Source organism: Argentina silus, assembly GCF_951799395.1.
Source record: "Argentina silus genome assembly, chromosome: X".
NCBI classification, from domain to species: domain Eukaryota; kingdom Metazoa; phylum Chordata; class Actinopteri; order Argentiniformes; family Argentinidae; genus Argentina; species Argentina silus.
This window is the reverse complement of record NC_139653.1, coordinates 32,974,551-33,034,435: the sequence shown is the minus strand read 5'-3', so window position 1 is coordinate 33,034,435 and position 59,885 is coordinate 32,974,551. Positions and strand designations below refer to the sequence as shown.

General features: G+C 40.5%; 3 protein-coding genes across 11 annotated transcripts in view; 1 reads left to right on the top strand and 2 right to left on the bottom strand.

Annotated features, from left to right (window-relative positions):
* The window catches only part of kcnj5 (potassium inwardly rectifying channel subfamily J member 5), a gene marked incomplete at its 3' end in the record, with an annotated part of 15,018 nt that extends 8,613 nt beyond the window's left edge, over nt 1-6,405 (bottom strand). The window contains exon 1 of the mRNA XM_083696417.1: nt 6,198-6,405. The remainder of the gene's footprint in view (nt 1-6,197) is intronic.
* Nucleotides 6,406-14,889: 8,484 nt separating this feature from the next.
* Nucleotides 14,890-20,511, top strand: LOC310822859 (ATP-sensitive inward rectifier potassium channel 1-like). Of its 5 annotated transcripts, XM_083695399.1 has the most exons (4): nt 14,890-15,002; nt 16,801-16,866; nt 17,039-17,115; nt 17,536-20,511. In XM_083695399.1, exon 4 carries the CDS (start codon nt 17,553-17,555, stop codon nt 18,672-18,674), a length of 1,122 nt encoding a protein of 373 aa, XP_083551525.1. In that variant the 5' UTR covers nt 14,890-15,002; nt 16,801-16,866; nt 17,039-17,115; nt 17,536-17,552; the 3' UTR covers nt 18,675-20,511. The 5 variants fall into 5 exon arrangements, with proteins under 5 accessions (XP_083551525.1, XP_083551528.1, XP_083551526.1 ...); XM_083695402.1 differs by lacking the exon at nt 17,039-17,115; XM_083695401.1 differs by lacking the exon at nt 16,801-16,866 and having other exon boundaries at nt 14,891-15,002.
* A 7,288-nt stretch (nt 20,512-27,799) lies between these two features.
* Nucleotides 27,800-58,968, bottom strand: fli1 (Fli-1 proto-oncogene, ETS transcription factor). 5 transcript variants are annotated; one of them, XR_014554934.1, is made up of 11 exons: nt 58,673-58,968; nt 55,757-55,871; nt 47,389-47,600; nt 46,675-46,829; nt 45,001-45,204; nt 39,777-39,845; nt 31,185-31,244; nt 30,781-30,840; nt 30,593-30,640; nt 28,012-30,427; nt 27,800-27,816 (listed from the first exon to the last, which is right to left on the bottom strand). XR_014554934.1 is itself a non-coding variant. In XM_083696082.1 (10 exons), exons 2-10 carry the CDS (start codon nt 55,826-55,828, stop codon nt 29,898-29,900), a joined length of 1,410 nt encoding a protein of 469 aa, XP_083552208.1. In that variant the 5' UTR covers nt 55,829-55,871; nt 58,673-58,968; the 3' UTR covers nt 27,959-29,897. The 5 variants fall into 5 exon arrangements, 4 of the variants coding, with proteins under 4 accessions (XP_083552208.1, XP_083552209.1, XP_083552210.1 ...); XM_083696082.1 differs by lacking the exon at nt 27,800-27,816 and having other exon boundaries at nt 27,959-30,427; XM_083696083.1 differs by lacking the exon at nt 27,800-27,816 and having other exon boundaries at nt 27,959-30,427; nt 55,784-55,871.
* Between the last annotated feature and the right edge of the window lie 917 nt (nt 58,969-59,885).

Genomic DNA, 59,885 nt, shown 5'->3' with positions numbered 1-59,885 from the left:
GTCACTCCCCCGAGGAGGAGACACATCAGTGCCAGTTGCTTAGGCGGCACTCAAAACTCCCCAAAAGCTTGATCCTGCATATACACATCTGACCACATCATGTTTCACAACAATATGTGACTAGTGTAGATTTTCTTCTGGTACAAGAAGATATTTTCTTTGTGTAAACCTCCCCAATAATAGCACTAATTTGTGGTGTTATACCTTAAAAGGTCATTTGATCTAATTATAAATACTTCTTTCTTACACTTTATGCAGTTATGCAGTTCCTTTGTTGTTATTTCAGTTCTGGTGGTTTAATACAGTGATGTAATGACAGACAACAGTATCCGTGATCTGATTTTAAAGCTAGAAAGTTCTGTGCACCTGGGTTGTATTGAAAATTTTATTTTTATACATGAATTACATAAGGCTGAAACCGACAAAGGGAAAAAAGAGAAAAAAATGTTTGGCAATGTGGGATTTAATAACAGATACAGTAAGTCAGCACTGCAGTCTATGAGAGGGGTAAAGAGCATGTCGATAAGACCTAATTTTAGCAGCAATTTTACAAACACAACTTTTCTGTTACATAAAAGGCTGTTAACTGATAGGGTCACTGGAGTTTGAAAACACACCAATGTTAGAATGTTACAAAGAAAAGAGATGAACTAGGTGTGTATTAACAAAGAAGAGTCATCAGATTGCTTCTATTTGAGTATGACATTGTCTGATATGTCTCTCATTCCCTTCTGACCTCTCTGTTTTGATCACTGAGATGCAAGGCATCATGGAGAAAATGCAAACAAGGGCTTGGAAGAGCGAACGGCCACGTCACACACCAGATCCACACAGGAATACAGTGTTGACTTTGACGGGTCTAATGCAAAGGGCAGAGCGACGTGACAAGCATCTGAGCGCAGAACGACAGACAGACAGAGGAATATAAGACACACACAAAGCCTCTGAAAACCTGGGTGAATGCATTACGGTGTCACTAGGTCCTGTTTTACAAGTCAGTTTAGGGTCTCATGCATTAATCATAACCCACTGGAGCTTGTGACCTCAGGACCTGTGTGCATCTTTGCATGGCTTTGATTGCTGCTGTTGCAGACTCAACAGCCCCAAATAAGAACTATGTGAACACAGATTCCCAGCTGGGAGTTTAATCTGGTCCCTTTAAGATGGTAACAAGCATTTATCTTGTAACTTGGAGAGGGACAGGATGCTTTGGGTGAATTGTGTTTAGGCTCTGATAGCATGAGCACTCATCTGTCGTGTTTAGAACCAGGTTGACAGTGGCAGCCAAGTAAACTGTTTCCCAAAGGAGATACTCTCTCCTCTAATCTGCTGATACAACACAAACGTGCATTACATTTCAACATGGACAAATAGTCCAGGTTTGCTTAAACTTAATGTTATTTTTTGGGTGATTGGCCATGTCTTTGGAGTCTTGCAAACAGCTATTGTAAGATTGAATTGTCTTCATTAACGGAACCTTTTAAATTGTAGTCAACATCAGCTGCTCTGCGCAGTTGTGAAAGGTGAGAGATTGCCGTGAGCTGAGACAATTCTGGGCTTGTATCAATACTAATTACTGCTCCAATAACACGGCCAGGAGAGTTAAACCTGCCTCTGGAGGGCACAATTCCAACAGCTTTAGCAGACTACCCTCCAAAATCATTACTCTGTCCATGAGAAAAACTTGTCAAAAAAAAATGTATCAACACGATAACCAATGAGTACTTCATTTTCTAGATTACCTTTAATTTACTAATTATTTCAAGGTAATCAAATCTCCCCAACGATGTTTCGGGAGTCTTGGAAAAAAGACATTTCCTGTGTGAAAATAGATAGTGGTGCATGTTTTGCAAATGGTTTAAAGCAAAATCTCTAAACACTGCACAGTATCTTTCTACCACTGCAATCCACTCTTCAGAGAATGATGGGTTGCAAAAAGCTGTGAAAAACTGCAAACTCTACAGTAACCCTTGGTTTACAATACATATGTGGCTATTAGTGAGCACTCATCCATATATTTTTAGGTCAAAGCTTGCAGTTTGCCTGTCGAGAATGCATTTCTGAGGAGTCATCAAAACAGTGCACAGGTCTGACAGAGGGAGAGGAGAGCTGAGCCTTTAAGAGTATCTACATTGAGAGTATCTGCACAATCAGTGTATAAGATAATGGAATAATCCTGTAGTGGAATAATCATTCCAAAATCTCTGTTGTTCCAGTGTCCCAGCTTTGGGTGCCTAACAGATCTCTCCCTCCCCTGCTTTTTTTCCCAGAGCGAAATACTATCAGCATCATGGTTACCAAGCTCTCATGCGTGCATTGCAGGCTGGGACAAGTGGCCTACAGAACAACGCTTCATCCCTATCTCCGTTCACTTATGACACTTTGAGGTCGGTCAGGGCAAAAGACTAAAAACATCCCCAAAGTCTGCAGATGCCAGCCAGTTTGGCTCCAGGCCCAGACTCTCACTCCACCTTCCCAGCCCCCCTGCCTGATAGTCAGCCGTATGCATATACAGTGCAGTACAGCGCTCATATCACCTCTCATGGATCACCTTCTTCCGAGCCACACCACCATGGTGAGATGTCCTGCCCACACTGGAGACTATTAGCCTAATGAAATGACAATGTCCAAAAAAATACAGCCACCTGAGCCAAGAATAGCTATCGTGAGTTGAGTGTCTGCTTGTCTCCTCTCGTCCTCTCACGCCCCTGTGCCAAGGGTACGTGTATTTTTAAAAGTGATGCCCCAAACTTCCCAATACTGTTGAGTGGAGCTGGACGGACTGAGCAGCCAAAACTCAACAACACCCACTCCACCAACCTGGGCCATGTGGACATGGGATGTAAAGGGGGGAGGGGAGTTAAGGAGAGGACAGGCGCTCCAGCACCCTGTCCCGCTTTTATCAGGCGCTTGTCAGCCTCTTATCCTGATTTACGGCCCTGAGCCCAGATTCTCGCTCGCACAGCTCTCCATCTTTGTATGAGTGAGGGATGGGAAGAGAAAAGGAAGGGCGAGGTGCAGAGGGGGTGCAGAGCGCATGCAGGAAGAGCCAAAGGTCAAACAGGCCTAATTAGAATTCCTGATGCACCTCACTATGTCCCTGCGCCAGTCCTTTGAGGAGCCCTATCCCCGTTGCAGCCACATACCAAATCAGAAAATCCATGGTGTCAGTCAATAGACCTGGACCTCTTATATTAAACATATGTCTCTTTTCCTTGTGTAAGTGGGCTGTGACTGAGAGCAGCTTCTCCCATGGGTGATGGATGCACACACTCCATGGATGCTTACATAAAGAAAATAAATTCCTCTGGACATAGTTTAGTCATCAATGTTCAACATCAATGTTCACCTTAATGTTAGTGCAGTTATTATCCTGATTTCTCCGGGTAAACACCACTAACCATGCTATGCAACTTCTTTATAAGATGTAGAGGTACAGTAGTGGCATTTTACGATTGTCATATCAAACAAAAAGGGAGAAAGACAAAATTGAGATTTTGTTTCTGTTTTATTTGCCATTTTATTTCTGTTTAGTAATCTTACAAACACAGCTATCCACACTGACCTGAGAGGCATAGGTACATTTACCTGACCTGACTGCTAATCAGCTGGACAGTGGAATAGTATAAATGTTTCTCCAGTACAGTATGTGTCTTTATCAGGACTAACAATGAGCCGCCACCAGTTCATAACAGGTCCATAATGCTCCTGATTAGAATACCCTAAAAGGTAATTTAATCCTGGTGCCTCTGCAAAGGGCTTACTGTAAAACCTCAATGTCATTCCACATTGTGCACCAGTGAAACTTGCAAGATTAGAGCACAACCTATTATGATGGTTCTCCCTCACCTCACTGATGGCTAATTAACCTGAACATGGAATGTTTCTCCATTATGCTTGCTTTACAAGGTAAGACCAGATGAGCATGCAGCCAGACCAGAAGACTGAAGGTAAACTACCTCCACCAGGTCCCATGGTTTGTGTGTGTATGTGTGGGGGGGGGGGATTAGAGGACAAAAAAGTGAGAATGCAGCTGAGAATCAGCTTATGTATACGACACCCGTTTTACAAGCTGGTGAAGGTGCATTTATTCTGCCTACGACCAATGTTGCACCTTCATGTATCATTATGTCTGACTAACTGGTGAGTGAAATATGCTTGTGTTGACAACAAGGCAATAGCAATGAACTGACCATAGTTACAGATGGCTTTAAATCAGCTACATAAACGTTGAAGATGACACTTTTAAATACAGTTAACACAGGCCTTGAATTCGCAATGGTCAGAGATTTATAGGGGAATACATTTAATAATTTTCTTCGGGAGCTGACAAGATTGTGCTTTAAAATTGGTTCTGCTCATGTTTTATTCAATTACTAGCAAGCTTTCGGATTATAATTGAATAGAGCTCAGTGTTTGCTGTGTCTTTCAATTATGAAACAGGCTACAGAACATTCAAATGGTAGAAGCAGACCACAGCAATTCTCTAGTAGATTATATTTCAATTATGGTAACTAATTCAACAACACTGCAGGTACAGTAATAGAGGGAAGCTCTAGGTGACCATAGAGCCTATATAGAAGTTGTATTCAATACATAGTACACACAATTTCCAGAGCAATAATACAAAGAATTCTTCACGCTTGGCTAAGCTCTTAACATGAATGCATTACTGCAGTAGAGGCGGGGGCTGCTATTAAACTTAGCTATGCCTACCTACCCCAGAGATCCTGTCTTGACTAAATAAACATAATAATAATTCACAGTGATCTCATTTCAATGGCTCCTTAGATTTGGGCTGCTGAATGAACCCCTCTGTCCACATGCGAGATATTGGGGCAGGTTTCAGCCGCAGAGGCACGACTGAGATGATGGTTCTGTGAGTGGAGTTGCCGTAACTCTGTTGCAGTAATGCAGTTTACAAGGTCATAGGGCCATCCATCAAAAGCAATTACATTGCTGCAACTCACACCTGGGAAACGAATAAATAGCAGTCCAGGCTTGACCTGTTCATGATACTGTAGGTCAGATTAAACTGAAACATACAAAGGTTAACAGGAAATTGGAAAACAGTCAATGTGTGAACAAAAATACTACTGTACCTGCACTTCACACTTTCACTCAAAAAGGCACAAAATCTATGGCCTCCTGAAATTTAGATGCTAATGATTTTTGACGGTTAATCCAGAAAATTAAAGATCATTGAGACATTGGCAACTGTCCTGCACCAGTTATAGATTTTCTATCTCAGTTATACCTTAAACAGTGTTTGAGGGGGAACATATGAAAACATAGTGATCATGTACACATTCTACTGTACATGTACTGTATTGAACACTACTACACCATCTTAGCATTCCCTGTTGAGGATATCCCCAGGAACATGTCGTAGGAAAACATGACCCTGTTCTCCGTGGGCACAAACCCCATTGTCATCAAAGTTTTACAGCAACAACTTTCAAGGTTGTTCTCTGCAAAAGTGCACTCAACCAGCACAGCCTATAACAGCAGACAATAGTATATCATAGCCTAAAACCAGCGCCTCTCATCCTAAACCCAGAGTGAGCACTTGAAGAGAATCAATATGAATGATTTTGCTCTCAATGCTTTGGTGTGGTCTTGGATATTCCAGTGAAAATGCCACAGGCAAACAGCTAGTGCCCTCTCTCTCTCTCTCCCTCTCGCATTGCACTAGAATAGCTAAAGCATCCTTTCCCACCAGGCACACAAAGGCAAACGGCAGCAGCTCCATGGCCTGGCAGGGCTCTGCTTGCGTCAGAAAAAAACATTGCTTTTTGATTACCAAGCCCTCGGTCTGAGGACAAAAAAATGCATAGGTGATCTATCACTGCAGTGACATTACTGATATAGAACAAGGCATCATATGCAGGCTTGAATGGGACAGAAGTCGCAGCTGGGGGAATCTAAGCAGTTTCCACTACAGCTCTTTCTTTGTGTGCATACGACCATACTTTATGATTTTCATTCACAAAAGCACTATGATCTGACATGCGCGTAGATAGATTATAGCTATGAATTATGGAAGGTAATGACAGCCTGCATTCGAAGGCAAATCGAAAGGCTGCAGCCTAAGGGGGACCATAGCTGTTCACATTAGCAGTACAGTTACCCCTTTCCCTTTCCCTCTATCTCTTTCTCTGTCTCCCGCGCTTTTCACAGTGCTGCAAGAGACTTACCTTCAGGTTGCCACAGGAGTAGCTGCCAGGCTCCCGTCGAGGCATCTCACAGCTGCCGCTCTCCTCAGGACTCCACACTCCTTCCCTTGCTTTGTTTAGCAGTCCTCTTGCTACACAGCTCTTCTCCTCTTTACCGCTCTCTACTCCAGTGTGTGTGAGTGTGTATGTGTGTGAGAGAGAGAGAGCACGAAAGAGCGAGAGAGAGAGCATGTGTGTGTGTGTGTGTGTGTGTGTGTGTGTGTGTGTGTGTGTGTGTGTGTGTGTGTGTGCGTGTGATTGTGTGTGTGTGTGTGTGTGTGTGTGTGTGTGTGTGTTTGTGAGCAAATTCCCCCCCCCCCAGCTCTCTGCTATTTTCTCACTTTCACGCAGAGCTCGTCTCTCAGGATGTGTCCTGTATGTGTGCGTATGTGTCTGTATGTGTGTGTGTGCACATGTGCGTGTGTGCAGAGGGCATCTATGTGTGTGCCTACCACATGGCTCGCTTCACTCTGCCAGCATAGAGGATTGTGCTGGTAAGACAAAAGTACAGTGAGAGGCAGCAAGAGAGAGTGAGAGTGAGAGAGATACGCTGACGAGGAGTGCTGTATAATCAATTCCTCTAAAACCGCAGTTGAGAAAAAGGCCCTGAGGGTTTAAGAGAGAGACAAAGAGTGACAGAGAGTAAAAGAGCGAGAGCAAGAGAGCGAGGGATAAGGGAGACATGGAGAGAGTGTGAGAATGGAGCAGAGTTAACACGATGAGGGAGGTGCAGTGAGAAGGAAGAGAGAATGAGGCAAGAGGCAAGTTTGGACCTGGGGTTTCCCTGAGCAAGGTCATTAGAGCAATCAGCACATCTCTCCTGTATAGCTCCCATAGGGGATGAAAGAGAGAGGGAGAGAGAGAGAGAAAAAGAGTGTAACATTGTTACGACGATCCACGGACAGCCTATAAGATATCTTCATGTGCTTCCTGCATTGAATGGGGAGGTGATTTATGACTCTGCAGCCCCTTTGTTGCTAACCCTAACCCCCCCCCTCCCCACTGTGAAGCAAAGGCAGGGAGATACAGTACTGTCGTCTTGCTTCTCTGTCCAGGCAACCAAAGTGGATAAAGAGCATCAGAGAGACAGACAACAGAAACAAACAGGATCATGATAAGAGGAGAATGGAGAGAGAGTTTGTTTCTGGATGGAATTGTGGTCACAGTCCAGATCTCAGTGTACTTTAATTATGTTCCCTACTGAGGCTATTGATTAGGAACCTCAGCATTGCACATTGCTCTTTTGACCTCATGGGCCATAATTGTGAGGAGCAATCCATTCAAAATTATGCACCATCTATACCTAAAGGTCGAGTAGGACATGTTTGGGCTTTGTTCAACTGCCTTACCCCATCAGAACCCAAAATAAAAACATGTAAAAAAAAAAGCATAAACAATTGCAAACAAACACTGTAGTTGCAAACAAACACTGTATAGATTCAAAAAAACATACAAGATACAAGTTTAAACTATCATTTTGATCTCATGGATGGTCCATAGCTCCATCTATGAATTTGAGAGTGTTTACATTTCACCTGCCCCATCCCTCAGATGTTTACCAAAACAAATTGGCATGGTGACCGTTTTGTTGTTGTTTGCGTATTTTACATGCTTATTTAACATTTTGTGTGTTTACAAGGACATGCACACAAATATGGACATCTGTGCGTCAGAGAGGGCAGCAAAAAGCAAAACTACATGCTTTGCCTTCAAATATAGTCCCAAAACACAACCGTTTAAAGTGCTCTGAGTGAAGGAGGGCTTATATTTGCATAATACTTCCACTCCCCTCCCCCCCACCCCACCATGTCACACACACACACACACACACACACACACACACACACACACATACGCACTCAGTGCACTGACAGTGTAATTTATATTTATTTAAAATTATTCTATTTATAGCGTACATGCCCCATACACATTTCACAGCCTCTAGCCTCATTGCCACTTAGCCTTGCACAGCCTACAAAATGTATTGTTGTTCTATTTTGTAAATTTGTTATTGCTATTTTGGTAATATTTTGCTATTTAGTAATTTTTTTGGTCATATTTTGCTTCTATATTGTTTTTTAATATTGTTTCTTATGTCCCATGCACCAACCTCACCAAGTCAATTTCCTGTATGTGCAAATATACTTGGCCAAATAAAATAATTCTGATTCTGATTCTGATTCTGATTCTGATCAAGGAATAGACCTAATAGCCTGCTCACTGCTTCTTAAACTTTGCTGTGAGACATTCATATGTGAGCTGTGAGACATTCCTCAATTGAATCTTAACTCAGAACCCCATATATAATGTAAATAAGTTATATGCAGTATAGGTCATAAAGTAGAGTTATATTGCTGTAGTAAATACTTTAGGTAAACAGCATCTCAAACAAAACCAGGACACAACAGTTTTAACCCAAAACACTCTTTGTTCTGAATTACCATCATGTGAGGTCAGGCCATGAAGTAACCCAGGAAATGTTAAAATAACCCAGGAAATGACAAGCAAATTATGAATGAATAGTCATTTATGCATCTCCTCCTCCTTCTCTGGCTGGTGTTCCCTCCCTCCCTCCTTCCCTCCCCCATTTTTTATCCCTCCATTGCATTCCCTTGCCTTGTCTCAGGGTTCATTAGTTCTGATTGATCCTCTTGTCAGAGCACATGACACCTCAATGAACTCATCGCATAAGAAATAAGAGTGAGAGAGAGAGAGAGAGAGAGAGAGAGAGAGAGAGAGAGACAGAGACAGAGACAGAGACAGAGACAGAGACAGAGACAAATCACTTAAGTATACAAGATGGCTTTGCCTTAAAAATGCTAATAGTATGCCACATTTAATCTGCACTGTTAAAAACTAAATTGTGCAACAGTAGAGTTCAAGTTTTAGGTCTGAATGCTAGTTAGGTGCAGTCCCTGTGTTAATGTCTCAAATATGTATCCTAATTACCTTTGTATTTGGTTTTAAGCTAAAAAGTCAAACAACATTAATAGCTAGGCAATGATGAATTCATAAAGAAACATACCTATTGGCAACAGAACCAATTTCAATTATGAATTAATCGTCTGAGCTGTGGCCGATTTGTTTAACCTCAATAAGTCATTCTGTCAACAAAGCAAATACATTTTGGTCATGTGCATGATTGTCTTGAATCAAGCTGCTGGCCAAAGAATTGAAGAGGATTTCAAAATACTGTAGAACCACATGTTAGACCATCCATTGACTATTCAACCATCTATGTACCTATAGGTAATGACATTTAATGCAAGACCAAACGTATGCGAAAGAGAAATGTGAAATCTATTAGTGTTTGAATTATGAATTATCTCATCCAGTGTGAACCTACTTTTATGTGGATACATTATTAACCAGGGTCCACTCAAGCTCTTGTAATGTGTTTTATCCTATGGTTCAGAACACTTTAATTTCCTCTGTGGTATAGTCTTAAAATAAATCAAACAACCTTATAAAAGTGAATATTTTTGTATTGAACATGTCTCAGATATTGCTGTGAACAAAAATAAAATCTATGTTATGAAATACAGTAGTCGTTATAAAATGACGGTATTCAACGTGAAAACGGCAACACTGTCTTCAGAAAAGGTTGGATTCGGTTTTAACAAGTGCAGTAGCAAGCATAAACTAGAACACTTGCACAATGATAGTGTTGATTGTAAGAAAGGATAGCCCTGTCATAGTGACACTATGTGGAGAAAACAAGTATAGCAGTAAATAATTTAACAATGGCATTGACTGCTACTCTGTAGCTGTATCACAGTAGGTTTGTTTTAAAGTAGTACAACATGTGCATGAATGTTTGTTCTTCTAGCACACTTCTTCTAACAGTGTTATCTCTCAAATGTAGTCTACCAGGAGACACTGTCTGAGTAAAAACACCAACAATGTTTATTTCTTTGTAAGTGGAAGTAGATTAGATTAGATTAGATTAACAGTATATACAGGTACGAACAGTATATACAGGTAACCTATTAGATAAGCACCAGTGTTTGGGAATAATATCTCATTGAGGTCCCAGAGTTTCCTGCAAGCTGGCAGGCTGGAAGGCTCATTATGTCCACTTCATGGGCTCATTTTGATCCCAACCAAATGCCTCCTGTTGTAGTCGAATGCTGTCTGAGAAAAGGAACAGAGGCTATGGAAAATGTTCACAGTTGAACAGTTTCGGAATATGTTTTTTGTTTGTTATTTAACAAACAAGGTAGCAACAAACCTCCTTAACAATAAGTACCTATAGAAATGTGAAGGACAGTAGTAAATGAAATTTGATATAATTATAATTATAATAATTATAATTATTATTGTAACCACAACAGGAGAGGTGAAGCAACTAAGTCATTCAAGGGGAACAATAAAAAAGCTTGTAGGGCCCTAACTTAATGTTCCCTCTCACACATTGTACTCTAACCACCTCTTAGTGTCAGATTACATTCTAAGAAATTACATTCTGACCCTTACCATAAACACGCCACTGCACCCTCACTGAAAGGGGTGAGAAAGAACACAGAGAGAAGAATTGATCTTCAGCTTTTGAGAGAAGCTCAGATTTAATTTAGGTCTTTCCCTTCTCTTCTTTGTAATTACTTTCTTCAAGCTAGAATGCTGCTTAATCGTAAGTCTGCAAAGGGGGGGGGGGGGGGGGTGTGCCATGGGACAACAAGAGCTAGGAAATGTGACCTTTTACCACTGCATTGTGGGAGGAGGTGAAGCAAAGTACCCAATCTCCACCTGACCCTGGGAGCCTAGTTAGCAGAAACGATGCCATACCATTTGTATGGGAACATTGTTATGATGGCCATGAACAAGTGAATCATAATGACAAAGTTGTTCTGAATATTTTGCTCCTAATCTGTGGTATGCATCAATACATTTAGACAATGAAGCAGAAATGTGGAAATAAATCTATAGAAAAACCTAGCTCTATTTGTACCATCAAAAGCAGCAAAATAATTTCTGAGCATAACTTGGTTTGCCATGTCAGACTATGCTTGGCATTTGAGGGCCTACCATTTTACTCTGGGGAGAGACTGATGTTGAAGGAATATGAGTGTTCCACAATCTGATGACTCAGCAAAATGGCTCCCATCTCTGTAAAAAAAAACAGAAAAATGAACTATTCAGAGGAAACCAAGCAGAGAATACAGATTTAACAATTTCTGAATCATAAAAGAAAAGAAAAACATAACTTTATGAAAATCCTTACATTCTATTCTAACTTTAATTAATGCAAGTCTTTGCTGAGCGCCTGAGTTTTGCAGTTAGTTTTGATTGGTATGCTTTTAATGGACTCTGCAATGTCACTGCAACATTTCTTTCTCAGAATTTACTCTGACCTGCTTGTTGAAACCTCCAAACATTCCATATACAGCTGGAAATATCCTTGATTGAGTTATGATGAATGTCAGTTATTTGCCATCTGAGACAAACCACATGATAGTCATGAACAAGAGCGGTGTCTGTCAGGGCATGCACCCTTTTTTGTTGTTGCATTTTGCCACCATTTGCCATGTACTAAAAAAAAACCTGTATTTTGAAGGCCTTTGTTCTGGAGAGTAAATATAAAAACTGGAATGTCATCATTATCATCAGGCTATAAATGACAACTAATAAGCCTAACATTTGTTTGCCATACCTGCTTTGGAGTGCACTTGAATTGTGGAGAATAATTCGCCAAGTTTGCGACTAAAACTTCTGACAATCATTTCAATAGACCATACAATCAAATCGATTTAAATTAAATTATGTAAACTGCAGTCACAGAAAGTATTATGTATTATGCTTGCAAACTAATGCTTTCGTAGGCTACATGTAGGGCTATCAATCAATCATTAATGACCACAGTCCATGGTGCTTTACCTTTGCTAAATTCTTCAACTGTCTAATTGTCAAGGAGCACTCAATTGTTTCCAAAGATGTTCAAATGTGTTCCCGAATGTAACACTCCCTATCAAACATGTAAAAAATTGCACCTTAATTGCCAACACAGCCGTCCCGATATTCACAATATAGCACAGCCTCTCTCTAGTGTGTTATTGCGAAGAGGAGGGCTTGTGAATAAGAATTTAATTGTCCCGTTTCCCAATATACAGTAATATGACAATACAACTTTGAACTGTATGTATTCTGTTATTCTTGGACCGGATTCCCTCCATCAGCGCGGAGGGCTACCAATATTTTTGTTCAGAGTTGTAGCTGAAAGGTCACAGCCCAAGACAACCTAAATCGGGGCGGCAGGTAGCCTGGAGGTTAGAGAGGCCGGCCAGCAATCGGAAGGTTGCTGGTTCGATCCCCACTCCAGGAGGGAGCCGGATGTGAGACTGGAGGGTTACTGGCATCATATCCAGGTGCCTACACCACTGCCGTTGTGCCCTTGAGTGTGCCACTTAACCCCTAACTGCTCCTGGGGTGCCGGAAATATGGCTGACCCTGACCCAGCGCTCTGTTCTCCCTGGGGGTGTGCAGTGCATGTGTGTTGTCTCGAGGGGTGCAAAAAATTACATTCTGAGAATTGATTGTCTACACAACTGAATGCCACAACTGAATTTATCATTGATCCCATTAGAGGTGCTACTGCATTGCAGCTGAAGGCCTAAATGATTTATTTAGCATTAAATGATTTATTTTGCCAATTTTATAATTTATACAATTGAATGAGGCCCAAGACAAGTTGTACATGCCAAAATGTAAAGTTAATCAAGACTTTACGCTGAATTGGCCAAATTGTAATTTAACATTTGTAATTTTCTAAATACCAAATTAATACTTGATACCAAATAAAATGCTGTTGTTGGGGTGTTTGTTTATTGATAAATGTATGAATGTAAGAATATATATACATACTTTTTTTTTTACACCCTAAAAGTACCATCTGGAGTCTGGCCAGACACCTATTGGTAGGTTCAGGGTTAAGTATACTTTTTTTTCACTTGAGATAATATATCCTTATATACATGTAGCCTATGTTTTTCAATAGTTTTCAGTGTCAACTACACAAATGACCATGAGCAGTTAAACATTACCTGAATACTGTTGAATCAACCATCATTCATAAAATACTGATAGCAAAAGATTTAGGGTTTTGAACCCTGCCAATAGTGTTGCTGGACTTAATGGAGCCTCTCCAGCGCACAGGGAAGATGGAGATTTTTCAGTAAAATATCAGATGAGAATAAGCGTATCTATGATATTCATATATCATATATGCATAAATCACAGACCCTTGTGCGGAAGGTGGTACGCAAGGACATGAGAATAGACCCCATAGACAGCTTTTCTAAAGACTACATGAAGGGGGATATTGCTTGGAAACCACTGTAAGGTAATAATGGCACCCTTTTCATTACTTTTACTGGAAACAAAAGAGGTGAAAGACAACACCCAACACAATTCACACCATGTCTACCCCTAGGCATTCACAAACATGACCCATGAATGGAGCTAATTCCTGTCTTACCCAGGAGAGATATCTGTTTTGATCTAGGACATGCTGTCTTTTATCTTCTTTCTCTGTTGGCCTTTCACAGGCTAACCTATTTATGTTGCTAGGTTTCCTTTTCAAGAGGAATGAGTCCACACCAGAAGACCTCTGAAAGTTGACAGTAATACCTGAATAAGAATATGTGAAAGTGCAAGTCACACAGGTGCTGTAAACAGCAGTGGTAGAAGGAGAGGGTCTGTGCCTTACCTTAGAAGCATTTTTTGTCAGAAGTATGATACATAGACACAGTACATGTGGAGCATGTGTTAATTACATATCAAAACAAATAGGGATCAGTATCTTTATTAGCTTGGCCTGTACACAATCTGTCTAATTAATACTTCTCCTCTCCTTGTGTCCTCTCACCCTACAGTACAGAACCTCTGGGTCAGGCATCAGATCACCCTACAGTACAGAACCTCTGGGTCAGGCATCAGATCACCCTACAGTACAGAACCTCTGGGTCAGGCATCAGATCACCCTACAGTACAGAACCTCTGGGTCAGGCATCAGATCACCCTACAGTACAGAACCTCTGGGTCAGGCATCAGATCACCCTACAGTACAGAACCTCTGGGTCAGGCTTCAGATCACCCTACAGTACAGAACCTCTGGGTCAGGCATCAGATCACCCTACAGTACAGAACCTCTGGGTCAGGCATCAGATCACCCTACAGTACAGAACCTCTGGGTCAGGCATCAGATCACCCTACAGTACAGTACCTCTGGGTCAGGCATCAGATCACACTACTGGCAGCTATTCAAGATCTTTATGTACCTTATCACCATCAACAAGCGTGTGTGTCTACAATAAACAGTGCCACACAGCTTCCTCTTGATCTAGACATTGAGGCTGTGCCCCAGACACAGACTGGGGACTAGGAGTGTGTGTGGTGTGTGTGTGTGTGTGTGTGTGTGTGTGTGTGTCTGTGTGTGTGTGTGTGTGTGTGTGTGTGTGTGTGTGTGTGTGTGTGTGTGTGTCTGTGTGTGTGTGTGGGGGGGGGGGGGGTCAGCATGGCCCTGAGTGCCAGGGCTTTGTGGGGTAAACACATGCCCAGTCAATACAGCTGGAGGAGTGTAGTTTATGTATGTATGTGTGTAAACATCACCTGCAGTGATACCAATCCCACTGGTGAAAACATTATAAAAGCACACAGGTGTAATGTGAGGTGTCAGCACACTTACTACAGTACAGGACACACCTCCAGTGAGTAGGTGAGCAATTGACCGAGATTGGGGCCAGTGAGAAACACAACTTTGGATTTCAACAACTTTAGTTTCCACCCTGACAGGTAAGCCAAGTTAAGAGTGTTGATTTATTATTCTGTGGCTGGACCATTATCATCCAGAGTGAAAACTCTACTTGGCACATCAATCATTTTGAAATGTACCTACTGTGAGGGTATAGTAAGCTTGCTGTGGTCCTATGACTTTTAGAATAAGTGATGCATACAGTCCTTTTAAATTGACATTCCACTAATGTTCTTATTGTTTCTAAAAAGCATTTGCTTTACAAAACAATGTAAGTGAAGAGTGACATGTCTGCCAGCAAATACGTAATATGTAATCAAAGTAATATGATTAGTTTGACTCCATTGCACACTTTGTATGCTAGTGCATATAGGGCTGGTCTCTGGTCTTGTACTTGTGGATCTTAGTGTTAAAAGGAAATGGTCTTGGGAGGGTGAAACAGTAATACATTTGAGTGATTTATTATAGGCACTCTCTTTCACAAAAGCGAAACAATTTCAGATTGTGTACCTCTAACTGTAGCTGTAAGTTATGTAACATGGGCATTTATCAGTGTAAATATGTAGTGTTTAGTATTTAATTGACTGAAACATCAAAATGTGATGAGGTGTAGTCATAACATTGTAATGAATCACACACGAAGATTACAAGGGTGGAAATTGTTGCTATGACCTGGGAATTGATTGTAGTACACAATGGACATGATATTCCTGATAGATCATTACACAAAATGTGCTTAGGAAAATACAGAACACTGCATTATTGTTGAGAGGATATTATTGACAGTGACAACTAATCCATACAATTCTAAATCCAAAGGAACTCCAAATCTAACATTTACTGTAAAGACAGCATCAAATCAAGTAAACCTTCTGAAAATATTGTAGCATTCTGTTTATTACATTACTGCTCTAATAGGGAAGAAGATATATACATATTTGCAGTGAAAGGCTTGGATTGAGACCAAATGAGAGAAGCCTGCAAACAAAACATGCAGTGTGATTATGGGATTTATTTGAGTGAAATATAAGACGTTTCAAAGCTTTGAGAGTAGGGAACAAAAGCACAAGCTCACTGGACTGGGGTCAGTTACCAGCACCACTCCACTCCTGGACCAGCAAAGTTATTGTTCTTTCTCATATAGAAGATTGAACTGCAAACATTGATTTTACAATTTGTACTCTCTTGCGGCTTTGCGGTAGGGTTGTCGTAATTAAGTACTACTTAAGCTACAAAGCTTTCGGGAAACTGACCCCTGATCATTTTGTACTTAACACTCCCTAACATGCGTGCCACCATCAAATTCATGCCTTGGCAAGAACAGATTTATTAAAAAAAATAATTTAATAATTGAGGATTAAAACTTGCAACTCATACATGACAACACGTAACTAGAGTAACACAGAAGAGTAAAGTGTATGTGCTTTAGTAATTTGTTTCACTGGAATTATGACATTTCTGTGAGAAACAAGGTCAGTGCAGTGGTACAGTAGGAGTTTGTGTTTGCTTCCCCTTTTGCATTTTACCTCCTTAATTTCTAGTAGTCTAAAATTGAAAAAGTTAATGTTAAACAACTTGTTGTCTCAAACATCCTATAGCGTGGTGCATGGAATGTCTTCATAGTTTGTAGAAATTTGTGAAGGGTAACAATTTCTTCTAAAGGACAATGATTTTCTCTTGGCAAGAGGGACATAAAAATAAAGTACTAAACAACCCATTAATCTTTTGCAATTTAGTTTTATCTATCCAATTCAAAATGTCCAAAAGCCTTTGGCAGAATCTAAATTTTTCATGTCAACTTTAAAGACAATCCCATATTAAATCATGTTTGATTTTCAGTGAGGGAAAAATTGCAAGGTTAGAGATTGACATGAAGGTTTCTCTGGAAAATATACAGTGCCCTCCGTAAGTATTATAAAGCATTATAAAGCATTATTATAAAACATTTTGACATTTTTAGCTCTGTACTCCAACAGTTTGGAGTTTAGAGTTCAGCTTTAATTCAATGTTTTTTTCTTCAGATTGGTTTCACCATTTAAAGTACAACATGTTTTAAACATACTCCCCCCTATTTCAGGGTTCCAAAAGTATTGGAGTATTGCTGCCTGAAGTCTGTAACCAATTGACTCCACCAGACGCTGGGTATATTCTCTGGTAATGCTCTACTAGGCCTGTATTGCAGAAAAATGACTTGGCCAGTCAAGAACTTTACTCTTTTTGTCCCTGGAAAAACTCTATAGTTGCTATGGCTTTATTTTTTATTTAAAATTCAAACTGTTGGAGTATAGAGCTAAAAGAAGACAGAATGCTTCCTCTTTCCAATATTCATGGTGGGCAACCCTAACAATTACCATATTTGAATGGACACATTTCAAAGATGTTGCAACAACATGCGTAACTTCCTCCATTGATTAAGTGTGATTAAGTTAATGAGTCTAGATAGTTCATATCCCAATCCATGTGCTATTTCGTAGGAATAGTTTGCAACATGGTTGCCTTTGAATGACTGTAATATTTTATTATTTTTACTGAACGTGCAATAATATAAAAACATATTGTTGTTTTCACTGACAGACCCCAGGATCTAGAAAATGTTTGAGTTCTTACGGAAGCGCATCCAGGACCACTTCCTTGACCGAAGCACTCACAGAAGCAGGCTAGTGACCAAAGATGGCCGCTGCAACATTGAATTTGGCAATGTGAAGTATAGCAACCAATTTGCCTTTCTTGTGGACTTCTGGACAACCTTTGTGGAGTTCCGCTGGCGCTTTGTGCTCTTCTTCTTCATAGCTTCCTTCACCTTGAGCTGGTTCATCTTCGGCTTACTATGGTTCTGGATCGCCCGGAACAATGGGGACCTGACATGGCAGAACCCTCCTGGTAACCATACCCGATGTGTGGACAATGTCTTCGGACTTACCACCGCCTTCCTCTACTCCCTGGAGACCCAAACTACAATAGGGTATGGTGGACGCGCCATTACCCCTCTCTGCCCTGGTGCTGTCGCCCTCATCATAATCCAGTCTCTTATAGGTGCCATTATTAACTGTTTCATGTGTGGAGTCATCCTGGCCAAGATCTCCCTCCCTAAGAAGAGGGCCAAGACCATCACTTTCAGTGAGACAGCTGTCATTTGTCCTAAGAATGGCTCCCTAAGCCTCTTCATCAGAGTGGCAAACTTACGGAAGACCCTAATGATTGGGAGCCAGATCTACGGCAAATTGCTGAGGACAACAATCACACCTGATGGTGAGACGATCATCATGGACCAGGTTAACATTGAGTTTATGGTGGATGCTGGGAAGGACAACCTCTTCTTTGTGTGTCCTCTCACGCTGTATCATGTGATTGACAAGACAAGCCCTTTCTTTGAGATGGCAGTAGACACGCTTCACAAGCAGGACTTTGAGCTGGTGGTCTTTCTGGACGGCACGGCCGAATCCACCAGCTCTACCTGCCAGGTGAGGACTTCTTTCATTCCCCAGGAGATAATGTGGGGCTACAACTTCCTGCCTATCATCTCCCGAAGCAAAGAGGGTAAGTACAGAGTGGACTTCTCCAACTTCTCTAAGGTGGTGCCTGTGGCCACTGCACACTGTGCCTACTGCTTCCACAATGTGAAGGGCCACCACCATCACTCCATGAATGGTATGGACAACCAGGGCTTTGAAGTGATTGACATCCTCGAACAACATCAATTCACCAAGATGTGAGCCTTGTAAGCCACTATATGGCCTTCAGGACACCAGGGTTTCCCTTTGAGGGCCTCAAAAAGGTGAAATGCTGAGGTCTGTGAGACAGCACAATTGTAGACAGCGCTTTGTGATGAAATAAGATGAAGTGAGAAACTCTAGCTACAATCTTGTAATAGGATGCAGATAAGAAGATCGTTCTATGTATAAGATCAGTCATAGTAACAGTTGCATGCAACTACACCTGTCACCTCTTCTTAGAAAAACAAATAAACTATTTGATGACCAATTTGGCTCTAAACAACATGGTAATGGCTTCTCTTTAAAATGTAAAAAAAAAGAACAGTAAAACACTTCACATTTGCTGGCCCAAGGGAAATCCAAATGTATTATTTGGCTGAGAATGAAGTGTAGGGGTTGGACCTGACCTCCAGATTTGTACATAAAGTTTACTCATTGTCTTACGACAGAAACAGTAGCGCGACTCTACGTTCCACACTGATGTTCAGGTGACACAGGTCATGTTAAAATGATGACACCTGTCGTAAGACAATGAAGGTTTACTGAGAAGCAGGAAGAGAATAGAACACTGTTATTCCTGTTATTCCTGAAGCTTTACCTCACAATTACTCAAAGAACCAGTGTGAAATGTTATTGACATGGATGAGAAATATATAAGAGTGGCTGTTTAGTAATTCATGTTATGTGAGGAAAAGCCTTGACCGAAACCATCAGGGGATTTGTGATATAACTTAAGTTCTTTTTAATGAAATATTCAGAGACTGAAGCACTAACAAAAGGTTTGGCTTATAGATGCTTGTCTTCTTAAATGATGGCTGATTTTTCTCTCCACTGACATTGTCAAGAGTAAAGCACTGTAATTATGGATCAGACAGCAATTACTTAAATATGATAATTAATCAATATTCTTTATAAGTAGTGTTGTATTATATCTTAGGGGAAAACATGAAATAAAGGATATTTTTGCATTCAAATTAAATGCAATTTGTGATTCTTCTCTGTTAAAATCAGGCCCGCAGAGCTACAGATGAAAATATAATTTAAAAGGTCTGAACAACAAAAGACAAGTGCCACCCCTATTACAGTTCTTCATCCACAAACAAAGTGAAGTTGTGACAGCAAACAAACAGCCAGACTTCAGAGCTTAATTGATTGAAAGGTGGCAGCTGTTGATGCACGTCATCTGCCTGCAGGTATTAAAGGGGCAATCTGGGATTCAAACAATAATAAAGCATACTCCCCGCCACCATCGTAAACAGCTGAGGGATGGAAATGGAAAAATGTAACCACACTCAAATACATACTTGGAGCTATGGATGCAAGAACTGACCATCCATGAGATGAACATAATAGTTCTAAGCATGTTTTAAAGCTATACAGTGTTTGTTAACAATTACATTGTTTAAAAAGAGTGTAAACAAGCTATATGTTGCATTCTGATGGGGCAAAACAGTTGAACTAAACTCATGAGGCATTTATAAGTTAGTTCTTCAAGAATCAATAGCTATATATCAATAATTAACCCTTTAAAATAAAACTGATTATTTTTCTGTAGAGTAGTGGCAGAGTGTGTGTTTGTATGTTTGTGTGTACAGTAGGTGTGTGTGTGTGAGTGAGTGAGTGAGTGAGTGAGTGAGTGAGTGAGTGAGTGAGTGAGTAAGTGTGCGTGTGTGTGTGTGTGTGTGTGTGTGTGTGTGTGTGTGTGTGTGTGTAATATGTATGTATCTACATGTATGTACAGTATGTATGTACAGAATTTATATTTGAGTGTGTGTAAGTTATAGACTATGTGATGTGGGCCTATAACATTAATAAACATTATACTTTATACAAATGATGCAATGTGTATGTTCTCCCTTATTATACTGTTATATATGCTTATAAGATAGTTCAATATTGAAACAGTACATCTCAATCAGTGTGCTGTACCGTATTATGTTATCTTGTTGTTAGACACATCAGTCTAATAAACGTGTGCAATAGCCTGGGGACAAGGTTACATATTGCTGGGCTGCAACACTGTATCATTGCAAAACATCTTAATACTACGTCTAGGCAAAGTCCCATTTCATCAAAATAGAAGACCTCTAGGTAATGTCCTGCATTAGTAACAACTTAAGTGGCGGTTAGGCAGTATTTGTATAAAGGAGAACACCCTCTCCCCGCAAAACATTATATGTTGTACCAGCAGGGGGTGCTAAAGAAAGTAAGGAAAAATGCATGGGCTCCAATGGAGATTTTCCCAATTTAAAAAAAAAAATATATATTTTAAATATTAAAAGGCAATCTGACTTATTTCCAAGGGCATTATACATATATAGTGCCCTGCCCTGCGTAAGTAATGAAACAGTGAAGCATTCATTCTTCTTTTGACACTATACTCCAAACATTTGGATTTGAAATCAAACAATTGCTATGAGGACCATGGAGGACTGCCTGACCACATGTGTGCCTGGAATTGCAGAAGCCCCCCTCCAGTTCTCCATCTATTCTGTAGACACCCAGACATGGCAAGACAAATACTACAATGATCAGTCATATTATAAAGTGTGGAATCACTTGTAAAGTTAGTATGATGATAATGTGAAAATAACTGTTAGATCCCTAGAACTGTTGCATTTGAACTGCAGAATCCATTATGCCTTGCTCTTTGTGTTCAGTAATAATTCAAATAATTCATTTTGCATTACATTTCTGCTGTTTTTGCTTTATTTCCCATCTTTTAAGTAATGAAAAAGGATCCACAGACAATTGGCAATGAGACTGAGGGTGCCATGGAGGCATTTTGCAGGGAGATCCGTTGGTGATGGATACAAGAAAGGTGATTGGTCATACTCAAAGATATTCCTGAGATGTCTCATGAGTCTTTACATGTCAGAAATTGTGGAGGATTAATGTGTAATTAGATGTGGAAATTGGGTTGAAATAGAACCACTGAAACAACCTCACAATTGCCTCTTTTCAACTTTCACATATGCCCCTTGTTCAATCAACCACAAAACGTTTACTGGGATGCCATGCTTCACTTAGATTGAAAAGGTATCCTCTTCTGTTCACTAATGGAGGAGAGATGTTAGAAGACAACAATTACTGCATCTGTGTACTGTACAGAAGTCCGTTTTGCTGGCTGTGTCTCAAAGTGAGCCCTGGTGGTTTTGTTTTACTTTTTTTTCTAGTGGTATTTATTGATTCCCTTTATACCCTTGAAAAAAAGAAGAAAAAAAAAAGAAATAAAACCTGCCCTGTAGTCTCAGGTCAGATTCCCCTCAGCTTTTTGAAGTATTCATATATATAGAATTGTAAGTCACTTTACTATGCAGTATCAAAAAATCTCCTTTCGATATGCTATGAATCATTAATAACTGTTGCTTTGCACGTCACTTTACTATAGGGACAATACATGCTTCATATGGTTGTTATGAACAATTAATGAATGAGTTGACATAAGTAATTTTGCCTTCATGATGATTGACTGTTGTACTAATATATGTACTGTAATGGCCCATAGCATAATATCATTCTTGAACATGAAGGCCGCTTATTGCGTTTTCACAAATGTTGAACATGCTGGCCCTCCATGTACTGTACTTTACTTTTCAATCCGAGAGCTCGATCCAACTCACATTTCATTCAAGTAAGTATATCAATTCAGTTAATTGTGATTCTTAGACCGGTTGTATGCTGAAGAGGCAAATTCTGACAGAAAAATCTCACGGACATCATGAACACATTTTGGTCGTTGATGTTTGTGAAAAGTAGAAAAAAAACGACAGCTCTGTGTGTATAATGCAATATTCTAGGCATGAAATTCGCTGATGAGTTTTTTCCCCCTGCTCTCTACCATGAATATCCCATTGTTTTACATCAGGTATCATCATTCTAGTGTGACGCTGCTTCGCCTGACCTGTCTTATAAATCATGGAACAATTCTTAAAATTTTCAAATATTTTTCACATCTGTGGAAATATAGTGCAGTCACATCAGAAAAAACACTCTGCTGCCCAATGCAACCTACTCTACAAACTATCAAAACTATCAAATGTGACTGGCTAAAGCAGCTGGCTAGCTGACCAAATATGCTAGTTTTTGTCCTCATTGCCAAACTTAATAAATACTGCATACTTAACTTCTAAACTCCCTTACCAGTCATACAATCATGTAACTAAGAAATTCGCTGGAAAGAAACTTGAAGCCTTGGAATATTATTCAGTGTACAGTCCATTTTGTGTGCCATATGCAGTCTAGAAGAGGCACTTTGAACTGTTGGGCTACAGTAGAAACCCAACAACACTTTGTATGACACAGCTCATGGTTGGAACTCACTTCATGCATATTTTAGAAGTGCTGTTGAGTATAGTGTTAGTAAAAATCTAATTTAGCCTTGGAAAATGATTTGTGTACAGCCCATTATGTGTGCCCTATGCAGTCAAAATTAATCACTTAGATCTGTTGTTTCACAGTAAAAAGCCAGCACCACTTTATATGACACTGCTCATGGTTTAAACACACTTGATTTATATTCTAGAAGTGCTGCTGAGTAGATTGGTAGTAAAAATCAGGTTTAGCCTGGGAACAGTATTTGTGTACAGTCCATTATGTCTTTTATCAGGATAATTAGGATGTTAGAATAATTACAACCCCTTAAAAACACAAATAATACATTGAGAGGATTACATGTTTATTTCCATAGTTACATATCATTTGTGGTTCCTTTATCAATATTTACTATTTCGAAATGCTAAAAAGTTTAAAGTGGGCACTTTTATTTTGAAGAAATCCTCATTTACATACACCGAGGTAGGTGGGGGGAGTTCCACTATTGTCATTCACAGAACACAGATCGTTCAACAGCGCATAATTATCCTTCCCATAATTGCTTGCGAGTTATGAGACAGATAAGTGTGGATCTGTTGTAAGGCAATGATGAATATCCCAGTTTATCAAATAATAATAGCTTATGAAAAAGGAATTTAATCTAGCTGGCATTTTAACAAAAATGCAAAATGATAAACAGTTCCCATTTTCTTTCCTATTGCAACAGATTGGTAGCAAAGTGCTTGGCTTGTCTGTTTAAATTATGACTAGTTGACAAATGCTTGATTTAGCAAAGCCCAGTTAACTTCCATATATACTCACAGAGTGGCGTTTTCATAGTTGCCACACCTCTCTACTGGGAATTGCGGTTTCCAATGGGTTTTCCAGTGGGGTACAATTGTTTTTTTAACTATGATGGAGGTGACTGATGGTGATGACTGCTAACTATTTGATAATGACATTGCAAACCCATGAAAACGTTTCTTGAAACATAAAAATAACAACAACAGTGAATGTCGAATGTGGCCAACAGTAAATCGTGACTTCCCTACCTCAGTAGTGGGGCGTGGTTTCAGATTTCCAGGATTTCAGCACTTCCAGCGTGAGTACCTATAGTTAAAGGCAAACTAAACACGGAAACTTACATCAAGTACATTTGTCTAAAGGAAGTGAATCATCTATACATCAGTCATCAAAAGAAAAACAAATCTATGCTAGGACCAGGTGCCATTGGCAGTCACAATGCGAGAAGAAGGAAGATTTTTTTTTTAAATTATTATTATTTATTTTATTTACAGAAACTGTACAGGGGGGTAGTGGGGATGAAGAGGTCTTTAGGAGGGACAGTCAAGATGTAGCCTGAAGAGATGGGTCTTCAGTCTATGGTGGAAGATAGGTAGTGACTCTGCAGTCCTGACAGCAGTGGGAAGCTCATTCCACCAGTGGGGTGCCAGGACAGTGACCGAATAGCGTGACTGCTGCATCCACGTAGAGACGGCGGTGCCAGGCGGCCAGCCGAGGAGGAAGAGCGGAGTGATCGGGCAGGGGTTTGGGGGCTGACCATTGCTTGCAAGTAGGGAGGGGTTGTTCCCTTTGCCGCCCAATAGTTGAGCACCAGGGTCTTGAATCTGGTGCGAGCTGCTACTGGGAGCCAGTGAAGGTTGCGAAGGAGGGGGGTGACATGGTGACATGGTGACATTGGGGAGATTGAACACCAGATGAGGTGATGGGCTGACAACCAAAAAGAAATGTCTGCAAGACACGCAGAGACACGTGTTGCCACCTGTGAGTCAGAGGGGGGAAAGAGAGAAAGAGTTGAGTGTCATCTGCATAGCAGTGGTAGAAGAAACCATGTGAGGAAATTACCGAGCCAAGAGATTTGGTAGGGAGAACAGTAAGGGCCCTAGGACGGAGCCCTGGGGGACCCCAGTGGTGAGGGCTCGTGGAGAGGACAGCGATCCTCTCCACGTCACCTGGTAAGAGTGATTGGCCAGGTAGGATGCAAACCAGGAGAGTGGATAGCCAGAGATGCTGAGAGGCTGCCGGAGTAGCTGTGTTTTCCGGTGTAATCCATGTCTCTGTGAGAGCAAGGAAGTGGAGGGACATGAAGCAGGCGTAAGCTGAGATAGCCTCTGCTTTCCGGACCGCTGACTGGCAGTTCCAAAGTCCTCCCGGGACAGTGATGTTGTGGTCAGTTGAGCATGGTGGGTAGACTGGATTAAATGGGTTGAGAGGGGAGGTGTAGCATCTATGTGTCTTCCTGAGAGATGAAATAACAGGAATGGGGAGAAAGACAGAGGGTTTGTGGGCAATACAAGATGTAGGTAGCTCTCATACATTCAGAGTAGTGAAACAAATTGAATAAAAATACTTAATAATTTGGCCTTCCTCTCAGGCCTTCCTCGATGGACTCCACAGATTGACTCCTTCGTCTTTATGTCAGGAGGCTGTCACAGAGGCTGTCACTCTTTAACCATCAGGATAGAAGTGCAGCTTCTGTAATTGCTGAGAAGTTTCAGCCCCTCCCACTAGAGATTGACAGAAATTGGTTTCAAGCAGATTGTTTTCAACAGAAACTAGGTCCCAGGGCTTCAGGTAGGATAGCCACAGCAATACTACCAGCAACACACTGAGTTAAACAAGATTAAATTAACTTACTCAGTCTGGAGACAGACTTCACCACTCAGTCCAAATGTATTTAGTTCTAGTCAAAGCTGAGTAGGGACTTAAATACCTTGCAGAGAAGTTTCAGCCCCTCCCACTCAAGTTTTGAATGTGACGAAACAAAAGCAGGAAATTCCATCTGAGAATTGTTTTACTTTACTGCACTTTATCTGATGCTTCACATTCAGGTAAGCGTGACAACGGTCGCAACGACAGGGTTGAAGTCCAATATATTTTATACTAGCTAGCTCTTAGCTCCACTTATAAAATAACACCAGCAAAAAATGTTTCACTGTATTGGGTGACAATGGATACATTTTAGGAAGGTAGCCAGACATACATGTGCAGTTTGCTGTCAGGATATAGTTGTGAATTTTGTTCACTACAGCCCATGTCTTAAGATTGGGTATTTTGTTGCCAACATGCGCACACCTCTTACTAAGGCAACAATGTTTGTAAACACTGAAAGGGGTCTATAGCTTAAAAGTTTTAGGAGGAGTTACAGTGAGAAATAATAATAAGTATAAGCATGAACAAGATAGGATATGCCTGGGGTAGTTCAGTGGAGTGATAGAAGTAGAGTGTAGAGTGGTTTTATTGAGGTATAATTGGTAGCTAAGAGCATTGATGTGTAATCATTCTAGGAATGTGTTCTGCAGGTCTCCTGCTGTTTTTATTTAAGAGTTCTGAAAGTTCCATGGCAGTTGCAGTAACAATGGAGCTTACAGAATGCTAGCCTAAACCAGCATTCCACCATGTTAATGGATTCAGTTTTTTAGTTAGAAAAGGCTTAATAGTTGAATAGGTTTCAGAAAGCTTTTATCAAGGTTCATAATTTGGAGTTTTTGGCACATTTTACAGTTGGATTGGTGTGAATACCTTGAAAGGTGTAAGAACAGTGGTGGCACAAAAGTGGTTTCCATACCTCCAAGTTAAAAAGTGCACCTTCAAGTTTGTATGGTTTAAAAAGTCAAAAGTATCCAAATCAAAAGTCATAGCATATTTAGTTAGACCTCTCTGTAAAGTTGGATTAGTATGAAGTCGTAGGAGAAGTTGCATTGTGAAAAAGTTTCCTACTTTCCTACTTCCAGATTGGAGGATAAGTGAATGGCATATTCCAGTTGCCAAATTTCATTCAGTGCTGAGAAGTCCTTCGCTTTGGAGCCCCTCCTCCCCACAGTTCCAGAAGACTCTCCACACACACAAAGGAATTCGGACTCAGACTGAAAACAGATAGACATGACATAGATAGATCAGAGAACCCAGCCAGACTAGACTATGGAAGAAGGCATGAGTTTAACTGTATGGATGTAGAGTAGACTGAGACCCATTGAGTATGAGCCCATGTCTAATAAGGCACACAATGAGTATGGAGTGAGAGAGCCTCTACAGTCTCCCTATCCTATGGCTGTGCCTGTGTGGGTAACCATGTAAGGATTTCTGGGGGGCAATCTAAATGGCCCATGGGTGCAGCTTTCAGGGGACAGAAAAGCACAAAAACTCAGACACACATACAAAACAAACAAAACATTAAAACAGCCACTTATCCTGTAAATAAATAGTTCTCCATTTGGATCATAGCATCCAGTTTTTTTATCCTTAGAAAAAGGAATCCTTTACTTAGCATACTTTATTTTGCCATTTAATTGCAGAATTTCAGTAGAGGAGAATGCCTCTATTTAGTTGGTTTGGTGCAAAGCAACCAAAGTCTTATTTCTGTAGTGGAAAAGGTTAATGATTTGGACGATAGATACATAGATTTGCTGGGTAGTTGAAAAAAAGTGGGATGCTGAAGCAAGCCCTCTAATAATAATAATAATAATAATAATAATAATAATAATAAGAAGAAGAAGAAGAAGAAGAAGAAGAAGAAGAATAGGAAGAAGAATAGGAAGAAGAATAGTTATTTTTTTAGCACTAATTATGTGCTATGACTTTACAATTGCAGATTTACATTTTATATAAATATGAAGGTGTTCTCTTTCCTTGAGAATGTTTCCTCGACACAATAATGATTTAAAGATTAAACAATGCATTTGCTAAATAGACTAGGGTTCAAAGCAGGCAATAATGATTACATTGGACAATGTACCGTGGACATACAGAATAGTAGTTTCAGAAGTAAAAACATTTATTTTGTCAAATCTTTTCCTATACAAAAGCCCTTTTTCAAAAGGTATTACTTCATACATTGCAGGAATGACAATAATAATTCAATGGTTAATTACAAATGCATATATATATATATATATATATATATATATATATATATATATATATATATATATATATATATATATATATATATATATATATATATATATATAATATCCAAAATACATTGCATATACAAAGTAACACCTTTCATAGAATATTAATGCTTTTGAGAGGTGGAGGTAAAGGGTACACATTTTTGATTATTGCTCAATACCTTTATGCTGCACAAAACAAATCATTTAGTTCAAACTTATCAAGCAATTACAGACTTTAGAGATGCTTGCTGTGAATATTAGGGTTGTCTATGCTCTTTTAATAACATATCTGGACGATTTGAAGGCACAGACAAAATCTGCTAATTTCAGGGAATTGGTTTAATGATATTGACACATAAACTGTTGTATTTCAAAATAAAAAGCAACCGCAATTATGGCATATAGAGAATAACAGATTGTCTACAGGTGTAGGATTATTATTGAAGCAGGCATTTGTGGTTTTGGTCATTACTATAAAATATATTTTGTTCACTGCAAGGCACTGAGGACATCACAAACTGAATTTCAGAAATACAAATAAAAAATTAAAAAACATGTAAAAAGGTATTGCCCAAATGTACAGATACAAAACACTCAAAATGTTTAAAATACTACATATCAGTAATGGACTTAAAAATGTCTGCATTTTTGACCGAGGTCAACTCGTATTAATTCTCTTGTCTTTTTAATACTGTCACGTATGAAAATAACTCTGCATAATTTATACAGTAAGTTGCTTTAATGCCTAGTTGACCAATGTTTACAAAATAATAGAAAATAGGTCTGACAAACGCACAGCGTTCGTGAATCTGAGGATTTCTCTGTTTTCATCCTTTCTTACTTTACTGGTTTTGTTCTTTATATCGTAAACCATTTATTTTTTAACAAGTACTACCAATGTCTAGTTTCAGATGTTTACATACATCTCTTTAAACTGCTGACACTGAATGTATTTTAATATGGCATTGCTGTATAAATGCACATAGGCTGGTGAGGGTTGACATGACATGACATGACATGACATGACATGACATGACATGACATGACATTACTTAGTGCTATGGTAAGTCACTCCATTGTGTTGACCCTTGGTCCTGGCTGGCCTGGATAGAAGAGGGAGAGACCACTGTGAGATACCTCTACTAGAATGTCAAATTGAGTGTTCCATAGACCAGAGGGCATTCACATTAATACTGACTTGGTCCAACAAAACATCTGGGATGGGACGGCTGAAGACAAACAGCATTGCTTACAACAACAGCCAACTGATGTGTGGCCCCCTGAAAAACATACAGCGCTTCCAACTCTGGTCTTCAACTTTCCTACTTCCAGTTTGGAGGATAAGTGAATGGCATATTCCAGTTGCCAAATTTCATTCAGTGCTGAGAAGTCCTTCGCTTTGGAGCCCCTCCTCCCCACAGTTCCAGAAGACTCTCCACACACATAAAGGAATGCGGACCGACAGACTGAAAACAGATAGACATGACATAGATAGATCAGAGAACCTAGCCAGACTAGACTATGGAAGAAGGCATGAGTTTAACTGTATGGACGTAGAGTAGACTGAGACCCACTGAGTATGAGCCCATGTCTAATAAGGCACACAATGAGTATGGAGTGAGAGAGCCTCTACAGTCTCCCTATCCTATGGCTGTGCCTGTGTGGGTAACCATGTAAGGATTTCTGGGGGGCAGTCTAACTGGCCCATGGGTGCAGCTTTCAGGGGACAGAAAAGCACAAAAACTCAGACACACATACAAAACAAACAAAATATTGAAACAGCCGCTTATCCTGTAAATAAGTAGTACTCCATTTGGACCATAGCATCCAGTTTTTTTTATCCTAAGAAAAAGGAATCCTTTACTTAGCATACTTTATTTTGCCATTTAATTGCAGAATTTCAGTAGAGGAGAATCCCCCCTCTCTCTTTTAGTTGATTTGGTGCAGGTCAGCGCTGGTGGATTTGGTTTGGGGAGAGGGAGGACAGCGGGGTTTAGTAGTAACTGCCCAGGTGGGAGGGCACATGGGAGTTGGGATGGCGGGGGACGCTGGGGTTGGGGTAGATGCCCCCTGTGGGAGAACTCCAATAGGGAGTGGTGGGTCCGAAGAAGTTAGAGGAGGTGACAGGCATCGAAGGGGGGTGTGGGGACACAAAGTTGACCTTCTGCTGGTGGGCGTGGTAAGAGGGCACATAGGCTAGGTCCGAGGGGTACTTGTACATGGAAGACTCAGTGGGGTGGGGCTGCAGGGCCTGGGCGATGCCGTGGAAGTCAAACTTGTATGCGTAACGCTTGCCGTGCACCTTGGTCATTATGTTCTTGTCGTAGTAGTATCGCAGGGCGCGGCTCAGCTTGTCATAGTTCATGTTGGGCTTGCTCTTGCGCTCGCCCCAACGCCGTGCCACCTCGTCTGGATCTGTCATCTTGAATTCACCATTGGTGCCCTCCCAGGTGATGCAGCCGGCATTGGCACTGTCAGACAGGAGCTCCAGCAGGAACTGCCACAGCTGGATCTGCCCTGAACCTGAGGAGGGCAAGTAGACAAACACAGCAAATACACAGCTGATGTATCTCATGCAAACACATCAAGACTCTGAACCTTCAATAACTCCATAACAAGTCCTCCAGTGAAGACATTACATATAATGCAAGGACTACTCCCTGGGCTAACTGGTGCTCCCATTCTTACCTGGGTTGGCCAGTCGGCTGCTGGTGGGACCCAGGATCTGGTATGGATCTATGGGGAGAGCGAAAGGTGGGTAAGATTGTATGACCATTCATTACCCTGACGTTTGTGTGAGGGTTATGGCCCACTATGGTGGTCTGTGTGTGGAGTGCATGGGGGATGAAAGGAATGAGCAGTCAGAAATTCATTACCTGGCTGAGGCCTAGGCTGCTCAGTGGATTTGGACACATTCTGTGTAACTACCGGCGAGCCTGGAAAAGGAGAGGTTAGGAGGGGATAAAAGAGAGAAGAAAATCAGTCGGTCAGCCATGGATAACCACAGTACACATCTTAATGGCATGTCAGGCCCGTTCCAAAGCAAACAGGGCAAAAGCTGGTGGCTACGCTAAGTGCTTAAAGCGCCCAGTTTTCAGGGCTGACAACTGAGCTTTAAATCATTGGTGGTCTGCCTCGCGTGCTTGGGCACTCTATTGGACTCTCACAGCCATCTATGATGTAGGGAAGGGAAGAATGTTTACCAAGACTAGGAGGGCCCAATTATAAGTCTTCTTGTGATTAGGCTGAAGAAGGTCTGTGAATCAGAGGGGGTGCTCACCTTTGCCACTGTGCATGTTGTTCGACCATCCTGTCCGCCTTACAGCGTCATAAGAGGGGTCTAGGAGGGAGTGGAAAAGAGGTTTATCAATAAGGTAAACTTTAATGCATAAACTCTTTTGATTCAAGATGAGCCTTCTAATACGCATCTTATACTAAAGGTCACAATTGAAAAGACTTAGTGACTCTGCTTGAGATGTGGAGCTGTATTGGCAGTACATACTGTACTAACTCCCCACCTGCTACTCTATCTCAGGAACAGAACTTGGCTGGTGTGAGCAACAAGATTGTCATGGAAATAAGGGAAGAGAGCAGTGCCAGAGAGTGCTATAAAAAGGTTTGCCTATCTTAGTAATGCCCAATAAACTCTTTGAAGGATCTGGCCAGGGATATGTGGATTTATCTGACATGCAATGATTTCTCAAAAGTAGAGGAACTAAGATGTTTTCGATAAAATAACAGATTGCAACATACTGACTACAAATAGAGGGACAAGCACACACCCACAGATGCATAAAGACAGGCATTTTAGCACATTTCAACAAACAGCCAATACTGCAACCAGGTTGGGTAGTATTGCCCCCAGTTTGTGAAGTTCAAAACTGAATGTGGCCTGAGAAGCTGGAGTGCTACCAGTTGAAATCAATCACTCTGACATGGGCAGATAAAACAGAGGATGTATCTTTTCCCCATCAGGCCATCAAAAGCACTACTGTGCATTCCCATCTAAATTGAAGTAGATGCAATTTCACAGTCACACCGTCCTCCACAATTAGCAGGCTGCACCACATGAACAAAGTCACTGGTTAGGAGGAAATATGATCACCAGTGTAACTAGACACACATCTCACCAATGGTATCTCCTTCTTGTCTCTCATTGTGTTATCATGCCCTTACAAATGTATTGTTAAATACTGTGTGACCACTGTGGCTTTCTATAATAAAAACGGTGCTACCTATGATGTTGCTGAGATCAACATGCAGTTAAGAGGTTACAGGGGACGCTTAAAACAAGTCATCAAAGGTGACATAAATGTCTACAGCCTTTTGTTCTTATCAATCCACATACAATTATGATCATTGGTGTGTCACTCTGTGTGTGTGTGTGTGTGTGTGTGTGTGTGTGTGTGTGTGTGTGTGTGTGTGTGTGTGTGTGTGTGCGTGCGTGCGTGTGTGTGTGCCTGCGTGCGTGCCTGCGTGTGTGTGTGTGTGTGTGTACTTGCGTGCATGTGAGTGTATGTGCAAAATAACCAATACAGCCAAGGTGACAAAAATAAGACATATTTCACTGTAGTGGTGCAGACTCCCATCTTGACACAAATAACCTTTTAATACCACATAATGGGAACATTCAATGACTCATCAATGACCTCAGAATCTACAACTACCTTTTTCCAACACTGCCCCCTTCTGGAGAACATATTGGTTGTTTTTCTTTTTCAAAAGAATGAATGTAGCTTCCTCTGTTTAAATCATCATAATATGAACTTCAATCACTTTTACAGGATGTTTTTTCCTTTACACTTTATAAAAATGTCCTCCAGCAGAAACATTTGCCTACATTAAAGGGTTCTCTTGATCCTTTCACTAATTTCTAACTTTCAACTTTTAACCCCTGAGTTGCCTTGATATATCTGAACCTGGATGGGCTAAACAAAGAGAGGGACTCTCTTTTCTCTCCTCCGGGCCGGGGCTAGATGGAGGGAGCAGAGGGGAGGGGAAACAGGGAGGAGGAGAAAGAGAGAAAGAGAGAGAGAGAGAGAGAAGGAGGAATAACAAGCGAGCCGCCGGGGCTCAGTAGAGCCTGTCAGGTCCAATCTGGAGCAGGCCGGCGGGATAGCCAAGGAGCAGCGACTGGGAGAAAATCCTGGGAGAGTTGCGTTTCCTGCCTGCCTCGCCTGCAGACAACCTCTCTTTGTTTCACTGCCCCCCCCCCCCCCCCCCCCCCCCCCAACCCCTACCTCCTTCCAAGAGAAGGGAAGGGAAGGGTCACAAACAGAAGGGGATCAGGAGAGAGAGAGAGAGAGAGAGAGAGAGAGAGAGAGAGAGAGAGAGAGAGAGAGGGAGGGATAAGGGAGATGTTGAGACAGGAAAAACAAGAGAGGCAGACGAAACACAATGTTGGAATTTGAAAAGAAAACAATGGCGGCGGATCACTTCTGTCTGGTATAAAGAAAGGAGGTAGACATGTGTGACTCCTCTACATTGCTATTTGACACGATGAGAGAAGGTCACATACAGTAGCTAGTAGCTTTCACTACTATGGACAATATGGAAGTTATTATTTCTGATTCTATAAAGTTCAATAGACCCAGAGTCAGGGGTGGAAAGAAAGCGGGGCATTAGGATTGTGGCACCAGCCATGTGAGCGGCAGGCAGACTGGGAACGAGGACAGTCCAGATGAGCACACCAGGTCAGGAGCACAGTGCAGAAAAGCAAACCTAACACAGGCACAGCAGACCCAAAAGCACTGAGCCCCTCGACCCTTTTTTTCCCAGGCCTACTCTAAGTTGAGCCAGTTTCCACTCTGGGCTGGGCTGTGGTGCACACACCAGCCTCCTGGGAGACTTGACTGCAGACCAACTAGTCAAAACAAGGGCTGAGCACCAGTGAGTTAAGTCATGGATCGCTTTTAACCCATAATCTCAGTCAAAGAGAGAGACAGTGCAACACATTTTTATACTGTATGCAGGTGCTTCATAGGCCATTTGTATAAGAAAAGAGCCAAAGAGGAAGAGGCACTGACAAAGCTGCCAAGTTTAACTTGATCCGGTGCACAATCATACAGTACTGTACATATGTCTGGATATACAGCCAGTGTAAATCAGCAGCTATCCAGTTGTGAGGTCATGGAGGGAAAGATAAAATATTGTGCTGTGGACAAAAGAATGGCCCATCAATTTCCAAACCTTCCCTCTCTGTGACCACTGAGAACCCATGTGGTAAATCACTGAATCGGTTAAAGTACTGTATATCCCAGTTCCCTTTAGCTCAGCACGCACATACACATGCTTGCAAAGACACTGCCTTTCATAGCTTCTGCATACAGTGTTTTATATGCTCACTTGTATTCATAACATTGCATTTTACATCAGAGAGTCTGGAAAATATTTTGAGGTATCCTGCTGAATATTGGTGCTTACAATACCCTAAGAGATCCTATGGTATTTAATCGTTTTCTAAATGCAATATGACCTTGAACATCTGGCAAGAAAAGATGATACAAGTACAATCCTGGCATTTCTTAAAGCAGAGGCTTTTATGGAGTTGGGCTATAGTTGATTTTGTGTTTTGAGATGTAACGAAAGACACTCCGGGTCCCACTTTGCTTCCGCTAAAGAGCACTGCGCAATACTGAGACTGGAAAATAATATAAACTAGCATACAATAGGCCTATGTAAGTCCATCACACTGCATGATCTCCCACATTGATCATTGGAACCATGCACATCGCTGTCTTAGCAGGTTCAAACAATGCACTACACAATGATCCCCTGATGCATTTCTTTTTACGTTGAATATTATCCACTATTGCCAGCAACCGTAAGTAGGCCTACAATAGGCTACTGTAATAATAACCATACATTCCTGGCAGCGTTTACAGAGAGGAAACAAAAAGGTATGAAATTATATAAATAAATGCATGTATGCAACGGTAAGACTAAAGAGGCAGATCATTATGGTTATGACTGGGGTGTTTGCGAGAGATAAATCAGAATTGCCTATTTATTTAGCTAATTCAAATGATAAAAAACATTTAAAAATTCATTAAACCGTTACAGCATTTGGATTGAATTTGGCGCATCATGGGAGGCTTGTTGAGTGCTTCAATTATGATATCATAGACACTTCAGCTTGTAGTTACATGTGTTGCTTACAGCTGATAGTATGGACATTTTATTTGTCAAAAATAATTATTCATTCCAACATTTGCAGCGAAATCCTAATTGGAGAGAACAATGGGCATCTTCATATCATGTTAAATTATTCCCACTCACTCATTGCCGGAGACCTGCCGTCCACCTCTAGGCTAACAAAACTTATTTGAACATAATTACCAATTTAGCAGCCAAGCACACTAGAACTTACGATTGCGCAGTGCTCTTAAGTGAAAGCAAATTGGGGCCTCCGTATTATGGTAGCGCATAAGGGAGGAAAAGGGTGATGAGTAACATGCTGTTTCTCCCTGTCTGAATACCTGGCACTGGGAACCAAGAAGAGAAGGGTCGAAGGTGAGACAACAGAATACTATTGAGTATGCCCATTGTCATGATCGTATTAACGAAGGCAAGAACAACGTAGCTTGTGAAAGCTCAGCAATGGGACTATAGGAGGGTAGTCTTGGACCATTATCAGCATTGTATTTCCGCCCTTCCCGCCTAGATAGGCCCATGTCCAAGAACAAGGCAATCACTGTTATTACAGCCTCTAGGCTATGTGGTGGTGACATCACATTCCACATGTACGGGATATACACCTTGTCTTGGGTCTGACAAATGTCAGTGTAAATTTTGGCTATCCAAGGTTTTTCTTTAGAAGCCCCTAAAGACAGAGATATGTGTATATAAGGAAACATGAGAAATGACTCTAGCTCATACACGTTCAATGAACCAATTGTTTGGTATTATATCATATATTTACTATAGGCATTCATGCCACGATGTAATGCTGTCTCCATTGTCAACTTAAAAGGGTGTGCAAAAAATACTGAGGAGCTTACATGTGCTTAGTTTGTGTTTTCAATATTAAAGTCATTCATTTGTAACTTAGGTGTGTGTTTACAATATTCAAGTAGGTAATCTTTTATAGATGTGTTGTTTCAAGATTCAACTTGGTCATTTGTTATTAGATGTATGGTGATTTTAACATTCAAGATGCGTTGTAGTTGTTCTATATGTTGATATGACCATTTGTTATTATATGGGTTCAACATTCAAGAATCGTTGTGGTCGTTTTATATATGATTGTTGTGCTGAAATTATATACAAATTGTAGGGATTTTCAGTGAGAGACACAAACACTTCTGTATGGATTCCACAGGTGTTACCCCTTTATCACCAACGGGCTGCCTCGGCCAGGTTTTCCAGGTTGGTGAAATGTGGCTGGCTCAGCTAGGGTCCAGCCAGGTTTGGACAGGTTTAGTTAACAATGGAGACACTCTCTGTTAACCAACCTGGCCACAGCTGAAACATCAGCACATGAACACTAGTGGAGCATTTGTATGTAACAGTAGAATCATCTGTGTCTTCAGGATTGACTGAGTAGTAGTAGTTGTATTTGAATTAAGTGTGATTGATTAGTTACTTTGTCAGTTTCTAGTTGATTAAGTGGGATTGGTTGGTCTAATCAGTTTCTGGTTAGTATCTGGGTAGTTTTTGTTGAATACTGTAGCTATGATTGGCCATCTGGCTGTGATTGGCCATCTGGCTGTGTCAGGGCCTAAAAAGACAAGGGAGTCTATCTTTGGGTGTCCATTGAGGAAGGACAGAGAAGGGCCACACGGCTCTATTATTTGCTTTCGGTATTATTGTCATCATGGCAAGCTGTATTTTAGTTTGCTTTAGAATCTTTCGATCTAACCTCCGCCACTGTAATGTGTCTTCGCCCATCCTTGTTATTTCATCTTTCTGTAGGGCGTGGAGATGAGGTACTCTACCTCACCGCAGCAACCAATCTAATCTGGTGTATCCTACGCACTCAAGCTGTCTTTTATTTATTTATTTTATTTATCCTTTATTTATTCAGGGAAGTCCCTTTGAGACCAAGGTCTCTTTTTCAAGGGTGCCCTTATTATAAAATATGTACACATCACTATTATTTACATCAACATTTTAAAAGGACACAATTTACACAGGCAATACCATATAAAAACAACACTTCTCCACTGAGGAATCCTTAATCAGGTTCCCAAAATGGCCCAATGATACCTCCATAAAATGGCCCAATGATGCAAGTTTTAGAGTATCCTGCAGGTCATTCCATGCCCGAGGAGGTAAAGGCAGTTTTACCCACCTCAGAGGAGATATGTGGACTAACCAATCTTGAGATCATGTCTGATAAGTGCTAGGTCTCCAGGTGATAAGGGATGTAAGTATTATGGGAGTTTAACCCCCCAACTTCCATGTAGTATGGGAGTTTATGGAGAATTCCTTTATATACACTTCAAGAGCTAGAGAGTGTTGGGTCCTTCTAGTGGTTAGGGATGGCCACTCCACTGCCTGATATAAAAGACAGTGATGAGTATGAAACTTATCACCTGTAATAAAATGTGCTGAATGATAGACTGAATCTAATTGTTTCAAATGTGAAACAATTTGAGAACAGTTGGCAACGGTAAGCTATTTGTAATAAGGGGCAATGGGGAAACTTGACTTCCGTCAAGTAGAGGGGCATGGCTTCAGATTTCCATGATTTGAATGCTTCCGGTGTAGGTACCTATCAGATACAGCTACTCTAGCAGTCCTCTCCACTGCCTATTTCTTTTCTCACACCCCTGATCGATGGGGTAGCATAGGGCTCCTAATCTCACCAAAGTGCAATCACTCTGGTACGGTACATAATACTATTTGTCTTATATGTCCACAATACCTTTTTCGAGACCTCTGTAGGCTTTTTAAGGTGCTTTTTAGCAAACTGTAACTTGACCATTCTTTTTGAGGATTACTAGTGGTTTGCACCTTGCAGTGAAGCCTCTGTAGTTTGGCTGGTGACATATTCTGTGGATGGTAGTCTCTGACACATTCACACCTACCTCCTGGAGAGTGTTACTGATTTGTGGGACAGTTGTTTTGGGGATTGTCTTAATTATGATTAGCATTCTTCAGTCATCCACTGTAGAAGCCTTCCTTGGCCTAGGGTTGGCCTTTTTTATGTGTACGGTTTTACCTATGTTTCTGATTGATGTTTTCTGATATTTTGGCCTCACAATGGCTTCCTTGACTTTCATTGATGTCTCTTTGGTGATAGACACCAATAGCAGACTCCAAAGGCAAATGCAAAGCCCAGAATCAATACTAGACATTGACAGCTCTCTTATGCCTGCACAAATGATGTGACGAAAAACACTTGACTTACCAGTAACACCTGTCAAGCGAATTGTCTCAATACTTTTGGTGTCCTGAAATAGGGGTACTGCGTATAAAAAGTGTTGTCATTTCTAAATGTTGAAACCATGTACAAAAATGCCATTAAATAAAAGCTGAGAATCTATACTTTAACCTTATAGTAATTGTTTGATTTCAAATCCAAAGTAGTAATAGAGCCAAAAGAAGAAGAAATGCTAGAGAAATATTTTAGAATTATTACATTTTGACAATTGTCATAACACATTATTGTTGTTGTTAATTAATCCATTTTGAAAATGTTTTAAATTATTATACAAGAGAGGCTTGGGCAACCTTTGCGGTACTCCTACAGAAAAGCAATGAGGAGAAAACTGATCTGCTATCAGGAATTTATCAATAAGTGGAGGGTCTCAGTTTCAATCATATCTGATGATGGTAGTCATGGTGGTAATTGTAGGACAGAGGCATAGATAGATAGAGTACATTAATTAAGAGTAATTACACCCATAATTAGACAAATCCTGTGTAAAAACTAGCAAATACAATTTCCCAACTGTGTAACCACTGTGCAACCATTTCAAATAATGATTTCACATCAGGGTTAGGTTTTGAAGCATTTGTAAATTAATTATAAAGCATTAATAACTGGCTCCTGATTGCAAGCTCCCTATTTGGTAAGCACCAAGTGAACATCAAACAATCCACACTAATGAGTTACAAATTTTTTTTTACAAATGTATATACCCTTTACAAAGGGGACCTTAATGTAAAGTGTTACCATCATGGCTATTGAAAGGAGCCATGAGCAGTAATAGTTGCATATCGCAGGGTTATAATGCATTATGGGGTGAAAATAGGCAATCAAATTACATTCATGATGCATTATAAACAGCTGCATCATAGAAAATGAAGGCAAAAATGTATCTTATAGTCATTTCAGATGTTCTCTCTCTTTCTCTGTTCGCATTGTGTGTGTACCACCTGTCTCTTGAGCACATCCCTTCACAAACTACCTAATTTAGACCCCCGCCCCCCCCCGCCCCTCCCCGTCACTACCCCATCCTCCTTTATCTCCTCTGAGGTTTGCTGCCGTGTGCCATTTGTATTTGCCATTAGGATTTTGTGCTTATTGACATTGCAACCAGAGCATGCCGCTCCATTGTTTTGGCTAAATTATCATGCTAAATTAAAATGCTCTGTTTCTTGTCCTCTTTCTTTCTTTCTTTCTTTCTTTCTTTCTTTCTTTCTCTCTCTCTCTCTCTCTCTCTCTCTCTCTCTCTCTCTCTCTCTCCATCCCATCCAGCATGGTTACTTGGCTCTCTTCATTATGACCACCTTACATCAGCCATGTGAAGAGACCATGCAGCAATTAAGCCTACAATTATACCCTCAGGTGATTCACTGTATAACAATGTTAAGTCAAACAAGACTTTCAAACTAAATAAGGTCTTTTTAATGGCCCTTCTAAAATACCAAAATTCTGAGCAGTTTCACAGATCTAGTGTAAGGAAGACTGTGGTGCTCCTACCTTCTTTGGCAGCCAGGCGTGGAGATTGGTCCGTGTGAGATGGGGTGTTGTAGGATAATGATGAGCTACCTGCAACATGCCAGACAGATAGAATGTCAGAGATGTAGGATCTGGAACTTACATGTGTTGAGGGCATTACGCACACAACATACTATTGACAAAACCCATATAGAATCAATTCTGTGCTTTATTCTTATTCACCAACCACCAGTGTGTGAATATTATAATAACATATATCATGATAGTTTATAGTAAAGTCATATATATTCAGTTTTGTATTTTTCACAGGTCATTGTTTGCTAGTATGATGTTTGGGGCTTTTAAGTGTTTCACAGGGAAGTAACAGTGACCAATATCCAGCAGGTGGCAGTAACAAGACAAGCAAACTCCTAAATTTGAGATGCTTCTAAGGTTTATGTCTTAAAGTCATAATTTTATGTTTGTCCAATATAGAATAAAATAAGTATTGGATACATAATCATCTATAGTTAGACTGCTGTAGTCAACAATTAAAAAATGTACTTCAGAATAATAAATAAAATAAAGTCAAAGAAGCACGCCTTTGCACATGGTTGGCTATTCATTTTACCTTATGGAGCATAACTATTCACTGCATTCCTGTGCTTACACAGGCACCCTGGGCAGCACCAAAACGCTCTCTTAATTTTAGCTGCCCCAAGGCATAAATCAGTTGGTGGAAAAACAGACCCAAAAATGCACTGAGAAAACACAATTGCTACTACTACGTGGAGAGTGTAAGATTTAACACACGGACTACTAGGGGGAGTTGCTGGTGGGAAGAAACTTGCTTTTCTGAATGGAGAAAAGACAAATAACAGTTTATGGCAGCTTTTCTTGGGAATGCTGGATGCCTTTTTTCTTATTTTGGTGCCCATGGCAGACTTGGGGTCTGTTTTTTTTGGGGTATGGGGGAGGTGGGGCGCTCTACATACATATTGTAACCCCCACCCCACCCCAGCCCTAGCCACCCCCAAACCTCTGGCCCTGGTTTGGACCTAGGGGCCGCTGAACAGGGGAGGTATTGTGTGAGGCAGGGTCCCTGCATAGCAATCAAACGCAGCTCCCCAAACAAAAATAATCCCACATGCAGAGTGTAAGTGCACGGGGCAGGCGTGGCACCGACCCATCCTCAGAGGGGGTGGAGAGAAAGAGAGAGAGAGAGAGGGAGGGGGTGGGTGGTTGGATGGGGGTTGTAGAAGAACAGGGGTGGGGGGTTAACCCTTCCCCTACTGTGTTCCACATGTGGGTTGCCCCAGACAGGCAAAGAGGCAGGGTTGCTGGGAAAACCGCAAGCCAATACCACAGAGAAAAGCAGACCTATAACTAGAAAAAGAGCGAGAGAGAGAGAGAGAGAGAGAGAGAGAGAGAGAGAGAGAGAGAGAGAGAGAGAGAGAGAGAGAGAGAGAGAGAGAGAGAGAGAAATACAGGGAGAGGGAATGAGAAATGGCACCACTCACACTTTGGGTGAGGGTGGCTTGGCCACATCGCCTATTTATTTGGACGCGCTTTTCCCCCTTCAAAAACAAACACATCCCAGTAATTTGACTGCACAGTGGGAAGACTGGGTAATGTTCAGCCTCCTCAAGCCACATCTGCTCAGAGGCTGTTATATTACATAATATCTCAAATAGCAGTTTTATTTTCTTCCTGTTCTATGAACAGTGGCGGACTTGGCTATGTTTCATCTGTTTCAAATGAAATGGGCCCCGCAGCCACCAGAGGCCCGTTTTGGGCTACTGTTTTACCTGGGGTTTGCAATGTGCATTTGATTGACAGATTAACATTTTTAAAAACTAGCCACATTGATGATATTTAACTAATGTCTTTCAAATAGCAAAGGCCTTTTGTATCGACTAGGAATATCAATAGACTACACTGTTCACCTGTGTTTGAAATGTTATGTTCTTTAAATGAAAGAGTTTTGCAAAGAGCAAAATGCAGTTACAGAGTTACATTGTTGCCTATCCTATAGGCCTAATTGTGAAACTTTTCATTTTTAGCACCTTTTACTGTACGTGGATAGCAGCTCTAAAATCCACTATTTGAAATAGAAATAGCAAAATAGGGGCCCAAAAATGCCAATTCTCAAATCCGCCCCTGTCTATAAATTATGGATCTTTAAAAAGTCCTCCATTCTCCATCCACGTAAAACCATAATATTGACAGGAATCCTTCAGATTGTTAGACGTCATAGATCTCTGTAAAGTTGTGTTTTTGATCTTAATAATCCTTTAATCATGTATGTACCCTTCTCTTAATCAAAAACCCTGTCACTTGGTGACACAATTGCCCTCTACAAGAGGCTTTTACCAGACAGCCCCCAGTCCTCTGAACAGAGCCAGAATGCTGTGTAATGGTAAAGCTATAGCAGAGGCAGACAGCCAGGCCGCTGAGCCCCTCTGCTGAGCTCCTCTCTCCAGTGCTAATCTGCCAATAGAAAGAACTAATGCAGGGGGAGCTCCATAACAAACTTAGCCAGTGAGAGAGTGACTGCAAGAGAGAGAATTCCAAACCTCCTTTTCCTCCACAGCCCTCAAGTCCAGATGTTTATGGTCTGCATAAACTATTGAGGGCTAGAGAATGTCCCCCACTCTGGAGCAGGCAGCAGCAGCAGCAGCAACAGTGCGGGAGCCCAGACTTATCACTCTCCTCCCCACTCCCTCCCTGTAAATCCATCCAGCCACAAAGAGCAAGGACAGCTGGGATACAAAACTATTGCTATTCTCCTATAGCACTCAATCATAGCCACTTCGGGCCATTTCCACGCACTTCAATAAAATACTCCCCCTTCTCTTCTCCTCTCTTTCTCTGCCTCCCTTCTAGTCAGTGGATACGGTCTCTCCTCGTCTGAGATTTGTCAATGCTCTGTTGGAGCACATGTGGTATCAAACCGACCTACATGGGTGCGATAAAGCAAACAGTCCACAGTCCCTCCCTGAAAGACTAATTTGAACAAATTCTCAAATTGCACCCCAAATTGAAAGCACATTGGAGTGCGGGCGGCCATCGCTTTTATAAATCGGAATAAGTGACCTACAATGAGGCCAAAATAATGCACTGGCAACCACCCTTACTACTATTTGCAGCTGGAGACAAAGATTCAGATATGCACAGAATGCTTGGCGTGTGTATTTATTAGACATGATATTACTAGACATGAGTATGAGGACAAAGGCGTGTGCTGTTACGGTAGGGAGGGGAAGCCTCCTTGCCATGCTCCGGCCTACTCTGAAGAGACTTAATGGCAGTGAAGAATGTTAATCAGAGTTTCAATAAATAGACCCAAACACACATGATGTACACAGATGTGTATGATATGATTGCAACTTGCAATGTTGGGGGGAGGAGGGGGAGTTGGTGGGAGACATCACACGGCCTGTAATCACTAAATACTTCCAGGGCCTGCCTCTCTCTGTGTCTGGGGCTTAGCTGTATGCTCGGCCCTGCTCCAGCTCATGTGAGTGAAGCCAGAGGTCTCCATTCTGGACGGGGTTGCTGCTTGTCTGTGATTGTGTTTGTTTGTGCTGCAGAGGGAAGAGATCAGTTTCAGTTTCAAATCTGCAGCCCCCAGGGTCGGTATAAACCATCAAACCTCCCCTCCCCTTTCCAACATGCCTTTACGAACACAGTTCTTCCCACCTCCGGGCACCCTGCGTCAATATACTCTGCTCATATCTCAAAAGGCCGGCTGCAACTGGTCAGTTGAGGCACGGTACGAGAGCATTTGTCTCTTTGGCTTGGGAAAGAGTCCAAAGCAATTTCAATTGCTGAACGGAGGATTCTGAAACATCTCTTCTGTTTCCAAAATACACAACATCTAAATCAAAAAGAAGAAGGGAGAGAGCCATGGTCCAACGTGCTTAAGCCAGAGCTAAGTCCTGCGGCAACCGTCCCAAATGAAAACTGTGCTGTGGAGAGGGCCCGGCGGCAGTCGGATGCACAGAGCCTCCCGTTGCCTAACACAATGGGGCCGTTATACTCACGACAGCCATCCACAGGCCCAGACGCAACACACAGAAAAAACTGTTGACACCCACGGAATAAAGTTCCCATTACATCACAGCGAGGCCCATCACAATTTTTTAAGAGTACTGTTAAAATGAGTCAACCCATCAGGGACTCCACCCTGCTCCATGTCATGACATTTGCAGTAGCAGTTGCTATTCTGAAGAGCAGTACATCAAATCAGAAGCTAACAGTCAGACTGGATTGTGGAATATCCAGAGGAATATTTACTGGTTGACTTCAAGAGTAAGGTAACTGATTGGTGGACGGCCTCTAACATTATGCCTTCAAATGTTTCATGATGGCCATCCACCAATACCCTGAAATACAGGGGATATCCATAAAACCTGAATTATAAACCACTGCAGAGAACTGCACAAAGTTCAAATAATCAACCATGCCAGATGCTGTCTGTCTTCTTGACATCTTGCTTATAGATGACATTTGAATATCGGTGTAGATAATCCTTGTTTCTTTACAGCCGTGTCCTCTGCCAAAGCATGTGAGGCCATAATGTACAGAAAGCCCTTGGAAAGAATCAGCCAAGTTGCCTCCATTATAAATTACTGATAAACTTCCCATGCTGTGCTGAACACATAGGCCTTGCTTGCTTCCTGAGGCAATGCACCTGGGCTTCAGCTGACTGTGGCCTTATGTGGACTAAGGCACTGTTAAGTGGAGAGGGGGAGTTGGAGTAGATGGTTATCTAAGAAAAAGAAAAAAACTCCTTATGGTTGCAATGGCTGTGCCAATGACTGCACACACATGCTTGGGCCTTTTGGAGAAACTGGGTCCAGGTTTACAGTAAGGCTAGCTGTAGCATTGTTTGGCAACTGTAATATGATGACTATGGTGACAAAACACAGTGAGTCATGTTATTCCCCATGTTATTGGCATTTTCAACCTTACTCCTCATTCAAAAACAGAAGAGACACACTGAGAAAGAGAGGGTGAAATCTGTTTCATTTATATACCTCCTCTGCACTGTATAAAAGACCCAGACAGCCATGGTGAAATAGCATGTTACAGACAATTGACAGGGAAAGGTAGGGAGAATTTCCAATTTCGGCAACTTGAAGGTAAAAAAACCTGCTTATATTTCCAAAATATATTACCTCTATGTGCTGGATTAGTTCATTTATTAATTTAGCTTATTACCTTATGTTACTTGTTGCCTTCTGATGCTAAGCAAACTTACTTTCCATGAGGTAATTGAGATGAGAGAGCAGGACTTCAGCATTGTACATGGTGGTGAGTCGGAGGAAGTCGTCCTTGCTCATCTTACACAGCGCCTTGCCGTCTACATTCTGGAACATGGCCGTGTCAATCTCCAACAAGCCATACTCCTTGATGGCCCATTCTACCCACTGACGGACATGGTCCTGGGACCACAGTGATGGATCTGATGGGACACAAGGAGAGAGATGTTAGATGTATGTCACTTTGACTCCATGGTCTAGTCCAGAGTTCATTGACTATGGTCCTGAAGAACTAGTGGGTGCACAGCCCAGCACTAACACACATTAATTACAATTTTTAATGTGGACTCGTACTTACAGCTATTGTACGAAGGTATCTCTGCCTATACATTACTTTCTTATTATTGTTGTAATGGACTTATAAGTATATTGGTTAATTCATTATTAATTATATGTTTTGTTCCAACATTCAGATGCCCTCAGATGACCCCATCTTGAAAATGAGGCATTCGTCTGAGTTTGACTAGACTACTGTTAGACACATTTTTGAGCTCTGTGGAAATGAGGCATTGAGTATGGGGTACTGTAATATTGAGTATTATAATGTGCCGGTTCACACAGCGGTGAACATTTGTTTCGTTTTACTAACAAATGTATAATTTTTCCCGCCTGCGTGAGGTTGCATTTGGTCCGATGCGGCCTGTGACCAAAACAAGATTGGTCTTTTCAGTGTTTTACTTTTTATCGTTTTCACACAATTGAGAATTGTGTGTAAACTTTGGTAATGCAGTCCATCAATCTTTTAATTAATTTGTGTGATTCAGACTAGGCTACATAAAACTAAAGTATCACAGCATACGCCTACATTTACAGCATATATCATCTCAAGCCAGGGTTCTCCCCAAAGAATGTAAACTGTGAACTTTGCAGCGCCACTATGTAAACATTACAAGGCGAATTAAACTATATATTTAGTAATGATACAGTATCTATCTTTGATCGCCAACGACACTGTTGTTAAAAACCAAAGCAAAAGTGAAAGCGTTTTGGTTCCTAACTGAATTCAGCGTTTTAGCAGTATTGTTTGCGCATTTTGACATGAATGCATTTTTACATAAACGCATTATCGGGTTTTGATAATGCAATCCAGCGCCACGCTTTTCAAAATTCCTAGGGATAATCCTGCAAACTAAATAAATCTCTTCCAAGACTGACACAGAAAGAGTGGGAGAGAAAGTATGTGCCCTCATATATGATAAGCTCTAATATTTAAAGAAAACAGACCTTTTACAATAAAACAATACTTTTACGAAACAGACCTTTTTGCCAGTATGTATTTGGCCATGCTCCCATGAGTACTCTAAATGATACTAACAAAAGCGTAAAAAAGCCATCATCCATGACCCAGCTAAATAGATACAGAAGTAATAAAAACATTTATAAAAAATCTGAAAATGTATGCCAATAGAAAGCATGGCATTCAGCATATGAAAGAAAACAACTGTAAAATAGACTTATTCTCTCTCTCAGCTCAGAATGGATGCATAAGCATAGCCACCTTTACAGAAGTTTATGATAAATTAATATAACAAGAGACATATACAACGTGATCGGTCTTAACTACAGGTTTTGGCATTGAGGTGGTAAATATGTACAGTAGAAGCCATGTTTACCTGCAGGGACGATGACCCTCCTCTCATTGGTGGTCATATTGGGGGGCGGGGCATTCTTCTCATCCATATAGCTTCCGTAGCTCATCTGAGATGTGTCGTTGCCCCCGACCATCTTATTGCATTTGCCCACACTGCAGTCCACTGGGGACTCCCTGCTACAGAGAGAACACAGTGTCATCGAGATATTAGGTCATAATCTATCTCAATCTTTAGCTATGGACAGAGGAAGAAGACAGCCAACATATAGTTAACAGTTCAGGTAAGTGGGAGATGAAGAGCTGAGGGAACAGCAATATTCAGTTATATCTGGTTGCATAAAGTGAACAAAAATAGAGTATACTGTATGCCCATTCCCATTTTGAGCACATATACAGTACCAGTCAAAAGTTTGGACACACCTTCTCATTCAATGGTTTTTCTTTATTTTTATTATTCTCTACATTGTAGATTAATATTGAAGACATCAAAACTATGAAGGAAGACACATGGAATTATGTAGTAAACAAAAAAGTGTTGAACAATTATATTTTAGATTCTTCAAAGTAGCCACCTTTTGCTTTGATGACAGCTTTGCACACTCTTGGCAAGGTGTGTCCAAAGTTTTGACTGGTACTGTAGACTTAAGACACATTAGGTCATAGGAGGTGATAGACAGATGATATACAGGGATAAGCTAAAAGAGCCTGGGGCCTGGTGAGATGGGTTGTGCAGTACCTTGATCCATTGATGTGGTCATACTCTCTCTTGACATTGACTCTGACTGGCTGGTTAATCCACTCTTGCTGAGGCGGTAAGGGGTTGATTTTGTGGGGCTGGACGTAGTCCTGTGTGCCAGATGCAGTCATGTCTGTTTTGGGGAGAGGGGCAGCAGCAGCGTAAGGAGGCTCGAAAAGGGACTGGTCTTCACTCACCACTGACAGCGCCTCCTGCAGGTCAGAGGAGGAACATGTTATAGCAAACCAGAGAATCTGTGATCACACAACTTCAGTCTATCACTCGCTGCTACTATTCTGTTTACAGTAATTATACGCAGTTATGTGTCATATCGCAATTTGGCATCCTAAGTGGCTTGTGTATACAGCGCTTGGGTCTATGTAGCAACTACAACTTCCTGTTGATGTAACCATGACTTCAGACATGCCTACAATACCATACTGTCGGAGCTCCCCTGCACAGAGAGAGACCAGCAGCAGCTGAGGACTCAACAGAAGCAGGGGGTCAGTTCTACAATGACCCCAGTGCAGTGGCTCAGCTGGAGCAATGTCAGTTTATTAATGAAAACAAACGGAGCAACTGGGGCTCCACTGGAAACTCCTCTGTATCCACGTGGTCCACCTCTTGTCTTGTAACTGATGCATGGAATACATATCAGAAGTAGCTATCACAGTCAAAGATGGTATAACAATATCTAATTTGCTCATGGAAATGCAACAGCAGCTTTCACAAAGCTCTAGCATTCAAAATATGTACCTACTTTAAGTGGTCTTAGCTCAAACAGTCCTAAACTGTAAAACTGTGCAATTCAGAGCTCATGAGGCCTGCCTTGCCTCAGCTGTGTCTATGATGACAATGGTTAAACAGCAATAGGGACACATCTGAAATCATCGCATATAGGGTCATTTCAAGGATTAGGCTCATGTGTGATGCACATTGATCTGATGGTACAGTTTAGACCAAGACATTAATCCTGAAGGATTAAAGGTATGTCCAATTATAACAACCAAGATAGAAACATAGAAACAAAAGATTTGTAGTGAGTCTACAATACTTTTGCATTGACTTTCTAAGTATGAATACATCCTTGAGGTCACAATTGAAACAAAGCATATATAACTGATTTATAAACCCTTTACAAGGACCACATAGATGATTCACAAATAGTTTATAAGCAAATGTCAAACTATAGAGTGCGATATAGAGTGTGAGCCGCTTCTTACATTTTGTGCTTTGCGTGATTCCTATGCCACCCTTTACTGAATGACATTTGCATTTAAAAGAGCCCAACAAAGTGTGGTAGGTGAGGCAGAATTTGAGTTGCAGTGAAGCATGTGGGTAGTGAGTCTGTTAACTGTCCATACTTACTTCCTGAGAAATCTTATCTTAGTTAATGATTTTCATCATCAACGCTAATCAGGAGAACATGCATACACTCACATTTCAGCTAAGTACTGCAATGTTACATAAATATACCTTTAGCCTCTCTACTTTGTGTGTATTCAATATACTGGGGACATTTGGAGGACTGGATGTTACAGAGACAATATCTGATTACACACTCTGAATTGGACAGACATGTCAGTGATTTCATCAGTCAGACCAACATGGCCTGGACATTGGCGGCTGTACACTATCAGAGTGGTCCACACACCAGCTAGCCCGTGGATGATAAGTGTAGAGCAGTAAGGGAATGTCTCAATGTGGCCTGATAAGGGCCGCTCTGCTATTATGGCTGTTGCACGTTACAGTGACATATCATCATTTACCATGTAATTCATGATTGGCAAGTGGCATGTGTCTATCAAGATTACAAAAGGTTTTAAAAATAGGAGAGTGCATGCACACAAAAACAGACACTAACAAAGTGGGTCAAGTTGGTATGTTTTCTTCCCCAGTATCAGTGTAGAACACACCATTGGTAAGGGTGTGACAGTGATATTGATCTCAATTCCCTTTCCCTGAACATTGTGTACCAAAGTATCCTCCTCTATGCAATTACTGTATTTACTCTGCTAGCTCTCTCAGAACATTGAACTTATCGGTAGGCCTATGTGTGATGAAACAGTCAAGAAAGTCTGCCCAGAGCACTGGTTAGCCTACAATCCACAATTAAAGAAGGTTTAAATGCACTCCCTCCAAATGATTTGCATCAATAATTATGGTAGAATTACATTATACATTATAATAACAACAGTCTTCATTAATCAGTCACCAACACCACCACCAACATCATCATCATCATCATCATCATCATCATCATCACCATCATCATCATTATCATTATAATTATCATCATCATCATCATCATCACCATCACAATCCTCAACATCATTGATTCAATAACCAGATCTGCCTGAACCCTTCTCTGAGCAATGTGACACGTGCTGGGGCCACCTTGCTTATGTGCATATCCAAAAGTCTTTGCATATCCAAAAGTGCATGTCCAAGCGTCATGACGCGACTTTTGAACATCCAGACATCACGCGTAGACTTTCACACACCCATCTCGTTGCGATTCAGGGGGCATTCCCGTCTTTTGTTTGTGGAGGAAAAGGAAACCTGTGAGGAAACCAGATTGCGTAGAACAGGAAACTCTCATGGGTCGATAACCCCCGTTTTTTGATGAGTAACAGTTATCAGTCAATTAAATATATAGCCTACAGAAATATAGAGAGATATTTTGAAGTTGTTGAATAGTACGAATGATCAATTGTCATTATTGTTATTACAGTATATCATTATTGTTAGAGCTAAATACTCATTTAACATAGGCTAATATATTTTCTAGTTGCTGGAATAGAGTTGTGTTTATTCTGCAATCACAATAACAGTCGATTGAGAATGATTGAATTTAAAAACGTGACTGTGCAGTCAACGTTTACACGTTTCCAAAACGATTCACCACTCTAACATCACAACACCACTTCTTTCAACATTCAAAGATGGCTTGAATAGCAGAAACAATAACTTTCCATAGGAAACAATCATTATTTTGTTAGAAATAGCAATAGGCCAACACGAGCATTGACAATGTCTCCTCAAAAATCGCGGTGTGAAATTAGGGCAACTGTCCATCAAACATCTGTAGATCATGCATCTGGAATTTCAATACAGGGAGCCAAGTGGGACAGCGCTTCAATAGGTCTGAATTCAAGACTAGAATGGGCTCTTTTTCCATTATGAAATAATTATCCACTATGTACGACCAACATTTTTGATTAATGTTGATTTCGAAAAGCGACACCAATTTTCGCATTTCTGAATGAATAATCGTGAGATTTCGAAATGACAGTTAGACCATGCTTGATTATACAATGCATTGATCTAGCACTCGTTTTACAACCTTTTTTTTTTTTTACAACCAAAGTTTTACTATCATATCAAGGATTATACATACAAATTGTAGCCCACTTATGTTCCGAACTAACATCATCATTAACGTTCTGAACCATGAAAGAGGAGAGGATCCCGGGCGCCGTGCCACCACTATTGCGCAGCTTTGACACATCATAGCCTAGCCTACTTTACAAACCAACGCAGAGCCTATCCATCTAATTGCTCAATCCTTCACAACCACTGCGTGTACTGGATTCATATAATTGCCTTCCATTTTCGTGTCTAAATAGGCCTATAGACTTTAAAAGTCTATAGTATATATATATATATATATATATATATATATATATATATATATATATATATATATATATACATATATATATACATATATATATATATATACATATATACATTACATACATACAATAACCACTTTGTTTAATTCCAGACGTGCGTCTGTGCGCTCGTTCCATTATGAAACCATATCTAGTCTAAACGTTCTGTGTCCAACCAGCTTCTTTTTACATTCGGCAGAGTTTCATTGTAAAGGAAAATGAAACTTCGGGAAGACGAGGAGAAGAGAGGGAAATGGTTACCGCTTTCAGAGCAAAAGAAACAGCCGTTCATTACTGTATTGTAGTAGGCTACTGCTCATAGACATAGCAATCCATGGTAAAAGGAAGCGCAACTCCGAAAAGTCAGCTCTCACAAACTCGTACACCCCGTCCTCCACCCTTACCTTAATAGTTCCGTCCATTTTGCGCAATTTTCAGCGGACCCCAACAATATTCCAAACATGACACGCTCCTGAATAAATTCCAGCCACCGATATGTCGCAGAGAGAAAGAGACAGTTAACCGGATGGTTTTTTTCCACTAAATTTGGGAAGTGAAGTCACCGCTTTTGAGAAGGAAGCTTGTGTGTCACTGCAAGCCCTGCCTTCATTACAGCACCAAAAAGCAGGATACTTGTCCCAAAGAGATAAGAAGGGAAAACAATCGAGTGTGCGCGCCACTGTTCATTTTTTACTCGGACATATTACATACAGAGTTTATTACAGAGTTGGTACCAGCGTTATGCACAGCCTTGTTGTATCTCTTTAAAAACGTCACAGAAGTTGGTGAATGGGGTTCAACTAGGCTACTGCTATTAATACATTATTCTAACAAATAAAGTTGATAGGCCAAGATGCACATGTTTTGATCATTATTATCAGTTATGTGATTCCATAATATGCTATAGCTATAACACTATAATGACTAGCCTACAATCTGGCCATTGTCTATTGTGCTGTAACTTTAAAACAACTAATTTTTAACCATCTTATAGGCTTTTTCACTGAGAGATGGAGATACAAGAGTTTCACTTTCAAGTAGACAGATGTTTTCCTGGAAAGTGCTGATGAAAGAGCTGTAAATCATACAGAAAGAAATACAAACTTGAACTACCTGTGGTAAGGGTTGTTGCAATCGAGTCTTTGTTATTGCTTTCCAAGCCTCTGTGAAGTTTTCCTGAAACACCATTAATAAAATCCAAGCATGATGTTTTGGGTCTGCTCTACACGTGTGCGTCAGCTATCCAACAGTGAATGATGACATGAGTTTCATTAATGTAATAGCCTATAGGCTAATGGTGAATTATGTTTCCAGGTACAATAGCCTATCCTATTACAACGTTATTACATTGTCACAGGCTTATGGTACGATATTAAACTTGAACCTATTTATATTATGATTATTATGATTATTACTACCATTGATATTACTATACAGCCTTAGTGGTGTGGTATTGACCTGGTTGTTTCTTATTTAGGGCCTACTGAAGAACTAAAGTCTCCAGTCCCCACCCTGTATATTTTTCCTTTCCTCTACCTTTCGAAATTGCCCTCATCAATTCAGGCACAATTTCAGCGCAGATGCTAGACCAATGACTTGGCCAATGGGGTCCTGCCCTGGGGGTGCGGCCACAGAACGGCCCAACAGAGCTTGCGCCACAGCGACTGACAGGCCTGTCTGCTCTTGACTTGGGGGTCTGTTGGGGGAGAGGCCCCCTCGAGACCACCACATCTGGATCCTGCTAGGGGTCAAGGCTTCTCCTGCCTGAGGCCAGTTCAGCCTAGTGTAATTAAGGGAGACACCTTGTTTAACTATTTAGTGGTGGTTACCTTTTCCTTATTCCAGTGTTTTGTTTTTCATGTTGTTACTTAATACAATGTAATAGATTTTGTTCACTAATTTTGGGAAGAAATAGAACATTTGTATAACAATGTATACGACCTCCAAAATGAGCAAAAGCAAACATTCCCAATGAAAAGCTCCAAGCTTTTCCCTATTCAGAAAAGCAACAGGACAGAGGAACAATGGGGGGATTTATTTAATGCTGTATGTTATAGTTCAAATGCCAATAGCCAATCAAATGCATAGCATAACCTGTGGTATTTGTGCTACCTGTGCTGTGATATTTGCTGCAAACACCACTAGGCTACTTGAGGTAGGCCTATAATGTAACCAAAAACATGAGCTACCACAATTGGTTGACCATTAGGCCACAAGCCAAGGAAAATTACTAATTCACTGAAGATTTTTAAAATTACTATTAATTTTCAAATTATTCATGCCTTCAATTGAGAGAACAAAGGTTAAGACCAAGGGACCATGACCATGACAGGTCATAATGAATACAGTGGTAACAAACATTTTCGATGGCCAATAAACAGATGCAAGTTGGTTTATACAGTGAACCACAGAACATCTGGCTTGGTGCTGGAACTTCACAGCCAGACATTTCTTCTTACCACGAACTGTTGGAAGCCAGTAACTCATTTTGTTGGAAAAGGCAAGAAGTGAGGTATAGGTTTTGTTTAGATGTTGTTTTTAAATGGTTGCCCTCGCTCATCATGAACTTAGAACACTGCACTTTGGGAAAGTGCAATATTCTTGCCTTCTTCTTCTACGCACATGCAACGGCTATTATCTACAAGTGTGCCTACATTTTGAGTGATAATGCTACTGCTGCTGACGATGATATAATGATGATGATGTTAATAGGCCTATGCAGTTATCATTAGGCTATACAAATTAGGCATTGACTATTACAATACAAGGCCTATTTCTATTTGTGAACAAATTACGCTTTCATTATAATGAAATGGAATTACAAAAGGTTGTGGGTTGTGGTTTGTTGTGATTTCAGTTACCAGTGCCCAGGCATGTTCAGTCTAGGCCTATGAATTCACTTTGTGACAATAGTTTTGGGCCATATTATTCTAACCACGACATAGCCCCGATATGGATCAGGCATTTAAGATTGTTCATTAGACTAGAGAGTTCTGGTAAGCCCCTTCCCTCTCTCAGGCAAAAAGAAAGCCAAAGTAAAAAAAATACTGAGGGCAAAAAATGGAGACTGCAGCACACAAGACCGAACTGTCTGGCCCCTTGCTTGAGGCCATAATTAATTTGAGATTTATTTTTATTGGAGAGCTCGAGTCTCGCCTGGCCTTAACCAAACAAAACCATTGCTAGACCGTAGATTTGCTTGAATGGAGCAGCATATTTCTTTAAAATGTGTCTTGAGGCGTGCCTGGTTCTTATTCTGACCAATATTTTGCCACAAATGCAAAATAATTCAGTGGGTAGGCCCATCTAGCCACTAGGCCTATATAGATGTAAATGACTACAGTCGATAGGCCTATAAGAGTCTTGCAATAACCTATATATAATTAATTGCCATTTGTACTCTGTTTGGAAAATGTAGCATCAGTTGTCCAATACTTGTCATTTTGATGTCCGTCCATTGTTGACACAGAAGGCATAACATTATTATAACATATTGAGTTTCATAGAAATCATTTTAAACAAATAACAGAATCTAAAACAGGCATCTATTAGCCAAATATGTAATTGCTCACATTTCTAGAAGTTTTGTTTTCATATTATTTACTTTTACTATTATTTAGGGGGAATAAAGACCCATCTCAATGCATATTTTCTCTTCAAACATTCCTTGCTGTTAAAGTTGCCCAAAACAATTCAGGAATTGTTCATTGAACTCAGGCAAATGCCCACTGAAACTCAAGTCTTTCTGCAAAGAAGCACAAACTTATGACTGCATGAAAAGACCCCTTATGCAAAGGGAAATAAGTCTCCATAACATAACATGTCGTTCTAGGAAAATATGTTGATTATGAAGATATCATGAATGGCTTGACTGAGCACAATAGTTCATTTTCATAGCAGTCTATGCAGGCCTGTGCAACTGGTGTTCCACTAATACTCTAAGGCATAAAGATATGCCATCCCATTTCGGCAACAGTGAGCTGGCTTTCACACAACACTCCCGCTTAATATTACTACTTATTTTTTAGCAAATAGCAAAAAGACAGCACATATGTCGTGGGCTTTCAATCAATAAATGTTCTTTAGCAGCCAGCGGGACAATTCTGCAATGAAAATGGTATTCTCCCATTGTCAAAATTGTCTATTTCGTTTTTAGAAAACCCTTGAAGCAAGGATAATAAATTGACCGGTTGGAGGAATTCCACGATATAGCCTACCATGTGATTTGATGCACAGAGTTTTTAAATGTGGAAACCAGATGTCCGCTATATGTGCTTTGTTTACATTCTTTCAGACTGTGGCGAAGAAAAAAAAATAACTGCATGATGTCAAATATGATAATCTGTTATAACGGTCTCGCACTGCAGGCAAATACATTTAATTCATCATGACATCTAGACAGATGAAAAAGATCCAATTTGAACATAAGGTGTTTCAAAACAGAGCATATTAGTATTGCAGGGCGGTTAGTAACATGTATTTACAATGGGATACAGAGATAGCATATGAAAAGATGAATATAGGTCTATAGGATACTCTAATAGTTTAGGCCTACTTCTAGCAGGCTTGCACGTCTGATATGCCTGGGCTACATTCAACAGAATGGTGGTATGTAAAATGACATCTCGTCAATTAAAGCAGAATTCATCTAAAGCAAATAAGGGAGGCCCCAGACCGTCCTCCAACATTACCTGATCGAAGAGACGATGTTGTCTTACCTTGACGTAAGACGAGGTGTCAGGGACGGTCTGAAACATGTTCATAGGACAGAGAGGCCCGAAAATGTGTAATAGCGTTCTACGGACCCTGTATAGAATGAGAAGTAGCCTATAATTAGCAAAAAGGACAAACCAAACGCAGAACAGCGTCAAATCATAATGATGAAGATAGTAGGGTAATAATAATGATAACAACAACAAACAACAACAACAACAACAGTAATAACAATAACAGTAGAAATTATAACAGGCTACGACGACGACTACTACTAACAACAACAACAACAACAACAACAACAACAACAACAACAACAATAATAATAATAATAATATAATAATAATAATAATAATAATAATAATAGTAATACTACTACTATTACTACTGCTAATACTAGTGCTACTACTACTACCAATTATTATTATTATTATTATTATTATTATTATTATTATTATTATTATTAATAATAATCATAATAATAGTAACAACAACAACAACAACAACAACAACAACAACAACTTGGATGCGTTAAAACAAACAAATGCATAAAGTAATGTAATAACACTTCAGTAACAAATCCAGCAACAACAGTGTGAGGAAGAATTAATTAATGTACATATGAGAATGACTCGCTTCCTGTTCGTAGAGAGGTGCTGTGTAACGTGAACACACATTCTCCCTCCCACTAAAACAGCCTCATATACCACTTCAACAAGCTCAGGAGGCTAGGCTACTATCCATTTACGATTAAAGCTGAGTTCATCCATTCACTTATTATTCATTATATTCGTACGTTTAATGATTTTAAAACAGAGAAACCTATGCCACAATTATTTCAATTCAGGGACCAATGCAATTGCTATTTCATGCGTTCTGCTCTGAAAATATTCATATTTTACTAATATTGCCGTGTCTTGTCGTATTTGGATTGTTATCAAATTAGTTTTTTTCTGAGTTATTGAAAATAAATCATTGTCAAAGTCATTGTTTTTCATTTATTCAGCCAAGTCTCGGTGCCTCATGCTAAACATGCGGTTTTAATTAGCCTAGTAAACATATTGAAACACGTTTATTTTTGCTACTGCTGCTGGGCTTTCAGGTTTACTGCAGTTTCAACTTATTGACAAAATATCAATAACCACCACTATTAAAGTCACCTTTAGAGCGCGCCACAAACGCCTTGTGGTTTTGTGAATCGCTTTTAATTCCGCGCCACCACTTCCATCAAAATAAGGAGAAAGGTCAGCTTTGGTTCATGGGCGCATGCACTGTATGTTATTGTGGACACATAGGCTTGATTCATTAATTCATGCATGTGAATCCATTATAACGGCTGTATAGGTAAATGTGCTCATATATATTAATGATATGTTCATAATAACGCCAAACTACCACTGTCAAGGTTCAATTAATTTAACTTGCTCGAAAGACAATCCATGTGGAGAAGGACAGCAGAACCCCAGTCCCAACCCCCATCACGTTATCCCCTAAAGCTTACCACATATTGAAGCACTTTTCGCTTTAATAAGTGCAGCTTACAAAGTCTAGGGTGAAAGGGCACCTCGAGGACGGTGTCTTTAGCAGTTCCTTCAGTGTGCAATTATCAAGAAGGCTGGCACTAGCATAATTTAGCATTCTTTAAATCAGGCTAATTTAATTGACACACACTGTTTTCACAAATCACAATGAATGAATAATGAAACTATAACATTCATGTGTATTAAAATGCATTATATTGTCGGTGCATCTCACTGTCCCTTTCGTTCAGGCCATATTACAATCGTTATAATTGAGGTGTAGGAGATGTGGTGGTGTTACTGTAGATCAGCCAGCTGTTAGGCTTAACGTTTAAAATATAAAAATGCACAGTTGAATTCAAACATTGTTGTCTTATGTCCTATTCAACTCCTAACGTTCGAAATGCTATCCCTAATTCATTGTTATCGAGAACATCCGAGACATGTAAAAGCCCACTTCCCATACAGTCCACTAATATAAACCATTCTACAGTACTGCAATAACACATTATAATCTCACCACAGAAAGACAGTGCAAGCAACACATTCTGAATAGCATTCTTCACAGAAATACAATATATAAAAGCTCACATGATGACTTAAGCATAAGATCAGAAATGTAATAACCACATCCATCTTTTATTGTACAAATTCACGTTTCGGTGGGGTGTCTTGTTTAATTCTTACAAACTCTTAGACTACTGATATATTATTCAACGGGCTTATGAACAATTGTAGGGGACTATTGTTTTCGTTTTTCAGCTCCTGTAGGCAAATGTTGGGCTCGCCTCATAAAGTTTCCCAAATGCATCCAATTTCTAAACGGTAAAAGAGCATAGAATTCCGCATCTGTGGCCAATTAGGCCGCTCGCGGCTCAGGAGGACTGTTGAATAACTGCATGGACTTTCCTCCGAGACAGCCCGTGGGCTGGAAGCCTCTAGTGTTACATTTTAAGCATCTTACCTTGTACGAGAGCGTGCTGTAATACATCATACATGAGAACAAACTGATTAACTTAATTTATGAATTTTTCCCATACCACTAGTTCTCCCTCATATAGTAGCCATGAAAGTGAGTTGTATTGAGGGCAAGACAAAAAACATAATTCGAAAACAAAATGTCTGTTGTAAACGGAATAGGTAAAGATAAACTAATGTCATTTTTATCGGACGATGGCATGCGTTTTCTATATTATCAGCTCGGACTGATGGCATGGGATGGAATCATGACAAACTAGATGGTAACCCACAGAAATCTAGTATTAATAACAAAACAGTCGAGTTGATTTATTGTCTCAAACACAGTCATGAGGTGAAGTATGTGTGGCTAGTCAGAATACCAAACGCAATCGCAATACAATATTCCTCACTCACCTGTCGTTATTTTGTCAGTTGTTTATTCTTTCGGTGTAATTATTCCCAAATTTAAATAATTAGTCCTTCTACCAAAAGTCGTTACCATGGATCACAGCTAAGTTATTTTGAAAAGCGAATGAAGAGCATGGGTGTATGAATGGAAACGTTAGTGGGATAAGAGAGCCACCAGCCGGCAACCAATGAGGAGCAAGTGAAAAACCTCCTCTTGTGTTTAATGTAAGAGGGAGCCCGAGTTGCACGTCCACTGAACCATGAAATAAGGGGAATAGAAGAAATAGGAACTGCACTATAAAAAAGTAAAAAGTGTGAGGTCCCCTTTCAAATTGGAAGACAACACTCGACAGGCTCTCTCCTAAGAAACTCAAATTGGCGTGTTTTTCGAACAAAGGAAATAGGTTGAGCACTTGAAAAACACCTGCTCACTAGTAGCCTATAAGGAAACAAAACTAGCCTATATTAAAAAAAATAACATAATATCTTAGAATATTAACACAATACTTGATCAATCGAAGTCTATATGGCTTAGGCCTATCCATATTACCCCACAAATTGCTTTATGATTGCAATCAAAATCGTCATCATAATACAATGTTCTTTCTGGTTCATTAGGCTACCAATATCTTTGGACGATGTATTCATGCAAATAATCGATTATGGCTAATGCTAGTCACGAACTTATAAAGATGATATTGGTGGTGGTGTTATTGTACAGAATACAGTAATGTCAAAACTTACTTTCATTTCAACCATAGGCTATCAGTCCCCTTTGGCAAACAAATTAATAATACACAACATTCGCATTTATTCGATTCTACCTCAGAATCTATCTCAAAAACACACATTGCATATATATTACAAAATTATAGGCGTATACCCATCGCCACCTAATAACCGTAGCAATAACTCAGCAGCAGGATCCGCGCTTCGTAGACAGAGACACGCGTCTCCAGTGAGTTTGTCTTTCCTGTTCAGTTGACCCCACTCAGTTCACTAACTTAATTTCCTACACAGTGCCCTTATCCTCCATCCAAGAGTCCCTCAAAGGATGTCAGGCAATTCACGGTAAGTAAAGTTGCCCAAGCATAGAATTTTACAGCCTTGTCAAGGTCGTCACTTCAAGCAGAAGAAGCTCACATCACAAACAACAACAACAAAATAAAGTGACAATAGAATAATAGAATAAAATGGACATCTGAAACATTATGTACAG

What these genes read in the sequence shown, in the direction of transcription:
- LOC310822859 (XM_083695400.1), top strand. Translation starts at nt 17,553, where the DNA reads ATGTTTGAGTTCTTACGGAAGCGCATCCAGGACCACTTCCTTGACCGA.
- fli1 (XM_083696082.1), bottom strand. Translation starts at nt 55,828, where the DNA reads ATGAACATGTTTCAGACCGTCCCTGACACCTCGTCTTACGTCAAGGTA. An exon ending in AACATCGTCTCTTCGATCAG is followed by an intron (nt 47,601 to 55,756) that starts GTAATGTTGGAG and finishes TCTGACCTGCAG; the next exon opens with GAGGCGCTGTCAGTGGTGAG. An exon ending in TCTCAATTACCTCATGGAAA is followed by an intron (nt 39,846 to 45,000) that starts GTAAGTTTGCTT and finishes GGCATGTTGCAG; the next exon opens with GTAGCTCATCATTATCCTAC.